At 27.8% G+C, this 72,089-nt stretch overlaps 3 protein-coding genes, 1 long non-coding RNA gene and 1 pseudogene across 6 annotated transcripts; 3 read left to right on the forward strand and 2 right to left on the reverse strand.

Moving 5' to 3' along the window:
• The first annotated feature begins 16,961 nt into the window (after positions 1–16,961).
• LOC132937434 (uncharacterized) lies at positions 16,962–17,621 on the forward strand. The gene is made up of 2 exons (XM_061004256.1): positions 16,962–17,215; positions 17,299–17,621. Exons 1-2 carry the CDS (start codon positions 16,962–16,964, stop codon positions 17,489–17,491), a joined length of 447 nt encoding a protein of 148 aa, XP_060860239.1. The 3' UTR covers positions 17,492–17,621.
• Positions 17,622–21,579: 3,958 nt separating this feature from the next.
• LOC132934595 (protein male-specific lethal-1-like) lies at positions 21,580–25,909 on the forward strand (annotated as a pseudogene).
• Positions 25,910–34,688: 8,779 nt separating this feature from the next.
• Positions 34,689–37,160, forward strand: LOC132936664 (uncharacterized). The gene is made up of 6 exons (XM_061003426.1): positions 34,689–34,867; positions 34,977–35,169; positions 35,322–35,581; positions 35,648–35,859; positions 36,154–36,500; positions 36,571–37,160. Exons 3-6 carry the CDS (start codon positions 35,559–35,561, stop codon positions 36,700–36,702), a joined length of 714 nt encoding a protein of 237 aa, XP_060859409.1. The 5' UTR covers positions 34,689–34,867; positions 34,977–35,169; positions 35,322–35,558; the 3' UTR covers positions 36,703–37,160.
• A 2,026-nt stretch (positions 37,161–39,186) lies between these two features.
• LOC132934235 (ring canal kelch homolog) lies at positions 39,187–45,324 on the reverse strand. 2 transcript variants are annotated; one of them, XM_061000518.1, is made up of 12 exons: positions 44,859–45,317; positions 44,682–44,781; positions 42,950–43,123; positions 42,659–42,887; positions 42,411–42,586; positions 42,235–42,331; positions 40,827–40,986; positions 40,636–40,748; positions 40,279–40,575; positions 40,065–40,205; positions 39,742–39,991; positions 39,187–39,670 (listed from the first exon to the last, which is right to left on the reverse strand). In XM_061000518.1, exons 3-12 carry the CDS (start codon positions 43,111–43,113, stop codon positions 39,471–39,473), a joined length of 1,827 nt encoding a protein of 608 aa, XP_060856501.1. In that variant the 5' UTR covers positions 43,114–43,123; positions 44,682–44,781; positions 44,859–45,317; the 3' UTR covers positions 39,187–39,470. The 2 variants fall into 2 exon arrangements, with proteins under 2 accessions (XP_060856501.1, XP_060856500.1); XM_061000517.1 differs by having other exon boundaries at positions 40,636–40,986; positions 44,859–45,324.
• Positions 45,325–47,247: 1,923 nt separating this feature from the next.
• On the reverse strand, positions 47,248–52,961 carry LOC132935241 (uncharacterized). Of its 2 annotated transcripts, XR_009663195.1 has the most exons (10): positions 52,746–52,961; positions 51,896–52,003; positions 51,771–51,819; positions 51,657–51,694; positions 51,464–51,584; positions 51,238–51,409; positions 51,078–51,174; positions 50,032–50,223; positions 47,992–49,968; positions 47,248–47,918 (listed from the first exon to the last, which is right to left on the reverse strand). It is a non-coding gene; the product is annotated as an uncharacterized LOC132935241 (long non-coding RNA). The 2 variants fall into 2 exon arrangements; XR_009663194.1 differs by having other exon boundaries at positions 47,992–48,124; positions 51,238–51,694.
• Positions 52,962–72,089: the final 19,128 nt, after the last annotated feature.

Consider the following 72,089-nt stretch of genomic DNA (forward strand, 5'->3'; position numbering starts at 1 on the left):
GTTGTATGCGCGTTCGTGTATGTGTTTTCTCATGCACAGGTATGAAAAATATAGAACACGAGATCAGAGGATCAAGGGATCAAGAATACTGAATAAGTGATAGGTAATGATTAAGGATTAGTGATCAAGAGGGGTATATATTGTGTAATAATAATATGGTAGGTGTGATACATAATGTAAAAAATAAATATTACACAAGTGATAATGGCTTTTACATGTATGTTTTTCTCATTCGTTCTTAAAATATATCAATATTGTTGATTAACAATAGTTAAGGTTTTATTAGCAAACAAACATGTAGATGCATGACTAGTCTTGATGAATGTTGTTTTTCTCAGATGTATTACATAACAATTGATCAAGACGTTGTTTGATACATAATGTATCCGTTGGTTCGAAAGTATAAAGGAGATATGAAAATTAATATACCGTTGGATATATAATATGGATGAGGCATCATATACGTTTTTATATATTATTACCTAGAAGATGACGAAATACCGAGAAATATATGTTACTCAGATAATGATACAATTTTATAATCCATTTAATGGATAAGTAAGAACCTTGTAAATATTTATTGTAAACCTTAATATTATTTTAATAATTGAAAATACTTTTTATATATCGTGTCTTTTTGTTTCATATAAACTATTTAATTTCCTATAAATATTAGAATAATCTACGTCTCACATTGCGTAGGTGCTGGTGCGGGGTGTTTGGCGAATGTTGATTGAGACGGCTGTGGTGTAACCTTATGTAGCATTATTACCAATAAATAAAAAAACTTTGTATCATGATCGGGGGGACGAGCAGTTAAATATAATATATTCAGGGAGAATCGTAGGATCCTATAGATATAAATAGGTTAGGGGCAGATATGTAAATATCAGAATCTTAAATAATATATTTAAATTACTAGGATTCCATTTCAGTTATAATTATGGTTTATTGTCTACTAAGCACTGACAAATAATAATAATACTCGCAAATATAATATTCCTAAGCTATATTCTATTATAATATGTGACTGTATCGTAGTCATACATAGTCGTAGTGTGTATTGAGATATGAGGTGTATAGTGAACTGCTTTACTAATCCATGGTGTGTGTTGGTCATAGCCCTTGCAATTATGTGTGTGTGTTTTAATATTAATGTATCGATCAGCAGTTAATCGTACATAAGGTAGAGTTCGTATTATATACATAAGTGTTATGAAACATATAAATATGTTATATTATTATATTTATAATTGTTACAACTTGTTTTTAAATATCACGGTTGTTTTTATTTTACACAAAAATTAAAATATTAAAATGAAAAGTAAGTATAAGCATATTTGTGTTTAATTCAAATATATTAGATTAAATGTTGTATTATTTCAAACATTAAAATAAATGTAGCAGGTATATAAACGGTGAAGTCGAAATAGGATACTATAATTTTTGCATTTAGTGACCAAACTATATACTCAAAGACGACGTCCAAGACCCTCAGAGTCGATATCGTCTATTCTCCTTAGTCAGTATACCTACTAGTTACACAAATTCATAATATTGTGTGTCATAAATATATAATTTTGTGTATGTTGTCGAGTAATCCTTTGAGCTGTATAAAATAGTTAGATCTATGTATTTTAATAGGAATTACAATTTTGTAGTCGTAATTGACGAGGGATGGCGGGGGTGAAAATACTTTCTAGGGTGGATGGATTGGAATGTTTAAATGCATCTACGTAATTGCGACTATGTTTTTTGTAAGTATGACTTTTGTGTCTTAATATATTGATATGTACCTAAGCTGTATAATATGTTTGGTTGTGTGTGTGTTTGTGATGTTGTATGTGTGAATATATGTACATAAACTAAATATAAATGAATACTGCATATACATATATATTATAATATGTTTGGGTGTTTGTGATACCTGATGAATGTGTGTATGTATGCATATAATATGCGACTATGTAAGTATCTAAATATGTATGAACTATCCTATGGGTATATGAGTGTAAGTGTGTTGTGCTAGAGAAATGTGTGAATGAAACTCATCATCATCTGTAAACGATTAAACGATTGACCATATATACATATATATATATATTATAATTAATATTTCCGTATGTTGTCGGGGAGAGGAATGTGTGAATGCAAGCGAATGTACCTATATTCCGACGTGTATATTTTGAAAATAAATATTTTTACAAGTTTATGTCTGTGTGTGTTTGAGATTTATTCTCATGTATAACGAAGGACTGGGTGGCTTGTTTGTATACTATATGGAATACTGGAATCGTGTGTGTGTGTGTGTGTATGTGATGTGATGTGATATGAATGTATGTATCTATGCATGCATGCGTGTACCTATGTATGATAAGGTATATAATATATATGTTGAGCTTGTGTGTGTTGTAAATATTATTATATAAGTTCAGAATGAAAACTGATGAGTACTGTATAGTGTGTAATACCATATTATAGTTTGTATGTGTATGGTTATATCATATTTATATGAATAAATATACCTATGCGTTTTATTGATATGTAAGTAATAAGTATATAATATTATGGTATAATATTTGTATATAGGTATGTGTGATGTTGTAGGTACCTTATATTATATTATGAGCATAACGTATGTTCGTATATATGTATGTATGTATGTATGTATGTGTATGTGGGTATGTATGTATGTATGTATGTATGTATGTATGTATGTATGTATGTATGTATGTATGTATGTATGTATGTATGTAAGTGTGTATGTATGCATGTATGTGTATGTGTGTTTGTACATATATATATATATATGTATGTATGTATGTGTATGTGTGTTTGTACATAAGTGCGTATGTAAGTAGGTATTTATAGATGTGATAACTGATAACATAGATATAATAACGCGGTGGCGGGCTCGTGCGCGTTCGCGGCGGCCCTTTGTAAGGTGTAGCGTTGGTGGTGTTGGTGGTGGTGGTGGTGGGGGGAAATTATACATCTCGTACGTATGTGAACGATTGTCGTAAACACCAGTTAAATGAGATAGAATTTACGTTTTAATCATAAGCGAGTAAGTTGCGCAGTGGTGTGGTTGTCGTATGGGAAGCGACCTGTTCGAGTTCGAATCCCGGTTCGGCCAAAAAATTTTTAAATTATTTCCCGCGGCTAATTGATAGGGAAGAGTGGCGGGGGGATTATCGTACAAGTGCGTGATTGATGGTGGGGGTATCTGAAGAGCGGGGTAGCGGGGGGAATGTCGTGTACGTATGTGATAGATCTGCTCAACCCATGGGTTGAGCAGAGGTGTATAGATGTATATGGGTTGAGCAACGGGTTTCGCGGGTTGAGCCATCAGGTATAGGGCTGAGCCAGCAGGCTGGGGTTCCAGAACTCTCTTTTTTATCCTACTGTTGTTTTATTGTGAATTTTATTATATTGTTGATAATTTTCTAAGTCCAAAACAATGCTCGTACAGAGTGGCGTGAAGGTGCTTGCACTAATGGGTGGTAGTACACGTCTAAAAACAGGCCGATTCGGGCTCCCTTATATATGAAGGTCCCCGTACCCCTTGCCTATAGATACTGTATCTCGGCTCACGGATGTGATGTGTGTGACCATCGTTCCACGCATTTTATGACTTCCTTATATTTCTACGTATTGCTAAAAATGCTAATCTATGATTCAATTGAATAATCATTCTACTCTTTTATATTTCTATATTGAACATCGTCGCGTACAGCGTTGTAATTAAAATAACCATTATTTTATATTTTTATATTTGAATATTGTCGTTCACAGGACTCCCCGAGTAATTATATTATTCAGTGAGCCTGCCTTCTTATGCTAAACAGTAGGAAATCCTATTTCCGTTTCTAATATCCGATTTATGCCGAATTACAGTATAGCTAATTTATAGTATAGTATAATTACTATTATATTACAATGATGTTGTTAAGTAGTAACTTGCTTACTACACACACATCATTGTAAAATCAATACATTCATCGCTCTGATCAGAATCTAAAATGTAATAATATACTTACGTTAAAAATTTCAAATTAATAAGAATAATATTATTGAATTAGCCATTAGGTACCTATAACAAAATAATTATAATTATTATTCTTCGTTAACATGTCAAATTTCACATTACTCAAAAAGATATTTAATAAAAGATGGGCAAGTAAATGTGGCTCTGTTGTACAGTAGGTTACAATTGGCCAGTGGGTCACTGTAATGAATAGTGTTAAATTTTAATTCAATGATATAATATCATTGTATAAGAAAAACGATTCTAAGAGACGGTCAGTCAGCCTATGATATTACTAAGTATATTTGATGATATTATTGTGAATAAAGTAATTTAAATATAACCTATTTACGTGGAACCTTGTTTTAAATGTTCAATCCTTAAGGATCTAATTAGATATAAAAGTTGAACATTTTATACATTTTTAACTACAAAATAATTATTAAATTTTATACAAAATACAAGTATTCCAATTTATATTCGAAACCATGGATTGGTGACAGGGGTGGATTGGGTCATCGGGTATTCAGGAGTTTTCCCGGTAAGCCGCTTCTTCAAATAACCATGTATTTTAAAATATAAATTCTTAAATACCTTTTACCCTCATGTGCAATAAATTTGCATTTTTACCGATTTTACAAAATACGAATCGGATTGCGGACAATATGCATCAGTATATCAGGTAGGCAATCTACTTAAGGTGGATTGTGGACACAACGATGAGCGACAGAAATCAAAAATAGTATTTATCGAAAAGCCGAAACGGCAAATGTAATATTACAGCGGTGTCACTTGCTTTGACAATTAAAATCGAAAACATCCCTCGATTTGTTATGTAAAATCATATTGGGTGGTCTCAAGGTAACGACAAACTTTGGAACAAGTCTACTTTACTAGACATCCCGTGGGAGTAGAAAATAGAAAAAGTCAACTAGATTTGAGTAGGAATAAGCACTGTATATAATATCAAAAACTATGATTTGCTGTAACTTTTAAACAGGGCCTAAGTTTCCACAAATTTTTTTCAAACTATTTTGAATTTAGCAAACTGCTAGTACAGTTGTACACATATTTTGGGGATAAAAAATTGAAATAAAAAATGGTGTCTGGTAAAGTAGACTTATACCAATCCTATATTTTTTAAATATACTATTAGAAAATTATCTGGTTTAATCTCATTCAGTGTGAAGAATTAGCCACTAAAGCTACAGTCTGCAGTGCGCGCATATATGCTATAGAGTATAGAGTATAGATGATTGTGATCGATGGTACCATATAGGTACAAGATACCAGCATGTCTTTATAAAATGAACTATAATTTGATGGCACTTTGTCGGAAGTATCATAGTAATTTTTCTGGTTGTTTAGAATTGAAGTACCTAAATAATGTTATTTTGAATAACAATATTGCAACCACAGAAAAACTTTTTTTCAGATAATAAAAAGATATAGGTAGGTATATAGATTTTGCGTGTTGATTTAGTTAATTTACCTATCAGGTACCTATATTAAGTGAAAGTAAATTATAAGCTTTTATGCTCATCGCGATTGAAAAAGTGTCTATAAGAAATAGGTAATGATTAAATTATTAAAATACTTAACTAGCTTAAGTCTAAAAGCACATTATTAAATATTATTGAATATAAACAAATCGTAATATTAGTGATTTAAATTATTCGCTTTTATCGTGTTAAACATAGGTACGTAGACTATTATAAAGGTGTAAACATAAACTGTTCAAGAATAAATTAAAATTTGATATCGATGTATTTATAAATTGCATATCTCACTAAATGTGAAAAAAAAATTGTAGTTATGTTAAAATAGTAATACCTACATATTAATATTAATTATTATGTTGGCTGAAATTCAATATTTGGTAAATTAGTAAGTGGGCCGGTATACTTTTGTATTTTCCCGGGCCGAAATCTCCCCCCAATCCGCTCCTGATTGGTGATAACAGCTTTAGTAAATATAACAGTTTAGGTAATCGTATTTAATATATTTCATTACCAAGTTAACGTCTTAATACACTTAATATCGTATACCTACTTATTAGTTATTACTAGGGTTCAGATTTGAAGGCAATATAATCAATAAAAAAAGCATTTAAAATGTAAAAAAAGGCATTTAATTTATATAAAAAGGCAATTCATAAATATACTACAAAATAAAAAAGTGAACATTTTTTAAACACTTTCAATTGCACAAATTTTGAGAAAAATACAAATTAAAAATTAAAACTGCATGCAAAATAAACTAGTTGGTATTAAAAAAAATTCTGAAATATACTTTTTCAACTTGGGATTTTGATTTTGTTTAACTTTTGGCATAATTAAAAAAACAGAATAAAATAAACGTGTGGAAAAATTATTGAACGACAATTATTATTGCGATCGACAAATGCGGGCGACTGACGAACAATCTTGAATCTACGCATTACGAACATATTATCTTAATCTTTAAATAGGTGTACGGGTAATTTTATGGCCATACCAAATACTCGATAAGACGATATCGATAAATATTGCGATAATATTTGTAGCGGTAATACGCAAGCTGTGTATAAAATTATAAAATCAACTGAAAAATTAAACACAAAATAGGCATTTATAAGTACAAAAGGTAAAAAAAAGGCAAAAAGGCATTTATAAGTAAAAAGGCAAAAAAAGGCAAAAAAAAAAAGGTTCCATCGTCTAAGAAATTAAATGAAACACATTTTTGTATAAAAATTATTTTTCTATTATGATTAATAAAAGAAAGGCATTTGCCTTAAAATCCGGACCCTAGTTATTACCTATCAAGTATATTTATGTAATGGATTGTATCTATAATAATATTTATGTATAAAAACGTGGAAACGATAGTTACATTACCTATACCATATTTCATAAAACAAATGTTCCTACTACCTACTACCTGTAAGGCTGTAAGTCATATTAATTTCGTATATTTCTTAGATTTTTTTGGTATAAGAATAAAATACTTAAAATAATTGTTAATATAAACATTTATCTTCTTATTACAATAGTATTTTTTATGAGCGTTTGTTCCAATTTTGACAAAATTCGAAAAAATCACAACAATATTGAAAATTATTTTGAGTTAGAAATTCATAACAAAATTTCTTTTTTTATCTAAGACTTGAGAACTTAATACAAGATTTTTCATAAGTTTGTCTACCTTTGTCAAAAAAAATATCTACCGGAAAGTCGAATTACTTTTTTATGAGCGTTTGAAGTTTAAAATTTTACGACATAGGACATTCACTAGATTTCTCATGAAATGATTTTATTATTCCGTTGTAATTCAATCTAAAGATGTGCGCTATTTCTAGTCTTCACCTTTGATCTGTGCACAAGCTTTCCTATAATATGGATTTCTAGCAAAGTCATCGAATGTTAGTGAATTCAAATACATAATTATAAATATTATTTTACATACTAATAATGAGGATTATTACAGTAGTCGTAATGCATCTGATACAAACATTTTATTTACAATAATTAATAACTTGTAAAAACGATATTGATTAACAGTGTAGCGGTTGGTGGGGGACACAGTCATTTCCCCATAATATTATTGAAAATGATGGTAGAAATTATTATAATTAGCAACAGTGGTATATTTTCAATATAAATTATAAACAATTAATTTATGCTTACTTATAATCAAACAGTAGCAAGCCAAATTTGAAAATGATTTTTTTTTGTTTAAAACCATATAAAAAAAAAAGGTGGATAAGTGGATGTCGCTCTGCTGTACGGTAGGTTACAAGTGGGTCACTGTAATGGATGGTGTTAAATTTGAATTCAATGATATAATATCATTGTATAAGAAAAACGATTCTGAGCGAAAACGGTCAGTCAGCCTATGATTTTACCAAGTATATTTGATGATATTATTGTGAATAAAGTAATTTATATATAACCTATTTACGTGGAGCCTTGTTTTAAATTTTCAATCCTTAGCCATAAAAGTTAAAAATGTATACATTTTTAACTACAAAATAATTAATAAATTATAAATTTGATAAATGTTGTCAAAATTTGAACTTTAAATGCTTATAAAAAAAAATTGTGCCTATGTATTTTTAATATTTTTCAACTGCTATTAGAACGATATATCAGGAGCCTTATATTAAATTTTCACGCTTTTTTACCCAACAAATAAAAATTTATTGATATTTATATAAAAAAAACTAAAAAAATTGAAAACTGACAATGTCCGTAAACAGCTCAAAAAGAGTCAAAATATTTTCAACATTTTATGGTGTATAGAAAATGCTAGTATAAACATTCAGTGAAATTTTCAAGTATCTACAGTCATTCGTTTTTTAATTACAATAAAATAAGAAAATTGTTACATGAGAAATCGAGTAAATATCAAATGTTGTAAAAATATAAATTTCAGACGCTCATAAAAATTTAATTTAAGTTTCTTCCAGACATTTTTTTTTTTGATAAAGGTAGACAAACTTATGAGTAATCTTATATTACATTTTCAAATCTTAGATTTAAAAAGAAAAATTTTTATGAATTCTCATCAAAATAATTTGCTATTTTTCGTGATTTTTCCGTATTTTGTCAAAATTTGAACTTTAAATGCTTATAATTAAAAACTGTGACTACGGATTTTTAATTTTTTTCATCTGCCTTTGAAACAATAACCTGGGAGCCTTCTATTAAATTTTCAAGCTTTTTTACTCAACAGATAAAATTTTATTGATATTTATAGAAAAAAAAACTAAAAAAATTGAAAACTGACAATGGCCGTAAACAGCTCAAAAAGAGTCAAAATATTTTGTAAATTTTATGGTGTATAGAAAATGCTAATATAAACATTCAGTCAAAATTGCATGTCCCTACGGTCATTTGTTTTAGAGTTACACCAAAAACCAAAATCGATTTTCTCGAAAACAGATTTTGCGTAAAAATTCCCGTTTTTCCTTAATTTTTCTTTTGTTTTTCACGTCGCTTGTGAAATTTTTACTTTTGACCCCCCAAAGTACCAACTAGATTCACTTTCCTATCAGAAAAGTTACTATTGAAGAAAATCCAAGCACTTTTACTGTCCTAAAAGGTGATGACAGACACAAAAATAAAAAAAAAAACACACATCATTGTAGAATCAATACATTCATCGCTTCGCTCAGAATCTAATAGTTAACCAAAAACGTGTCATCAAACATACGACCCATAATTCTCCTGACACTATTTCTTATATCTTTTCTTCCAACAAATAAAGATATTTTACTAACCTATCGGTGAATCAAAAAATTAATGTTTTATAGCAATGAAACCGTATTTTGAAATATTAAATAATTACCAATGATTTTCTTAAATCTTTATCTTGAATTTTGTTATGTAATACTTTTATAGGAAATAGTGATTCCAAGTCCAAGTCGTCTGATGTTATAGTTGTTCCTACTGAGTTGTTCATATTTTTTTCAATATTTTCATTTATAGATTGGTATAAAACCTTTAATGCTCGCGAATTTCATATTTCAAGAAAGAGAAAGATGTAAGCGATATGCTATAAAAATCTGAAAGAAATTAAATTATTGGTTTATTTTAAACATTAAATAAATCTATATGAATTTTAGTCAGTTAAACAGTAACATAATTTTAACGAATCGCATAAACAATACCCACGGAAGAAAGCACCGTTAAAACTTGTACATAATATTATATTATAACCAAATTTAACAAATTTCCTAAAAAATTCAGTTTTTATTAAATATAAATTCAATATATCCATTATAAAAACGACTAACAAGCAGTGTTGGGTATAGTAACGTAACGCAAATTACAAATTACTGTAACACAATTAATTTTTCAGTAACTCAGCAGTAATTTGATAACATTTTACTTAAAGTAACGCAATTGTAACGAAATTACTTTTGAAAAGTTATTTCTATGATGTAACGTACTAACGCGTTATTTTTCCCGTTATTAAAATAATAGTTTTGATTTTTGTATGTATATAAGTATATAACAAAAACAAGCTGATAGGATATCCCAGAAAAATTAAAAATCAATTATATTTATTTTTGATTCCGATAACAGTTAACATTCCAGGAATAAATGTTATCACTTTATTAGCAGAAAGAAAAGAGTTCGGTTAAAAATAAAATATAATAAAAATTAATTATGATTTATGACTTATGACTATATAGCCATATATGTGAGATGATTGTACATTAGTACATAAAACTATAATTATAGGTTTATTATCACTAGGTCTATGATTGTAAAATATTAAATATATACATAATAATTAAATCATATAAAAAGAATATGGTTCAAAAAAAAAGTAACGTTTTTTGTAACGCACTACTTTATTAATGAAAAAGTAATGTAACGTGATAAAAATAATTTTAGGTAACTCAAATGTAATTTAAATACAAATATTTGAAGTAATGAGTAACGTAATTTAAGTACTTTTTAAAAGTAATTTACCCAACACTGACTATAGGTTACTTATTTACTATAGGAGTTTTTTTACTGCAATGTAACGTGAAACATGACGAGTCATCTTACGACATCAGACATCATAGCAAATATAATGCATTACTTGAAAAAAAATTATTCTATTACATAGAATATAGATAATAATATTTTTAAAAGCATGTCAACGAAATATTTGTTTTCTCTCTCGGACCCACATGCAACATGGATAAAATGCATTCAAGTAAAATAGTTTTTTTTTATGATTTTTGATTAATTTAAGAAAAAAAAATTTAAAACTGGAAAAAATTAATTTCATTTCATTTCAGGAATTAATGTTATTACTTTATTAGCAGAAAGAAAAGAGTTCAATTTAAAAATAAAATAAAATGTAATAAAAATAAAATATAGTTTGTCATGCATAATAGGACTATTATCACTAAGTCTATGATTGTAAAATAAATCATATGAATTCAATATGGTTGAAAAAAATTATAACTGTAATCTATAATAAAAAAAAAGTAACGTTATTTGTAACGCACTACTTTATTTATAAAAAAGTAATAAAACGTGATAAAAATAATTTTAGGTAACGCAAATTTAATTTAAATAATAATATTTGAAGTAACGAGTAACGTAATTTCATTACTTTTTAAAACTAATTTACCCAACACTGCTAACAAGATACATGGAACACCTACAATAAAGCAGAGTGAATTCCGGGTTTTTATATAGAATTTATAGTTAAATGTATAACTATGTAAGTAGCTAAAAAAGTACAAGACTTGACTCAAACCAATCACGATTTCAATAATTAGGTAATAACGATTATATCCATACAAGTGACGTAATATACAAATGTGTGTTTCAGTATTTGAAAATAAATATCAAGTATTAAGCATATCAGTTTTGGAATGCACTATTGATAATTTAAAATTTAAAAATATCAATTAAATATTTTATTTTACACTAGGTATATCAGTATTCCTTTCTTTTAAACTTTTAATTATTATACAAATAATAAACTATTGATTCAATATTCAGCTTTAAAATCGTATATTAACCTATTTACCTATATAATTAACCGGGCACGAAACGAAAATAAAGACCAATATAATAATAAAATTATAAAACTACCTATACTAATAGAAATCATCTAGACTTGAATAACGTCTTCACTCAAAATCATTTTTTATTGTACCTACCTATATAGGTCGTATCATTGAGTTCAAATTTAACATACCCATTACAGTAACCTACTAAATGAAATCACTACCTTCAACACCTACAGCAGAGCTACTTTATACATCAATCGTTATTATAATAAACACATGCACATTATTGTTAATGGTAAGTAAATACAAAAACTAAAACATTACCTGATAATATCGTGTTTTGGTTTTCAACAGGATAATGTAGTTGACTAAAGAATCAAGTGTTTTTGATACATAGGCGTAGAAGAAGCAATCAAGTGTACAGCAACGCATTTAAGTAATCGTCCAATCATTGCATGGCCCAACATTATTAGGCATGACGTGAAAAATCACCTCGGTAGTAAGGCCGTGCTAACCAGACAAAAAGGTTACGACAACGCACTGCCACAAACCGACAACAGAAGTAGGTCGTGCTGAAAACCACTTAAGCGTTATTAAGTATCTCTTCTGTTATCGGTATGCGGCAGTACGTATCATGGCCTTTTTGTCAGGCCCGGCAACCTTCAAAGAGCCTGACTCCCGAGAGCCCTACTCAGTTAAAGTTATTAGTTATATATGTTCAGTTGAACCATTTGTGTTTAAATTTGTGTGTATAAAATAAATCTGTTTACTAATTTACCTAACGTATTTGTTTTATAAGGTAGATTTTTAAATTACCATTTCATTATTACCAATATGAGTTATTAATGTTTCACTAAAACTATAATAATAATAATAGTTTGAATCCTAAAAAACCAAGTGCAAGGTCATCGGACATTCCGCACTCACACATTCATACCTTATCAGTAAAGAGCCCCAACCAATATGCAACACATGCAACCAAATACTAACTATTAAACACATAGTGGAAGAATGCGCACTATACACCTCAATACGCACCGAACTGAAGATGCCACCCAATATTGCAAAAGCACTCGATGAACACAACACGACAAAAATCATTAAATTCCTAAACATTACCAATATTATTAAAAAATTGTAAACTCTGTAAATAACAAATGTTAAAAAACTATTATTTCATAAATGTACACTTAACTTTAAGAAACATATATGTAACTTTCCCAGGCTAATAACTTGCTGTTGAAGCCTTAAAAAAAAAAAACCAATAGTGCACAATAGTTAGCCATTTTGATGAAAATGAGGTCATGGATTCATGTAACACTGTAAAAAAGCTAAGTTTTAGAAAAAGTAGCATTTAAATACCACAACGATCAACTTTCAACTACTTATAACTTAATAGCTATATTTACGGCCTTACGGGTAATGTTCGATATTAATAAAAAAAAACTGTCAGGCCTCGTATAATTGTCGGATTTTGTTTTTAAGAAAAGGGCTTTCTACAGCCCGCATTGAACTCTGAATTTTTTATTTACCTTTTTCAAATACTTAATGAAATAAAACAATTTGTAAAAATAGCTTAAAATTTCTCGTGGGCTGTAGAATATTTCCCTAAATAAATTTAATAATTTAATAATAATAATTTTGAGGACAAAATTACATTTGCACCGGATGTCATAAGAAATTATATTAGTCAATAATAATTCTAATATTATGTTGTACAGGAATACTATATTTATGTATTATTATTTATTTATACTTTATTCTTTCTCTGCCGTTTTACTGTTTTAGGTTTCTATACGAAGTTAGCCAGATTGCCTACATCGAAAAATTAAATCTAAAACAATATTATTTTTAGTTTATATAATTAGATCAGTCGTTATTAATATAATTCCCAACTAATAAGTAATAGAGTAATACCACTTCTGCGATATATGATCAGAACTTAGTAGTTGCAATATATTTTTCTTTATTATTATTATTATTATTATAATATTAAAAATAATTATCCCTTACTACTATTATAAACTATAATCTATAGAAATGTATATATCTAACAAGGTATTAGAATATTTGATGATAAATATTAAAGAATAATATTAGTTAAAAATTAAACTATGTAAATACATTGATTAGGACCTAATTAGGTAACCGGGTATTGTTACTGTACCAATGTTGTTAAAAATGTCTCCATAATATGTTGATGTTTGTAATTGATCTATCCAGGGCCGGATCAGACAAACTCGGCCCATCGAGTTTTCCGTATATTTTACCTGCCCACTTACAAACTGGCGGCCAAATTTTTTTTTATTGCTTATTGCTACATAAGGTACACTCATCTCTTCTAAACGATATCCCGTACAAACACAACAAAGAGTACCATGTTATATTATATGAGTTAACAACATTGTTTAAAGGTTTTTCAAATTTAATAATTTCAGCCAGTTTGGGTTTATAATGTTGCTGTACAAATTAATTTAATAAAACCATATACAAGGTAATTATTTTATCTCAAATTACTCAGTATTTGAAAAATATTAAATTTTTTTTGTTGTTTTCCTTAGGGACACGTCAGTCAAATATTCAATATATTCAATTCTTGAAAACTCCATAAAAGTTAATACTTTACCAATAAATTAGAATTGTGTGATAATCACCTTGTATACATGGTTAAGTGATTGATCTCACCAAATGTATTGTCTCATAATATAAACATGCCTAATAATATAATAGGTACATAAAGGATTATAGATATTTTCTGTTTCACTTATCGATCATAGACCTAAGACCGTAGTAATATTACAATTAATACAATTTATTAAATAGTAGTTTTAGAATTTTAATTAAAAAAGTTAAAATTTATAAATAAATAGCTAATTAAAATTTGCGGTGAGAGGGTGAATGGTGGTCACATAAGGGAAAACTCATATATATCCTACCAAATATAACACCGAAACTTAAATCAATCATCATTATTGTTTTATTAAACTCATAGGCTACAACATAATATTTGAGATTGAAAAAGCGAATCCAGTTGGTACTTTAGGAGGTCAAAATTGAAAATTCGAAGTAATTTTAAAAGCGTCAAGAAAAAAAAGTGGAATAAAGTGGTAGTTTCTATGCAACACCAATTATTCATCATATTTTGACTCTTTTTTAGCTAGTTAGGTATAGGCGTTAGCCTTGATAAATTATTTTAAAACTATTTCATATAAACTTTTTTACTCTGTAAAAAAGTTTGTAAATTTAATACAAGGTTCCTTATAAGTTTAATTAATGTAATTTAAAAAATGTCAGAAATACAAAGAAATGATTATTTTTTATATGGATTTAAAAAAAAGGTTAAAAAAATTTAAAAAAATATAAATTGAATAAAAAATTATTATTGAATAAATAAACTGTAAATTGGACAAAAAGTTAGTTTAAGAAAAATCTATATTTAATAAAAATCATGGTTTAATAAATAAAATTTGATTAGGATAAAAAAAAGGGGTGGGGCTTGTCAGACCGAAAATCAAGTGGCCGAAAGTCTAGTGATCGAAAAGGTATCTGGTCGAACACATTTTCGATCGAAAAATATGATATCGAAAATGCAAATGATCGAAATGTTATGTAATCGAAATATGTTATGGTCGAAAAATATATATTTCCGCGTTTAATTGATCCGTGAATAACATACATTTGTTCAAAAATTTGCGGGCAAGCCTTGAATGTTCCATCTGCTAACCAGCAGGTGGATTCGCTTAAATATTTACAGTTTTCATTCGTCGTAAACAATAGCAAATTTTCATTATTTTAATTAAAAATAATTCACCTTTTGGTGTTTGACACATTGTTGGGGCTAGACATATTTCATCAATAGATTTTGGTTCTTTATAGTTTTCTACATTGCGTCTTTGACGTTTTACTAATTGTTGAACTGAATTCTTACTCACGTGTGAAGTAACAATTGTCGAACAATCGTTAATAGATTTCTGATAAATCTGTAATGGTTTATCTTCGATTGAACTTTTCGCATTCGTAATAAATCTTTGTTTTTTTTATATATGCAATTATTTATATTTAATAAAATTCCTCCACGGATGCTAGGTACAATATCAATATTCATATTAAAATATAAAAAAATAACTGTTGCAAAAATATGTATAAAATACTAACGTAGGTATATTGAACACTGAACAGATGATAAACACTATTGGTACGCACATATTATACTGAACAGTCGTTACACAATAAGTACCTACTACGATATATCTACATACGGGCTAGGTACATCTATAAAAATATTAGATTAAGTAATCGAAAAGCTAATCATTATCTTTACTTCGATCAAAGACCCCATTTGACCACAAAATTATTGTCATATCTAAATAGTAAATACCAATCAATAATAATTTTTAAGCAATGTTAAATTTATTTTAACCGCACGGGATAGAACTTATTTTTTAGTGTCAGTAGCATAGACCTATAATACTAAGATAGTTTATAGGTCTATGGTCAGTAGCATTAGATTGAGTTGTGTAATTTTTGTTTTATCATTTGTTAAAGTTTAAGAAATGCTGTGTTACACAATACCTATCTGATGCATGAGGCAAAGTTGATAGCCATCTCTTTTTGCCATTGATGTCCTCCTATTTTCTTCTATGATTAGACCCAATATTAAACTTTAAGATAACATTTTCTACGAATATAAAATTTAATATAATCTATATAAGTTATATAGTAATCAAAATTATAATAAATTATATTATCAAATATTTATCATATTAGATTTATTTTATGTGCATAAGCTATAAGCATAGCATGTTTTTAATTTTAAGTAAAAATAATGTGAATATAAATTTGCGGTGGGCAGCCCTAGGCCAAAGTAAATTTGACAGGCATCAAGTCATTAGTGTACTAAATCAAAGGTATAATTTTGTTGAGTTTCGATGGAATTTAAACTCAATTTGTTGGCTGTAAGGTTTTAAATTACCGGGAAAGTGTCTTATCTATAAAACTACTTGCTGTGTTAACAACTATCCAAAATTTCTGTACAAGTATCTTAAGACGTGACAACTGCTACCTAAATATTTTCCATAAATGTGTATAGAATCTAATATTTTTTTAATTTGAAAGTATTATATTTTTAGGAGTACCTACCTTCAAATATAAAAGGAATTTTGAGTCATGTTAAGTTAGTTGTCATTAAGAGTTATGTTAAGTTAAAATGTTTAGTCTTTCAATGTTATTTTTATGGAAGTTCAATTTCATGCCATAAGGTAGTAGAAGTAGTAACTACGAACGTCGGAGAGCCCGAGCCTCGGAAGTTGGAAATATTGCCATCATAGTCCATATATTCATTCTTCCATGACTATTGATTTTAAGCTATTATTTTATTCTAAATACTTTTAAAGTTTTAACTTTTGTCAACAGAATTCCTGTATTATAAAGATGCCACCGAAACATCCATTTATGGACTGTAAGTCTCGTAAACTAAGAAAGAAGAGAATACCAACCACCACCAAATCAAAAGAGAAACTATTTTGTCCCAGAACTATGGCAAGATATGATGGATTGCACGGTGATTATCTTACTAAATGGGTATACAAGATGTGTTTGAACATTTTACTAAGCCAAGAAGCTGTTACAAACCATTTGGCTAATTGCAGTGGACAAACTAGACAACCTAGCCAAGCTCCACCTAAGTAATAGTTCATCAAGTCTTATTTTTTTATTAATTATTATCAAACATGATATTAAAAAGTTAATTTATTTTCATTTTGTTCAGTAATGAAGATACTCATTACATATGCAAGTATTGCGACAAGGTATTTTCAAGGGGTGTTAAGCTAAAAAAGCATTTGGAACAACATGAAAAATCATCAAGCCGTCTTGACTCAGAACTATCTGACATCGAAGTTGAAGATCGTCCTATAAAAACAGAAAATGCAAGTGAAGATAACTACCAACCTGAGGATTAAAATCCATGCATTAACATTGATTTGATTTAATTTTATTGTATTCGTATTATTTTTGATTTTGTGATGGATATTATTTTATTTTGACAATTCCTTACAGCTTACAATTCGTTGGCTTGGAAATAAAGAGTTCTATGTGACAATATCAAAATTGTGCGTTCTTAAGATTCAAAAATTAAAATAACGAAATATTTGACTTTAAAAATCTACCAGGAATTATAGTTTTTGTTTTGTTTTAGTGGTTAATATAGGAAAATATATAGGCAAATAATGGTGTTAGGACCCATTGAGTCACAAAAAAAAACCTGGAGCTTAAGCACCCCCTTGTTCAAATGTCTAGTTGCGCCCATGTCTGTATTCAAAAGATGAAACTGTATGTGTAGTTTTAAAATCAATACATTCTGGGGATTTTTGGTTAAACATTAAAATGTGAAACATTTAAAAAAAGATAAGGTTAAATTTTAAAAACTGCAAATTTGTGATAATCTTTAAAACAAAGTTTATCAAGTACTAACAATTCAAATGGATTATTTTAATTCACTTTTGATAAAGCTGAATATAAAGCTAATAGAGACCAGATTTCCAATTTTTTTTTAAGAATTTCTCTGTTTGAGAATGGTCCATTATCAACTAACTGATTCCTGAGAGGCCTGGGGTAGACAATTTCATTATTATAATATTATTATTATTATATTCTTTACTAGGTTAGGTTAATGTTTACGGACCATTTCAAATTTCAATTTTTTTAGTTTTTTTTCCTATAAATATCAATAAAATGTTATTTGTTGGGTAAAAAAGAATGAAAATTTAACACAAGGCTCCTGATATTTTGTTACAATAACAGTTGAAAAATATTAAAAAGACAGTCACAATTTTTTTTTAAAAAAGCATTTAAAGTTTGATGTTTAACATCGTTTATCAAATTTAAAATTTAAAAAACTTTGTAAATGAATTTTGATTTTTAAAAATGTATAAAATTTTAAATTTTATAGCTAAGGATTAAAAACTTACAACAAGGTTCCATGTAAGTAGGTTATTCTGTAACCAAAAAATCCCAAAAAAATAAAAACATTGTTTCTTATAGTTATTTTATATTAAAATTTGGAGGAAGTTACATATGAAATAACCAAGAATAACATAGTTATTTTGTTGTAATATTATAATATTAATTCAATTTACCGACTACCGTGTTAATAACAATAGTAATAACAATGTAAAAATAACATAAAATATCCACACTGACAAATCGTTACCACTCATAATCGTTTTTCGTATACAGTGATATTAATATCTTATATCATTGAATTCAAATTTAATACCATCCATTATACAGTGACCACTTGTAACCTACTGTACAGCAGAGCAACATTCACTAACCCAGCTTTTTTTTTTAATAAATGTAGAAAAAATTATGAGGCATCTTGTATTACATTTTCAAAACGATGATATAACTAGAAACATTTCTATCAATTTCCAACTCAAAACAGTTTGCACATTTTCGTGATTGTTACTTATTTTGTCATAATCCAAACTTTAAATGCTTATAAAAAAAAAACTGTGCATAATATGTATCATTAATATTTTTCTACTGCCATTGTAAAATTATCTTAAGACACTTGTATGAAATTAGCTCACGTATTTACTAAATTAACAATATTTTATTGGCATTTAAGAAAAAAAACAAAAAATTTTAAATTTAAATAGTCCGTAAACAGTTTGAAACGAGTTAAAATAATTTCAAAATTGTAGTGTATAGAAAAAGCTAATTTAAACATTCAGTAAAAATTTGTGTCTCTAACGGTTTTAGAGTTACATAAAAATCCATAGTCGTTTTGTCAAAAACCGTTTTTCCTTAATTTTTCTTTTGTTTTTTCCAGTGCTTTTGAAAACTACTGGGAAATTTTCACTTTTGACCCCCTAAGTACCAACAAGATTCTCTCTCATATAAAAAAAGTGCTGTTGAAAAAATCTAATAATTCTTACTGTCCTAATAAGTGATGACAGACCCAAATGAAAAAAAAACAAAAATAATCCTCATTGTAAAATCAATACATTCATTGCTAGCTTAGATGAGTGGAGTAGTGATCAAACATTTCGTGGGGTAACCCTGTACCACTCCACTCCGCTCATTAAAACTCTAAATACTTATAAGTTATAACTCATAAACTACTCGTCCTATAAATTCGATTTTTACGTTTTGAATTATTTAGACAAATATTCTACTTTGGAATATGAAAGTAAAACTGTATGTTATCATACAAAAAAGAAAAAAACCTTAAAAATTATAAGGATAAAACTTGAAACTATGTAAAATAATATTTTCCAAAACATATTTACACTTCTTGAAATAATGAGTGTTTGATGATAAAATAATCATCCTTTATAAAGGATGTTTTAGTCATTACTCATTAGATATAAACGATTCGTTGATACACGTACCTAAGCAACCTCTAATATTATAAAGGAATAAACTTAAAAATAAATGAGAAAAACAGCTATTTCAACTTAATTATTATATTTAAAAAACCATAGCACTCTACTGGATATTTTTCCTATACCTACAAGTAAAATCTATGAATCATAAATATGTTTTTGTTAAAAAGTAATCATATGACGACAAATAGTCGAAAACCCAACAAAAAGTCGTTCAGAAACAAAAAAAAACGTGTATCTATCTAGCCCCAAAACATGTCTATGTTGAAATGACCATCTATTTGTGCAACAGCACAAAGTATAGCAGGTGCACTTGAGTTATTAAACCCACATTTTTATTGGTAATGAGTCATTGCATTTGACTAATACTACTGTTGTTGTACCACAAGGGCAACTATCTCTACGGGTTTCACCAGGATTCTTTGGTTTTACATAATATCTTAATATTTATTATAAAACTACGGGCTACGGATCTATAGTGAATGTATTGTTCTGCGGGTTGTTGTAAAATTAGTACTATATAACCTAACCTACATGAACTAATTTTTGCATTTTATTGCCTAGGTACCTTTTCATTACATAAACTTATAAGTATTAGCATTGATTATGAATACAAATTATGATTATGATTATGAATTTCAACATATAGTGGAATAAGAAAGAGCAATTTAATGACAACTGTCAAATGGGTGAGGCTGACCAAGATATTTTAAACAGACTACAATTAATTAACAATATAAATCCTTCTTTACAAAATGCTAAGGATAATATTCAATACTACATCTTAGGATACATTATTTTAAAAATAATTAAGCAACTTGATTGTGATTCTTGCATAAAAAGTCTTTTCTTAACATACCCAATTTAAATAAAAAATAATGTACCAATGCACTAATAACTTGTCTCTTGATCATAATATATTTAGTGAATTAGATTGCAACAGTAGTATTTTGAAACGACCCTGTAAAATGATTTTAATTTCCTTACTTATATATGTGTCAGATTAAAATCATTTGGCAAAGAATATTCAACAGTAGTAAAAACTACCAGTAAACAACAAAAATTAAAAAAATTAATTTTGTTTTCTAATCATTAACTTAGTAAGTAATTATATATAATGTATTAACTAAGGTTTTGCGCTTAATTTTCTATATTTTTTAAAATGTAAAATATAATATCTAAATTGTTTTTTTTTACAATTATGTTTTTATTATGTTAACATTTAATAAAATAATCTTTTGTTATTATGGTTTATTAATTCAAGGAATTTAACTTGATTTCTTTGTATGTGCAGCACTAAACAAATGTTACTTGCAATATACATCATACTAAGTGTACATATTAAGAATTGAAAATGAAAATTTTAGTTGCCTGCCTAGCAAATGTTCACAGTTTTCTGGTAGTGCAAGTACTACATTTTCACAGGCCAATATACATTATACACTGCCTACTGGAAGTAAGCACTCAGTAATAGTACTGGTCACTTGAGTGTTATTCAATAATAAATATTAATTATTAATAAGCGATGCTAAAATACGTTTGAATTTCTATTTTTTTGATCAGTTACTTATCACAGTAATTGATAATGATAACAAAATGTAAACATTGCCCAATCTGCATATGGCGGCCAGACTTTAATAATTGAAACGAGTCGGCTATCTAGTTTCATATTATTTATCAGTGGTCGCTCTCTCCCTCACTGCTGTCCTTGTACCATGAAAATGAGAGATATCTCGTCAACGCGTTTGTTTGTGTGTTTTGAATATTGTTGTGTTACCGTAATGGCGAACCGCGTTCGTTGATCCATCATTTCACATTTGTTATTATTACGTACCGAAACGCGACAGCAGAGGCCGACAAACGGACAGAGAATAGCACATTGCACACGCGGCACGACGTTTGAACGGTTTCCGCGTCAACCCATATCGACCGATCTGTTTTCGGCTGAACTGTTTTTCCAACAAACGTGCATACGCGCGCGATTCCCCTCTAATCGCTCCAGTCCGCTGACTGTCATTGTTAGATACGTAAGGCAAGTTAGTCTGTTAAACGATAAGCATGATGAGGAGAAGTAACAGAGGTGGTGTCGGTCGTGTCTCGGCGATTTCCAAAGAGTGTCGGATCGTAAACGGCGGTGGTGACGAAGGATTCGTAAACCACTGCGAGCAGGTGCTCGATGACCAAAACAAAATGGTGATGGCCGCGTCTAAGATATCGCCGTGGTCTCTGACAGCGATCAGACGGTAGCCTCCATCAACCACCGCGTCTACCCGCTGGCGACCAATAAGCTGAGTAAACTCAAGGCCCGTTCATTCCTGAATCACAAGTTAAAAGAAGAGTCCAGCAAACCTGTGGCCCTGCTGAATAAAAAGGTTTGTTGTACAGCTCAAACAGAAGTTGGCGGTAGCTAATCAATATATAGCTAAACCAGTTGCTATATAGAGAGAAAAACTTGGGTGTCTTACCATTCGCACGAGTTTCTTCAACATGCTCATCTGGCATAGGAAATTTGAGTTTGGCTGAAATACAAGATCAGCAAGAACAACGAGACATTAAACTTAAAAAGCAAAGGACTCGTCAAGCTGCTACTAAACAACTAAACCCAGATCCATTAGAATCCAACCAGACAAAACAGCGGAGAACTAGTATTACACAAGTTAAATCAGGTTGTATTTTAAAAATAATATTTTCCCAACAGTGTATAATTTTTATTGATTAATAACTATGCATAGGAAAAATGCAAGAATTGTCTTTGACCACAGCAGATGATGCATATTATAACACATGCCTAGGAAATTATGATCCTACAAATGATAAACCAGTTTCCAAAAATACTAAGAGTAATTTAGAAGTAAGCATTTCATTTAACATGTATAATATAATCTGTTAAATATTTAGTATTGTCTTTATTACATAAGCATGTATGATTTTGCAGACACCAAGTTGGAGGGTTATAAAATATTCTGGTAGGCGTTCTGTAAAAGACACAGAAATAATGTCCGATCGTATCTTTGAAAAGAGACATCATAAACATGAACAAAAGGAACAAATATGTAAAAGGTAATGCAATTATAGATTGTTGTTTTTTTTTTTTTTGTACTTATATTATTTAGGTAATATTAACAATTTAATATTGTTATTTTAGACGGGATTTGCGACGATTGAGGGAATTATTACGAGTAGAAAATTTGAAGCAAGGTCGATATAAACACCATTCACAGAAATCTAATAATAAGGAAGAATTCACAACTTTATTGCCCAGTCCATCGAACATTAAAGTAATTGAAATCACAGATAAATTACCTGTGTCTGCATTTGACTACAATTTATATAATTTGAAATGTTAATAACTACTTAGTTTATTTATTAAAGACTATTAAACTTAAAATATTATGTTAGTTATGTTTATAAGGTTAAAAGCATCCCATTTATAGCTAATATTGATTTAACTCATAAAAGAGAATAAAATACAAATTATCTACAACAATTGCTAAATTTAACATTTTAAGAATAGTTATATACCATGTACAGTGTCTAAAAATCTAACTATTGTCAATAACAAATCATAAGTATTATAAATGTAAATTAGGGTGGTCCTTATTTTTCATTTATGGTTTTTGATTACCCCTCTTAGAATGGTTCAACTTCAAAAAAAAAATCATACAAAAAAGTTTCATGCAAATTCTTTAATTTTAACCCGTGCCGCAAAAGCTCTAACGTTACAAAAATAGAAAATTTTCAATATTAAAATTTTTTTTTGATATTTTTAAACATAACTCCAGAAAAAAAAATTTTACAAGAAATTTGTATGGATACAAATTATAGAAAACTAAATTTACTACAATTTGTTTCATATATAATAGTACAAATAATTAATTATATAAACAATTTACAATAAATAATAACATAATGTCTTAATACTCATTACTTACATCTTTAACATATTTTAAATATAAATGATACAACTAAATGTACCTATTACCGTGTAATTTTTTTTTTTTTGTGGTCAGGTTATTTTTAACAATAATCACTAACAACTTGTAGTAGGTATTGTTTTTGAGATTCATCTTTGGTTATTTTATTGTTATAATCCTCTATAAGTTTTACTCCTCTTTCCGCAAAATCATTTATAACTGGAATATTTTTTTAAAATGAACAGAGCTTTATTATAATCTTCATTAATTTTCCAATATAAATGGTCTTCATTCAAAAAAGTGGTATTGATTGCAAATCTTTTAAATAGTTTTTTGGTATTGACACATATAAAATCATTGATTTCCTTTTCTAATAACTCGTTAGCATTTTTTGGAGATATAATTAAACGTGCATTTGAACTTAATTCTGATGTACAATCGTCGTTGTTTAGAGCATGAATCATTTTTCTTTTAGTCTCCAGTGACAGCCTCATCAAAAAAAGCAAATGTACATAATTCTGCAGATAAATACCATAAGTGACCACAAAACTTTTTAACATTTTATATAAAAGATTTTTTATAAAAGTCAAGTCTTGTAAAGGTGCTTTGATTGAAGATGGTGAATTAAACCATACTTTTATGTATAATCGTACAATAAAAATGCAAATACTTCTTAAAGCACTTTCTTCTTTGGGTATTAATCGAAACTGTTCACAAAATAAATAAATTGTTAAGCTACGAATAGCTTTGGCCATCCACCGAGCGTGATGAATGGCACCTGGTATTTTAAAAATAATATCATTTGAAAGTTTTCCGTCCAAAAAAATTACTTAATTCTAGTAACACTCAGTAATCATCTCTTAGATGCTTTTCTAAAAGTTGATCTTTAGAAAATTTAATAATATGATCACATACGTAATTTACAGAATCCATAACAATTTTTTTGTATGCCAGGATTAAAATTGTTAGGGTTAATTGTTCCCCAGGCTTGTTGGAACCTTTTAAAAATTGGCATGTCTGGGCACGATGCTACCCCAAATTTTTAATCAAACATACTTTTTAATATAATTTTATATATTTTGTGGTGGCATGGTAAATATATGATTTCACGTTCTAACAGTTGTTCGAGCAAAACACAAGCACCGTTTAAGCGACCTGTGTTTGATGCTGTAGTATTGGAACACAATGCTTGTACATTTTCATCTAAACACCAATCTAAAAGCGTTTGGTATACTGCGTTGGCTTGTTCGCGTCCAGTGAATGTTACAATGTGTCATCGAAATAATCTTCACGTATTAATCGAAAAATACGAGTTTAGGTATACTTTACCCAGTACCCACCTAACGATTCTATACTTTGTATCATAGATTACAACGTGTAGTATTACTTACAAACAATACAAACTATATTATACACTACCTACATAAGTTTATGTTTATTTAAATCGCATTATATGATATAGAAAACATTTTATTTATTGCCGTGCTAAAAAATAGTTACAAATTTTTATTTTAAAAATTAAATATTTAAAAAAAATGTATCAGTATATAACTGTTGTAATAATAATAATGTGTAATTAGTGTCCTTACAATGTTTTTGTAAAATCATTATTTTAAGAATTATGAATAATTATATAAAAAAATTAACGATTTGGAACATTTTTTTATTATTAAAACTTTAAAGCTTTTGCGGCACAGGTTAAAAATGACAAATTTGTCTGAAATTTTTTTAATATGATTTTTTGAGTATTGGAACCGATTTTAGGGGGGTAACTTGAACATTTTGCAATTTTTTTTCCTTCAACTATACCAGAGGACCACCCTAATGTACAACCTACTTTAATTTAATATTTTATTTTTAAATGATTTCATTAAAGCTGAAGAAATATTAAGCAAATACTGCAAAGAAAACTTAAAAATAAAAACTACATTAAACAGCACAATACTAATGGCTTATTTATTATATTCAACAGACATGGAGAATTTAATTATTCTGCAGCGATGCTTTTAAGTACTACACAGGTGTTTCACTGTTTCTTTTATATTGATCACTTTTTGGTGATTGTAATTTAATTTCTGACAAATACCTAGCATACTTTAAAAATGCATTAGCATAGTAAATCTGTTTTAATAGCGTTTGGTGACAATATTATATACTTATTAGCCTATAAATATATTTTTGTGTAAATATAAATTGAATCTATTTTCAAATGCACAATAAATACATCTATATTTTATTAAACATAGTTCATATTGGTTAAAAAGTTGAGATGTGGTCAATTTTGATTTACTTGGTTGCAATTTTGTAATTACACGTACAAAAAGGTACAAAAAAGTAGTGTCCAATCAGAATGCAATTTTAATTGACTCAACTTGACATACGGTACTTATAGCTGTGAACCCAGCTTGAACTTTGTTGAACAATGAACATTTTTTACATTTTTAACTACCTACTAAGTAGTTTGTAAATTTTCAATTTGATAAATTTTGTCAAAATTTGAACTTTAAATAGGTACTTATCAAAAAAAGTCATGTCTATGGATCTTTATTATTCCTTAACTGCTATCATAACTACTAATTAAGGAACATTGTATTAAATTGTCATATAATAGGTATACAAACAATGTTTTCATGAATATCTAACTACAAAATAATTTGCAAACTGTCAAATTATTGACTGTTATGATGAATTTCGTAAAAATTTGAACTTTAAATTTCTATAAAATCGTAATAATGTATTTTTAAAATTTTGTTTGTATTGCCAAAATTCGTTATTTTAATACAAGGCTCCTGATATATTGCTTAAATAGCAATTGTAAAGTACTAAAAATACTTAGGCACGATTTCTTTTTATAAGCATTTCAATTTGATTTTAAAATTTAAAAATGTGTAGATTTTTTAGTTAAGAATATATTAAATATTTAAATGTTCAACTTTTATAGCTAAGGATTGAAAACTTACAACAAGGTTCCACGTAAATAGGTTATTCTGCAACCATAAAATCTCAAAAATATAAAAACACAGTTTTTTATAGTTATTTTATGTTCAAATTTACGCGAAATTATTACATATTAATTTTTCAAGAATAACGATTTTAGTTATTTTATTGTAATTGTATAATATTAATTAAATTTACCAGTCTACCGTATTAATAATAATGGTAATAACAATATAAATATTATATAAAATATCCACACTGACAAACCATCACCGTTCAGAATCGTTTTTCGTATACAATTATGTTATATCATTGAATTCAAATGTATTATCATCCATTGTACAGTGAGCCACTTGTAACCTACTGTACAGCAGAGCGACATTCACTTACCCACCTTTTTTTATATTTTTTCAATTAGAAAATTGAAAATTGCTTGTAGACATTTTTTTTTGATGAAGGTAGACAAACTTATGAGGAATCTTGTGTTACAATTTCAAATCTTAGATTTCAAAAGAAAAATTGTTATGAATTCTCAACTCAAAATAATTTGCTAATTTTCGTAATTTTTCCGTATTTTGTCAAGATTTGAAATACAATTGCTTATAAATAAAATCTGTGACTAAAGATTTTTAATATTTTTCAAATGTCATTGTAACAATATAGTAGGAGCCTTGTATTAAATTGTCAAGCTTTTTTACCCAACAAATAAAGTTTTATTGACATTCATTGAAAAAAAGACAAATAAAATTGGAATCTGAAAATGTTTCCAAACAGTTCAAAACATATTAAAATATTTTGAAAATTTTATCGTGTATAAAAAGTGCAAATATAAACAACTAGTGAAATTTTCATGTATATACGTTCATTTGTTTTAGAATTACACCAAAAACCATTTTGTTGAAAACCAATTTTGCGTAAAAATTCCCGTTTTTCCTTAATTTTTATGTTGTTTTCATGTCGCTATTGAGAACTTTCGGGAATTTTAAATTTTGACCAACAATATTCACTTTCCCATCGAACAAGATACTGAAGTTGAAAATCGAAGTATTATTTCAACTACTTATCGTGTACACAGACACAAAAATAAAAAAATTAAAAAAAAACACACATCATTGTAAAATCAATACATTCATCGCCCCGCTCAGAATCTAAAAAATATATTCGAAAAATTTATAGGTAGTAAATCGGAATATTGCGCGATAGAGATTTAAATATGTTCATCAATGCATCTGCATCGAACCGTTGTCGTTAAACTTATTAGTCAACTGCGATGATAACAATAAATATCTGTATACCTACCCTTTTTTTTTTCCTTTTGAACCGACGACGCCGCGGGAATTGCTTTCGCATTACTTGTCTTCCGCGGCGCTCCTGTATACCTACATTAAATAATAATGAGTTGTAAATACAATATTATTATTAAAATATTATGCACTTTTTTTCCTAAAATTGACGAAATATGCAAAATATGAATTTCAAATTTTCGATTTCTTAAACTCACCATTGTGTATCTCAGACTTTTAACTTGGTGTGCTATAAATCAAGATCATATAGAATAATATACTACTCCTACGACTTTCAAGCTCTACTTATAAGTTATAAGTTAAGATACAATTGTATGAGTACCTATTATTTAATCAATAATAATAAATATGCATGAATCAAAATAATATTAAGTAAGTATACAATTTTAAAAATTGAATTCTTCTTTGTTTCATATTAGAGACTACTCACCACTGTGTATAGCTATTTTATTTACATCAATATCATCCAAAACATATTTTTCAATACTAAACAGTGTTGAAAACCGGATGAGAGACACTGTTGATAGGTTTCGAAGTCGAACAAATAACTCTTATTCGAATTGATTATAATATAAGTTTATTAAATATAAAACACAAATCAATTTAGAATAATTTCAAATTATTGAACTTGTACAATTTAAGACATGAATAATCAGCATGGATACTGTCAACTAGTAGCCTGCCAACTATAGAGTGATTAACCTTTCGTTAGGGTCCCTCTTATATAGGTACATACATTGATACAGTGAAAAGGTACCTACACATACCTCCTTGCTACGTGTAGCTTTGCTTTTCTATAACAAATGAAATCATACTTTTCCTTATACCTGTTACATTGTCTTTTCATATAAATAATTAATATTGCCCATCACGTACCGGACACATGCCGAACTGCGTGTGGTCTTATACATTGTAGTATTTGCAACAACAGCATTAATGAATCCAACCTATTTTCTGCCATTGTTGACATCAAATGCTATTTGATAAGTTTAAGTTTACTAAACGTCCGTTCATTGGTACCTAGCAACACTATTACAGCCTTCAGGTGCAGTCAATACTAATCGACAAATACCTACTATTAGCTAAAACATTGTCTTATTCGCATTACTCATTTTTGTTATTTGTATAATATAGCAAGAACGAAGAAAAATAATAATGTCGTAATATGTTTTTACGCGGAGTGCGTAATGATTATGATGAGTGATGACTGCATTAGGTACCTACTGATTAGTAGTGTTTGAAGTATGAAATATTTCACAAATACGTGAAACATTGAAATTTTTTTCAACACAAATATTAATGATGGTTATTTATCAATTATTAATTATATATTTATAGTCAAAGAGTTCTAGGTATAATCATAGACATAAATGGAATACGAGTAATACGGTTTACATATTATTACCTACTCTATTAGGTCTTGTTTTCGACTATTTGTAGCGAAACTTGGTGATTTTCCCAGGAAATGGCTTATCGTCGATCGTACTATTATTGTAACTAAATAATATTTATAATATTTATTATGTTGTCAAACAAAACTATATTCTTATTAACACTTTGTTGCATGCCTGCATACCGCATTCATATTTATAATTATATACATAAGACATGTATAGTAATTAGTAGAATATATAATATGATAAATATTGATAAGTTTATAATGCTGTACTAATGTTCAGTGTTCTAAATTCTAATGTAAGAATTCAGCAGGAAGACAATATACATGTATAACATTGTATACTTATACTTGTATCATTTAAACATAAAAATATTTAAAAATGTTGTATACCATTTTAAATGTATAATACAAAAGGTTAGGTATACATATAGGTACCATACAATTATGAAGGTAGTTAATGACAATTATATGTAAATACAAAACTTATTTAAAAATAAAACAAAATTTATTAAAATACTGAAATATTCAAACACTACTGATTAGAGAAACATAATTAAAAAAAAGTGGATAAGTGGATGTCGCTCGGCTGTACAGTAGGTTACAAGTTGGTCACTGTAATGGATGGTGTTAAATTTGAATTCAATGATATAATATCATTGTATAAAAAAAACGATTCTCAGCAAAAACGGTCAGTTAGCCTATTATATTACTAAGTATATTTAATGATATTATTGTAAATAAAGTAATTTATATATTTACTTATTTAAGTGGAACATTGTTTTAAATGTTCAATCCTTAGCTAGGTACAAAAGTTGAACATTTTATAAATTTTTAACTACAAAATAATTATTACGTTTTAAATTTGATAAATGTTGTCAAAATTTGAACTTCAAATGCTTATAAAAAAAAATTGTGCTTATGTATTTTGAATATTTTTCAACTGCTATTGTAACAATATATCAGGAGCCTTGCATAAAATTTTCACGCATTTCTACCCAACAAATAAAATTTTATTGATATTTATAGAAAAAAAAACTAAAAAAATTAAGAACTGACAATGTCCGTAAACGGCTCAAAAAGAGTCAAATTATTTTCAAAATTTTATCGTGTATAGAAAATGAAAATATAAACATTCAGTAACATTTTCATGTAAGTACCAACGGTCATTTGTTTTAGAGTTACACCAAAAACCAAAATCGATTTTCTCGAAAACAGATTTTGCGTAAAAATTCCAATTTTTCCTTAATTTTTCTTTTGTTTTTCATGTCGCTTTTGAAAACTACTGGGAATGTCTTACTTTTGACTTATAAGTGGGTGACTGTAATGGATGGTGTTAAATTTGAATTCGATGATATTTAATATCAAATTATTTGTTGTGTTTTTAATATTTTTAAACTGCTGTTATAACAGTTTATCAAGAGCCTTGTATTTTCATGCTTTTTGTCCCAATAAATAAAATGTTATTGTCATTTATGGAAAAAAAAAAACAAAAAAAAGTAAACTGAAAATGTCTGTTAACAGCTCAAAACAATAAAAAAATTTGAAAATACATTTGAACATGTTGATTCTATTAGACGATTTATAATGAATTAAGTTGTTTATGTTATTTTATTAGTTATGGACTCGTATGATTATATGTATTATTTTGTTGTATCAGACAACTTCGAATAATGCCAATTAATGCAATAGAACATACCACAATTATAAAATCATGCGCTTAAAAGCCATAATATTATAACAAGAAGTTGGTGAATAATTAATTAATTTTAATTAATTAAATCAATACTACCCTATAGACTCTATAGTATAGAGTGTCTGTGAAGTAATATTTTAGTACCGATAAATACAATATAAATATTTTTTAACTCTGTAGCTAAATGTATAGTTCTATTTTTAATAAACTCAGCATCCAAACCATCTTTTAACTCATGCTTTATAATAACAAATGGTAATGTATTTCTCATTAAATGAATTAATGATTGGTTGAAGTGCTGTAATATCATATTACCATTTTAAAAGAATATCTTTGATGATATTTGTCTACTAACAAATGAAGTAAATATTACTTTAGTGCATACCTACCTACTAAAAGAAGTTAAATATTACCTGTAACAGACTTTCTGCATTTTCAAAAAGTTGTGTTTACACTTTCAACATTTATTTGATTTATTACTGTATTTTCAGTATTCTTTATAATTTTTTCTAATTCAATAATTTCAAACGAACCCATATAATTAATATTTATAATATTATTCCCTTCTACCAGTTTGTTTTTGTGATACCTACCTATTTTAAAATATGTATATAAAGTTAATTTAAATGATCATATTAAAATAATTTTATAGATGAAATTGTATTTATTGATTGACTGCAACATTTTGTCATACATATCCTAAATTATTATTCAAGGCCCTATCTCCTATTTATAAAATTGAATTAATGTTGTTTTATTGATTCAGATTTTTTTGATTTAACATACTAACATTTTTTTTTCTTTGATCTAAGGTTGTATTTATTTGTATTATAATAATATAATGTATTATTATTAATTGTCGACTGTCAGTCAACATTGATAAATGTAAGTCTAATCATGAAATATTAACATACTTATTATAAATACATTTTTTTATTGGGCGGGTATAATGAGTTTATTAAATCAACAGCAATAAATTTGTGTCCAAGTTAGTAAAATTTTAAAACATTGTGCCTACTTTAGGTATTTCTCATATTCATTACTGAATTTAATTATTTAAATACCTATATTTTTATAAAATGTATGATAAATTACCTCTTCTAAATTATTTTCCTGAATATTCTCACATTGGCTTTTAAGCACTAAAAGTTTGTTATAGAACTTGGATCTAAACCCTACCATAGAGACTAATTCCTTTAACATATCATCGGCAGTGTTGTAAAGTATTTGAGTAAAAGTATTCAAATACTTTTTTCCGTATTGAATACTTTTTAAAATACTTTTATTTTTGAAGTATTTGAACGGTATTTTAAATACATTTTTTCACTATTGAATACTATTTTATTGAATACTTTTTTTATTTCTTCAATTTTTTATTCATTGACAAATAATAATAATGTCATTATAATATAATATATATTTATCATTTATGAACAATTCTATATCGGTTTTAGTTTTCGTCTATTAATAGCTTAACTAAATATTAGTTACTCCGAAAAACCGTCTGTTCATCGTCGACACTCGACGAGGATCGCAACGGTACGTTTTCGGTACCTACCAATATAATATATTATTATAGCGAAATATAATACGAACATTAGTCATTAGGTATGTCGTACACGTACGGTGTGTACGGAGACAAATGTTATGCGGGTACGACGTAGGTACTTTTAATTATAAGCTATAAATATAATATTATATAACATATACATTGATATTGATTCTGCTATACAAAAATATTATTACTTATTAGTACTATACCTAATTACTGAGTAAATGGTTGTCAATTTATTATATTTATCGTTTATCGTCGACCGTACGGAATATCCGAATATAACTATTGCCTATTGGCCATTAATATAGCACCATATTAATATTATGTGGAACATGGTACTATCACTATTATCTTATTTTCATAATTTTATTAGAAAATAATATTATTATTGTGTCTACGAACTACGAATAACAAATTTCCAATTGGTCATTAGCGCACAATCAGTTATACACTTTTACAATATTGCATGTGGAACCCGACGCTGTTTTACACTAGGTATTGTAATATTTATTACTTGGGTTCTTATTAATTGTATTGTGTTCTCTGTTGTCTGCATGACGTTCCTACAGATTATTAATAATTTTATTGCATTAACCGTATACGGTATAGGTACTCTTGTTTTCATTATTAAAATTTTTTTAAATTGTTATACAATGAGTGATTGTGATTCTCCAACCCAAGTAGATCAAGTTGATCGGGTTGCAGATTCAGAAGAACCTATTTTACCTTGGCCAAATTATCAAAAATATTTTAAAGTTTTAAGAGTTATTGAGGATGATTTTTTTTATAAGAAGCTGGAAGTGAAGTGCTTAAGTTGTGTCGGTACGAAGTGTTACAAGGTGGATTCACGTTCAAACTCAAATATAAGAAAACATTTAAGCGTAAGTACAATGTTAATTTCATACCTGCCTATGACAGTTGACCTATCAAAAGTCTTGTGTGTTAAATTAATTTTAAATACCACACAAATACATAATATAATACAAAAGTACATAAAAAAACAGTGGCACATGGCTTTTTAAAAGTTAAATTTCAACTGCTTAAGATGTATCATAGATCTCATTATTCTATATTATGTATTCTCCTGGGCACCACACGAGTCATCTCAGTGTATATGAAATAAAATAAAATAAATAACCCAACCCTATCCCTCAAAAATAAATTCTAGTTGCGCCACTGATCAAAAAATGTAAATTATTTATCAAAACTTAAAAGGTTATATTATTTAATTTTATTCAGAAACAACATCCAACTATATTACAGAAAATAGATCACATTGATAATGCTGCGAATAAAAACACTACAAAGAGATGCAATGATGGATCATTGAAGCATAACGCTGGTAGTTCTTTACAACAATCGGATAAAAATAACCAATTAAAACAACCAGTTTTAGAAGATTTTTTGAACAACAAAAAATTAACTAGTCAAAGTAAGAATGTGTATTGTTTATTTTTATTTTTTGTCTTATTAAATAGTTTTAAGTTACAGCATTAACAAAAGTAGTTGATATCTACATGACTACATGATTTACAATGTGCATGATATAGATATTGAGATATTTAAATATTGTGAATTAGGTATGTAACTAATGATTTTGATTGCAGGTACTTTAGATCAACTATTGCAAAAATGTATTGTAAGTGCTAATGAACCCTTCAGAATAATAGAAAATCCTGTTTTGAAAGAAATAATTCGTAGAGGTTTCCCAAACAAAAAAATTATGTTTCGACCTACACTAATGAAAACAATTGAAAATGATTTTCAAGAATTATCATTAAAAATGAAATTTGAGATGTCCAAATGTGCCCATATTGCTACGACTGCGGACGGCTGGTCGATTTTTACAAAGTAATTTTTATTATTAATAATAATTATTATACAATCATGTTCATTGTACATAGCTAGATACCAATTAGTTTAATATTATATTTTGTTAGATCATACATTGGGATAACGGTCACGTGGATTAATGAGGATTTATCGAGAAGTACTCGTCTTTTAGCATTGAGACGACTAGAAGGTTCACACACATATGATATTTTAGCCAAAGCTATGGATGCAGTTTATACCGAGTTCGAAATTTCAGATAAATTATCCTACTGTACTACGGACAATGGCTCAAATTTTGTAAAATGTTTCAAGTAAGTTTTCATTATGAATTTGTATTGATTGCTCATTAAATTTGTTTGTAATAAATTCCATTTAGTTAACCATCTAATTAACCCTGTTTTAAACCCTATAATTTTTTAGAACATTTGGTCATATATTTGATGATGAAAATACTGATACATTGCTAGTGAACGATGCGTTTGATGATGATTTAGAAGAAATTGATGCAATCGACCTGAACATTCTAAATGATAAAGATGACCATGATTTGCAATATGTATTACCAAAACACCATCGATGTTGTGCACACACAATAAATTTAATAGCAACAATGGTATTTAAACATTTATTTAGATAACCTAATAAAGTTAAATTATAAAATATAAAATTTGGTACCCTTATTTAATTTTGCCAAATAAAATACAAAATAATTTTATAAATAATGCAAAATAAAATTATTTATTTGTTTAACTTGTTTTTTTTTAGGACTCTAAAAAAGCTTTGTCTAATCCTGCATACAAAAAACAGTCAAGAAGCACTTTCGCTAAGTCTACCGCTTTATGGAACAAACAAGGTCGCTCAACTAAGTCAGCTGATTTAGTTAAACAAAATCTTGGCGTTTATTTAATTACATCAAACGAGACTCGTTGGAATTCACTGTATGACGCAGTGGTGTTGCTTAATAAATAAATTAGAAATAATGAGACTAAGTTTAGAATAATAATGGACGAATTGTCTATTGGCAGGTAAATTTTAAATCTTAAAAATATACTAATTATTTTATCTATATTTTTTATAAATAATATTTTCAGATTTAATAGAAGCGATATTGATTTCATGTGTCAATATCAAAAAATTATGGGGCCAATTTCAATAAGCTTGGATTTACTCCAGGGTGATACTAACATGTATTTTGGTCATCTCCTACCTACAATTGAAGAATTAATTTATAAATATGAATTAATGACAAATGATGTAATAGTTTCTATTTATATGAAACCTTTAGTGAATGCCATACTTAATGGTATGTAATAATTAATATTTTTTAAATACATTAATCTTATTTAGCCAAGTACTTGCACATTTAATTTCTTTTCATTTTAGCTGTTTTTGGTTTATTTTATTGGTAAATACTATTTACTAAATAGTAAATATTTAGTATCTCTTAGTTCTTACAGTCTTACTGATGTATAATGTAAAATGTTAATTAACTGATCTATTTTTTATATTTATATTTCTGCGTAGTACCTACATTAATATACTCTTGAGTCTTGAGCTAAAATAAACAAACTTCATTAATAATAATTTTTGTTTTTAGGTATAAAAACAAGATTTGCCGATTATTTGATAGACAATTTTTTAATTGTTGCTGCAGTCTGTCACCCACTATTTAAAACAGCATGGATTAAAAATGATACAAAAAAACAATTAGCCTCAGAATATTTCAAAAATGCATGTTATGAGTTAGTCGAGTTACATACCAATGATAATGACAATGATGATGTAGAAGATAACCAAATGACTGATAATTTATCTAGCTTTTTTACATGGTCACAAAATTCCCGAGAAGAAAAATCAACAGTTAGTGATGAAATCGATAGATTTTTGGGCACATCTCCAACAAAGACATTAGAATGTTTGCATAATTTACCCACTATCAAAAGAGTAAGATTAGTTGAAAACTTCTTATACTATTAGTCATAATATTACAAAAACATTTGTACTTTGTTTTCAGGTATTTGTGAAGTACAACACTCCACTACCTAGCAGTGCGTCAGTAGAGAGAGTGTTTAGTGTTGGTGGTGCAACAATAACAAAAAAAAGAACAAACATGACTGATAAGCACTCAATTGTTCGATTAATATAATACCTATATTATGAGTGATTCAGAATTAAATTGATTTTTTTGTTTTGTATTTGAAAATTATTTCAAATACTTTACAATAGATAGTATTTGGGTGGTATTTTAAATACTTTATTTTATAAGTATTTGAGTAATTACTCAAATACTTTTTAAAAGTATTTTTTACAACACTGATCATCGGTTAATCTCAAGAACGCAGATTAGTCAATTCCTTGTTCTGTTACAAATTGGTATTATTAAACATAGGAAATAAGAAAGGATGTAATAGTTAGTAAACACTAAACAATTAAGAAATGTAGTATTTACAAAATAAGTAGAATTACGAAACTAGTTGATTATTGTAAATTCGTATTAACAGGTACAATCCCGAAACTGCAAGTAAGCACTTTTTATATAGGAGGGATTGTCCTAGGTAAATTTAGATATAAGGAACATGAAGATGGTAAGACAGGCAATGGAGAATGGGCAGTGCGATTGTCTGTATAATATGTTAAACTCAATAAACTCTATAAGTGAAAAGACGTGTGTTTGTTACTTTATTTAATAAATCTATATATAAACTCTACAAGTACGAGGCTACGGCCAACCGACTTGTAACACTTCTAAAATAAGACCGATTGAGTTATGGTATAAAAAAAATCAATAATATTCCAGTGCAACTCAACGGAATAACATAAAAATGGCAATCATTTTGAATTTATTTAATATTTTTCAAATTAGTCAAATGTAATAGTGTATTAATTATAATGTATTAAAGTAGGTAGACAAGTGGGTGTCACTCTGATGTACAGTAGGTTACAAGTGGGTTACTGTAATTGATTGTGTTAAATTTGAATTTAATGACATATCATTGTATATGAAAAATGACTGAACGAAGACGGTCAGTCAGCCTATTATGTTACTAAGTATATTTAATGATATTATTGTGAATAAAGTATATAACCTATTTACGTGGAACCTTATTTCAAAGTTTCAATCTTTAGCTATAAAAGTTGAACATTTTATAAATTTTTAACTACAAATAATTATTAAATTATAAATTTGATAAATTTTATCAATATTTGAACTTTAAATGCTTATTAAAATAATTGTGCCTATGTATTTTTAATATTTTTCAACTGCTATTGTAACAATATATCAGAAGCCGCCTTGTATTACATTTTCAAGCTTTTTTAGCCAACAAAATACAATTTTGAATTAAAGTTCTTCCTATACCTACCTAAGAAGACGCCACACAGATATTTGTTCTCCGTCTTACAAGTACATAGCATAGCAAATGTACGCTCAGCAGATCACGTTTAACTCAGTTAGTTTAATCTGTTATGAAACTTGACTGTAAGAACATTATCTGGGTTTTTTTTACGATATCTGTTTTTAAGTGATTTATGAACATTTTTAATTTATGCTATATTATTTATGCAATATATTTATAATAATAAAAAACTTCTTAATTAAGTATTAAAATTATGAACATTTAGAAAACTCAACTGATTTTTGTGGTATCAAATTCCTAAATGAATTTGTTAGCTAATGCTTTAATAAATCCAACAAGACACCTGCAGGTATATTAAAAAAATTTTGGATTTGTAAATCTATTTATGAACCACTTTCAAAATTAAAAGAAAATGTAGAAGCATATAAAAATATTGGTAAAAAATATTAAATTGTTTTTAGTAATATTTTTACATAAAAATACCCGATTTTATTATTGATGTAGTTTTAATTTACAAAATAATAATGGGGTAGCAATTTCCATTCATAAAGAATTACCTTGGGGATTGAGAAGTGTTAGTAGTAACACATATAATGGAAAATGCTCAGAAACTTAAATCCTGTCAAGAAATTATAGTAGTGTAATAATCTTAATAGAATTAGGAAAAAAAATTGTGTAATCACATTCTATCTTTATGAAGTGTTTTAAGTTCTAATTTTGAGAAATTTAATATTTTTATGAAAAATAAAGTAAATAAATATTAGTAATTTTATAATAAAATTTATTAGTACCTATCTAATATAATAGGCTTATAGACCGCCTTCGCTCAGAATTGTTTTTTTGTATACAAATTGAACTAATATTGTATTTAAATTTAACATATCTGTTACACCATTCCCTCTAGACATCTAGGTACTATAAAACAGAGCCTAACAAATTGTCCACTTTTTTTTAACAATAACGAGTATATGAAATACATGTAAAACAGAACTTCATTATTTCTAATTTTTTTTACTAACTGGGTATTTACTACTGTTTAGGGTAAGAAAATAATGAATTATACCTACTTATAAAAGTTTTACTATTGAATATAGAATATGTTTATATGATACTTAAGTGCAGTTGGTTATGACATAGAAGTTATTTTTAGTTTTGTACTTGATAATATGCAGCTTAAAGCGAAGCATTCCTGTGGAAAAATGATTATATACTGAATATAATATACTGTATTTATTTATTTTTATTTATTTTTTTATGTATAATATACTGTATTTATTAAATTTGAATACAATACAAAATTAAAATATTAAATTAAACAAATAACTTTAAATTGAACATTCACAAAATAAAAAATTGATATAATAAATAAAAATGATTATATACTGTTATGAACATACCTACTGAATATATTATAGTGTATTTATTAAATTTGAATACAATACAAAATTAAAATATTAAATTAAACAAAAAACTTTAAATTGAACTTTAAATTGAAATTTTAAAAAATGTATAGAATAAATTAATGTGTATTATAACGAGAACATTATAGTATAATATGTTAATTAGTAATAAAATGTGGTGGTCTATTAATGACTACTCCACTATAAACTTTGGCATCAGTGACATCAATGTCATTTCTTGGCAATGTTCCCATGGACCAGGTATTGGTTTTAGGGTTGTACACTTCTATAGTATTGACAACTGATTCTTCAGATTCTCCGCCAATAACATATAATAAACCATCTAATACCACTACCCCTATATAAAAATGTTATTTTAAGACAATATTTTTATCAGATTATTTTCAAAAAAAATATTATGATAGTCACCAGAATTCTTTCGACACAAATGCATATCAGCAATAAAATACCATACTCCATCACTTGGTCTATACGCCTCGACACTTTTAAGATTCTCAGATCCATCAATGCCACCGATAGCATACATAACTCCGTCCATGACCCCAATACTAAAACTATCACGGCATACAGATAGTTCTCCAACTGGTGTCCATGTGTCAAGTGAGGGTTCATAACTTTCAACAGACTTCAAACTATCATAGCCATCAAAACCTCCTACCTACACAATTAGATTAAATTAAATGCATTAAGTACAAATTACAAAAAAAAAAAAACACAAAATATTTATTCACCGCATATAAACGACCATTTAGTACACCAATACCAAAAAGGCTTCTATTAGTAGTCATACTAGCTATCATTTTCCATTTTTGAATATTGATATCAAACACCTCAGCATTATTTACTGGAACAAAACCATTAAATCCACCAACCTAGAATTTAATATATCATATATTTATATTCTATAATATAATATAAAATAAGTAAAATATTGGTATAACTTACTGCATATATATTATCGTCTAATATACCAACTCCTAAATAGGCTCGACTAACCAACATGTTGACCATCGGTATCCAACATGGCAAGGGTGAAAATACATCAAGCATACTAACATATTTAGAACTTGAGCTATTCACTCCTCCTATAACAAAAACAAATTGATCTCTTATGACCCCTACACCCGCTTTCCTACGACAATCATTCATTTCTGGTGCACTTCTCCGTATGTTGGTTGCTGGGTCATACCATTCTGTATAACACTTTGGAAATGTGTCAAACCAGTAGAACATAAGAATGACCTGATATAATTAAATCAATACAATAATTGTGATGATAAATTAATTAAAACAGGATCATACTTTTTTTAAGCCACCAAACTGTCTAGGTTTATACCGAACCGAATGAGAAATGGTGAAATGCTGAACTGACTTTTGTAGATGAAAACTTGAAGCTTCTAATACAAATTTGTTACCTGAATAAAGTATAATAATAATAAATAAAACACATATTATATTTATAATGATAACGTATTTATGAAAATAACATTTACATTTTGGATTATTTTTAAGAAGAGGCTCTTCAGCTATATTTTTTAATATATCTGGCTTTGATGCTATTAATGGCAAACGTATATGTTCCATTAATTCTGGCAAAAAATCTTTTCTCGAATTCAAATCATATTTTACCCAATTAATAACACATTCAAATACCTACACAAAATAAAAATACAATTAAATTAAAATACAACAAAATTTACCCAATTACATAAGATAGAGCGTTTCTATCTATTTTTTTCAGACCTATTTATTTGTCATTCCATCCACAGGGTCTTATAACAGATCTTGGGTACTTTTTTTTTATAGCAATCTGAGAAATAATTATTATATTTTTATGGTAGTCAATCTAATTTCAAATGTTAGATTCAAATGTTGATAAAATTATATTATTTCTATATTATTAATATAACTATAATTTACTGATAGTAATAATTATAGGTAATTTAATTATATTTAACTTATGATTTGTTATTCAATAGCTACATACCATTGTTTACTGCGATTGATTACATGAACAATACATACTACATACAAATCCAGCCTTAAGGTGGAGAGAGAGACCTGGGGCAATTTGTTTTAGGAAACCTGACTGTATTGTGGCTATGAAGTAGATAGAGATTTAATACTTAAAGATTTGCTATAATACCTAGCTTTCAACAACTAAGCAATAGCCATACTCGACTATCAATAACTATGTATTTTATTATGCTGATATTAAAAAAATTAATTTGGCTTAGATCAGCTATCTAGACATGAAGTATTCACATATTTCTTAATTTTTTTATAGAACAAGTAATTCCAATATATTCCCTTCAAGCTTTCACTGTACATCTATACTATTAATATTATAAAGAAGAAAAATTGTTTGTTTGTTTGTTGGTTTGGGGTAATCTCTGGAACTACTTATTTGATTTAAAAAAATAATGTTAACACCATTATTCTATCCATTATAGGATCCATAGGAAAATTTAAGAATTGTTTATAGAACACGGAAAAAATATATATTTTTGTGTATTATAGGGTTTCTAATGGTAACAAAAAATAAAATAGTTATTATGATTGAATATAATTTTAGATCTGTATTTTATATTTGGTCAAAACCAACAAAATTACTGTGTTAAAAGCCTTTAAAAGAGATTAAGATGGGATAAATCGACTGGCCTTAATTAATAAAAGAAAACGGTTTAAAGAGTAGTTTGAACCACTTTTGATTTATACCAAGTACCAATAACCAATCCGCCACAAGCAAATTGTATATCTTGGTCCAATTACTTCATAAAGTGATGTACATCGACACAAATTTGCGGGACATCTAGTATGATTATAATTTATTAAATTTATATTCTATATGTTAGGTAAGTTGGTTTTTAATTCATCAATCATTAATTTTAGTTAGCTTACTTTTTCTTCAAATGGAACAGCAAGGTCATCACAGGAGATAAGCTGAATTACTTTTTCACAAGATAAATATAGGAACTCATCACATTTAACCACTTCTCTGAAAATAATTATCATAATATTTAGATAATAATATTATATACAACAGATATAAAGAATTAGGTGATGTAATATCATACAAAAACTTTTTATGAATGAATGCTTCAGAACTTGACATCAATTTTGTGCAGTTATGTAAATCAGCAAATGCTTTGATACCAATACAATTTGAAGGTTCCAGTTGTGTTTGTAAGAACTCAGCACATATAATTTTTACATAGTCTAATTGTAGGATATTTGCAGCTGATAACAAAACCTTGAGAAGTCAAAAATAATGAATTAAATAATTTTTAAAGAAATCTATAACAATTTAAATAATCATTCATACCTGTACATTTTCCTTTGTAACCATAATTTCACCAGTGTATATATAATCTAATAATAGTTGCAAGACGTGAGAATCAAATTCTCTCATATTAACTATATCTTTATCACTCTCATTAAAAGTACTAAACATTGAACAAAAATATGGGCTAGCTGCTACTAAAATATTTTTATGTCCGAATACTATTGTTCCATCATCTGTTTCCAATTTAATATCACATAAAACTTTATTTCTAAAAACAAAAATTGTTACCAATATTTATTTAGCAAGCAACTAAAATCACTCTCAACATACTTGCGTAAAGATTGTAATCCTTCAAGTATTTTAACAGGGTGATAGCTATTTCTAAAATTAGTTGGTTCAGATGCATTGGATTTCAGTACTTGCTTTAAATCACTTTCACAATATGATGAAGTCTGTAAGACATCCATTTCGTTTACCGACATATTATCTAACATACTCACACCTCTGAAGAAAAGTTAAAAATTATTATTAATTTTTATAACATTATTGTGTTGAAACTGAATACTTAATTTAAGTTAAAAGGGAGTAAGGAACAATAAAATAATTTCTATAAAATATTAATATTTAGACCGCATTTTTTGTCTCCGTCTTACACACGGATGACATTGTACATTTTTGTTCGCCAGTTTCAATAGCGTACTGTTAGTTCTGATATTAAAGTAAATTGATCTATTATAAACTATCAGTGTTCTCTCGTTGGTTTTTTACAACATTTAAATATTTAAGATTTTAATTGAGTTATGAGTATTTACAACATTAATATTTTAATAATCATAGTTCACTAAAAAATTAATATAATAAAAAATAAAAAATCGTAAAAAATCAATGAGAGAATACAGATAATGTTGTTACCTAAAAGTTCGATAATAGGTTAATTAACTCTAATATCAAAACTAACAGCACACTATTGAAACTGGCGAACAAAAATTGTCTATGTTGTATGTGTGTAAGACGGAGACAACATATGTGGGTGCAAAGTCCTCTTAACTGTTAAGAAATTACTAGTAAGTTGTTTTAAATATAAATAATTGTTGAAATAAATAACAACCAAATTAGATTTTCTTATCTAAATTACTAACGAGTAGGGCTAGGATTTATATGCAATCAAAATTGGTAAAATATGATTTTGGTGTATTCTAATATTTAAAAATATGAAACTTTGGTACAATAAATTATAAAATAAATGCTAAAATATAGTGTTTTTCCATGGATTTTAAAAAATGTATCAGAAAATTCTTGACATACTTTCAAAGTTTTGCACCGATACTTTGTATTTTTGGCATTCACAAACAAAACGCAAAACACTCATGATACACGATGACTATGTCAAAGCACATACTAATTTTACTGCATGTAAAGTATAGGTATAGTTATAGAATTATCTTAAATATTAAACCTAATCTATGGGTACTGTAGCAGTTTTAGGAGTATAATACATCAATTAGATAAGATATTATAAATTAAATGACTATCCTTACTACTTATATAGTAAAATAAATAAATAGGGTATAATATTCTATTTTCTTCTTTTACAACCATCAATGGTAAAATAGGTATGAATAAAATATGCATTTTATTAGAAATATGGAGAAATATGCAAAATTAAATAACCACCATTTGCTTCAACATGACGTGATTTGCGGACATTAAAAACAAAAACAGTAGGTAATTACTGATAAGTGGCAAAAAGAATATGTAAAAATACATATAAATCTTAGTTCTACTATTGAGATTACTAATTTATAATTAAAAATAATAAGTAATTAATTATGCTTGTACATTGTATGCATACGGCCAAGCGTGTAATTTCAGTTTTATTATTTGTTATTGTTACAAAGTTAACACGGACATTCTAAAATAATTTCCATACAACAATACTCTCTTAGGTAGGTAGTTCATCAAATCACGAACACAATATTAGTTGAATGGTGGTGAATTATAAGATTTTATTGAATTTAACACGGTTAAAATAATGAATATGTAAAATTATGTATGTTCTTACTTTTTTATCGTGGTTTCAAATCAGTGATGGTACCAATCGAGGACGATGCTATTGAATTGTGTTTTTGATGATATAAATAATGATGCGGGTACCTATAACCCTAAGAATTAAAATTTATATTTAGGTGCCTATTCAATATATTATTTCACCACACAATTTACATTACAAAATAACTACCTGACGTTGATGGTTGATCCTCGGCGAACATGAACAAGTCTACTAGTCTAATAGTATTGAATAGTGAGAGTAATGACCGTACCAAAATGGATAATACTATATACGATATCGTATGATAAAAGATTTGCTGTGCAACACTGCCACAGAATATAACAATGGCCGAAGATTGTGCTTCGAGTCCGGGATTGAAGCTTTGAAAGATTGTTACGTAACAAAAGAATTTTACCGGCAGTTTTGACAATTTTATGCGTCGTGCGGGCATTTACGTAATCTAATCGTGGTAACGTGTAATACATTAAACTGGTGACCTACGTGAAACCCCGGTTATCTAATAAACCTATCGTGGTTATCAGCTGTGGTTCATTAGTTCCGCCCACGAAGGCTAGAGATAAGGAGCTTGCACTAGCTGATAAAACTATCATTGACACGGACTTAAGATATACTAATTTATACAAAATGTAATAACATAAAATTACAAACATACATTCAGGGGCGTAATTTCAATTTTTTTATTGTTGATGCCAATACTTTCGTAAAGTCATTAGCAGGCCACAATAATGGGACCCTTTTTAGTGGGAATGGGGAATAATACCTCCTCTATTTTCTTCTTTGCCTCTTTTCTTTGGTCTTCCTATCTTTTCTTCAATAGTTCAATATTAATTTCCACAGCCACCCTCCCTTCCTCTGAATCACCTTTCCTTGTATAATTAGACATATTATCCACTCTATAGAATATTTATGTAATTTATTTAAGATAGTTTACATTTATATATGAATATGAAACTATCACCATAGTTACTTTTTTTTGTCTTGATTAAGTGTACTAGTGTACTTTATTCATTATTGTGTATTTATTTTGTGGTTACCATGCAATTGTATTTATACATGGTAAATAACGGTATGGCTTTAAGAACCTTAACTATTTTGACACTTGTAACATTGAAAATAAAGTAGGTATCATATACTTTAATGTACAAATGGATAACTGTAGACAAGGTACCTACCTACAATTTTTTACCATTGTAAAATTATCATAACACTAAAGTAATAGTATTTACAATTTAGCGTACTAAAGCTAATGAAATTGCAATAAATCGACATATCATTGCAGTAATTTACAACAATTAGGTACCGGAAAAAGTCTAAAATTGAAATGTTGCAGCTGAAAGCCGAACACTCGAAAAATAATGAACGTTATTAGATTAATTTTTGCGTAATATGTTCTAAATATGAATATGAGGGTATATAATGGCATTTATTTCCTTACATATTAATATTTTACATAATAAATAGTATAAGATATTTAATATTTAGAATATCACATGTTTGTTTTTAAAAGAAATCAGAATTAATTATTATACCAATTATTCATATCTACTCGTTGTTTGAAGTTTTAAGCAGTTTTATAGATACACTAAATACAAAGTAAAAAAATTGTAAAATCTTCAATTTTTATAGCTAATGTTTGAAAATTAAATAAAATGTTCCTCATAAGTGGTTCATACTAGAACCAAAAATGCCAATGTAATACATTAGTTAAGCATAATTCTAAAAAGTATAAAAACACAGTAATTTGTATGACCATTTGAGGTTCAAATTAGGAAGAAATTAGATATTTTAATAAAGAATAATAATGTCGATTATATTTTGGAATAAAAAATTATTATTTTTTTATATATTGTTATAAATTCAAAATTTATTTTTTTTAACCCAATATACATTTTTAAATTGGAATGCTTTTCCAAAATTTAATGCTGAGAGCAACTGTCTTTGCTCTTCATTTGTTTTTGTTTACAATGTTATAATATTATTTAATTTAAATTTAAGACATCCTTTGGAATACACAACTCCTAAATTACCTAACCAATAGTTGTACAACAGAGCAGAAAGCCACATTTATTTGAGTTGATCACTGGAATCGATGTTCTAAATTCGAATTAAATTATAAAAATTGTGAATAAAAACGATTATGAATGAGACGAAGACTAGTATATATTACTAAGTATATTAAATGTATATTATGGTTATAGTAGGTAGTTTATTTTATTATAATAGTAATTTAGTATTGAGTAGGTTGAATTAATGTTTGTAGAAAATATTGCGTTTATATTCATTCAAATTTTTTGAAACCAAGGTCCTTATGACTGTAGAATTGTAGAAGATTAGAAAATAATACTTCACAAATAATTCATATTTATAATATTCACTATTTCAAAAATAGAATTCAAAATATTGAATAATATTATATATAAGTACATAAATGCAGTTGCTTATATGTTATAATGATATCGGCCATAGTTTTTTCCTTGATATACTGCTTGCTGAACCTCCTAATTTATTGTGCACTACTATTTTTGAATTGAAGTATAAAGCAAAGTATTGTTGGGGAAAAAACTTTTATTTACTGTTACGAATAAACCTACTGAATAACAAATGCATTTAAATTATACAAAAAACTTTATATTGAACAATTACAAAAAAAAAAAAATCAAAAGTTGATAGAATTAATATACATATAGCAGAAACTCGATTAACTGTCACTTTCTGTTATGCATCATCTTCTAAAAAAAGGGCATATGCAATGCAGTTTTTACTTCTCTGTAAAATACGGATTATTGCCGCTCAAAAAACTCAAGCCTCAAAGTACCAAAAGAGGATGACAGATTATTTTATACAGTATGCATGTTTGTGTTATTTTTGCATGAAAATATGTACACACGTTGAAAAATATGTCTATTCCGTTAACAACCATAGTCCCTGTCCCGACACTGATGATCAATCGAGTTTCTACTGTAATATGTTTTATCATAAGTTATAAATATGTGTGTATTATAACTACCAACAATGAGACTATAACCAATGCTAATTAAATATATAGAATGTAGTGGCCTATTAACAACTATTCTACTAAAAATACAGATGTCAATGTTGCTTCTTGACAATGTTTCCATGGACCCGGTATTGGTGTTGGGTTGTACACTTCCATAGTATTGACAAATTTTTCAGATTTATCTGTTTCTCCACCATTTACAAACAATAAATCATCTAATGTGACAACTCCTATATAAAATTGTTATTCAGATTCAATATTTTTTTAAAGATTAATTAATAAAATTATAATTATTATATTCACCAGGCATGTATTGAGAAAAATTGATATTAGCAATAAAATACCATACACTTCATCATTGGTCTACAGGCCTGAATTTTGTTAAGAAATGTTCATCCATCACTACCTCTGATCGCATGCATAACACCCTCCTAAACTTTTATATTAACTCCTTTGTAACATACACAGTTCTTAAACTAGGTAGTTCATGTGTAGGATCATAACTTGGGGCCGGAATTATATTCTTTTGCATATTTTTTTTGAGGCTATGCAGTCAGACGGTTCGAAATCTTCAAACCGGTTAATTAAAGGCAAAAGTTGTTTTAGAATATTTGAGAATATTTCAAGATAAAAGACAATTTGAGAATATATCAATTAATTTTTATAGACATTTTATATTTTTTGTTGCAGTGGCGTAAATAATATAAATGTGTCCGATGATAGTGATATGATATTGATACATTATATACGTATTATAACCATCGTATATAAAATCATTATGTCCTAATAAGTACTGTAAAAGTCTATAGTAGATAAGTAGCTTATCTAAGATAACGATGCCCGACAAGAAATGGAATTATTACTACACTTCAAAAATAGCTAGCTCCAGGTGTTCGATTATTACTTAGATGTACGGTACAACACTGCAGTGTCGCGTGACGTATAGTGTTGACATAGGTATAGATTATAGTTTCATTATATTTCATTAGTTACTTGTTTTTACTTGTTCATATTGCCGAAAACACCATCAACTAAATTAAAAGATGTAATTTCACAGTGGATTCAACCATTAAATAAAAACAATATAAATTTTACAACTGATGGCACAACTCTTTTTTGTCAAGTGTGTAATAAAAATGTACAGTGCATTAAAAAGTCTCAGTTATCACAATATGTAGATACATTTTCGCACCAATAAGCTTAAAAGTGTTAGTTAATCACTTCAAAACAATTGTTATAATCAGAATCGACTTCTAAAAAAAATGTAAATGAATTTTATGAAGATTTATGTTTAAGTCTTGTTGCTGCAAATACTCCGTGGTATAAATTGCAAAATCCACAATTTCGGGCATTTTTAGAAAAATATACTGGCAAACACATACCCGATGAAAGTCTGTTAAGAAAAAATGATCTATCACATTGTTATAATAAGACTTTATCCAATATAAGAAATTAAATAAGCAATAATAATATTTGGTTTGCTGTTGATGAGACTACGGATATAAATGGCCGTTATGTGGCAAATTTATTGGTTGGGATATTAGTCAAATCATCAGACTCGTTCTTTTCTCTTAACATATAAAGTTTTAGAAAAGATCTAATATTTATTAAGGCCCATTTTCTTGTTCTTGTAACATCCATCAAAAGTTAAGAAAATTCTAATGTGTCTTTTGTTGATTTGATAAATATAATTGAAAATACAATTGGTCAACTTCAAAAAATACCCGGAGAAAATAAAAACAAAATAAAAATAACAATTGATCAACTTCAACAAAAAAATCAAGGGCTCATCATTTTGAAAAACGTAGCTAAAGTTTTGAATGAAAATAATGAAGTTCAACTTATAGACAATTTTTCACCGGCTATGATTACTGATTTGCAAATTGCTCCTGTGACTTCAGTTGACGTCAAACGTTCATTTAGCACGTATAAAAACATATTAACAGACCGTCGTACAATTATGACACCAGAACACATAGTTGTTAACTGTATAGTTGTAACTTATTTTTTGCATATTATTCTTTATCATATACTTATTTATATCAGTTTTTTTGTATTATTTTGCATATAAATGAATATTTTTAGTTCAAGATAATATATTAATAAAAAAGCATATATTTTGCATATCTTATTATGATTTTTAAAGAATATTGCAAGAATATTTTCAACTTTTTTTAGAGAATATTGGCATCATTTGGCTATTTTAAAAGAATATAATTCCGGCCCCTAATCATAACATTCATCAGACTTCAAATGTTTTGAACCATCAAAAACTTCCATCTACACAATAAATGAAATAAAATATTTTACAAATTTAAATAAAAAAATTAAATATTTGCTCACCTCATATAAACAATTATTGTGTATATCCACACGCATATCACTCTGTTTGTAGTCAATAGTCATATTAGTAAACATATTCCATTTTTGAACACTGACATCAAAAATCTCTGCACTGAATCGTATTTGGAATGGCGAAATGCTGAACTGACTTTTGTAAATAAAATTTTAATGCTTCTAATACAAAATCATTAACTAAATAAATTATAAAAATAATTATTAAAATATATGAATTTATAATGAAGGAATATTTATGAAAATAACATTTACATTTGTGATTATTTTTCAAAAGTGATTCACATTGTTTAATATTTGAGGCTTTTCTAGAAACCCTACGAGTAAGAAAAGTTATTTTCATTTTTTCAAAACTTTGAGTTCTGGGACTCATCAAGTTTTTCAAACAACTGATTCAATTACATAAAATCAGTGGCGGTTCTATCATTAGTGTACAATTGTCATGGGGTCCTATAATACATGTAAGGTTCTCTCTTTTTATAGCAATCAAATTAATATTTATTGTTTTTGTATGGTATTAAATTTAATTTCAAAATTTTATAGTTTCAATATTTTGATAATATACTGTACTAGTAGGGTTAATATTAATATATTGATAATTATAATTGTTTTAGACAGCTAAACTATAGTTAAATTATATTTAACTTATTAATTGTTATTTATATTTACACACCCTTGTTTATTGTTGGTTGTTAAAAAAAAAAAAAATATAGTTACACGGTATACCGTGGTGGCTTTGTAATCAATAACAGATGTATTACTTAAAGATTAACATAAATTGTTAAGGCTATAGCTGTAAAGCCTTGTTTTTTACAACTGTGTAGTATCTATAATGATCCCCATTACACCCATCCGCTTATTTATGTTATTTAATAAAACATGTGATTCCAGTATAGTCACTTTAAGTTGCTACTGTATGTGTGTACATAGAAGATTATATTATATAAAAAATGTAAGCGTTAGGTAAGTTGATTATCTATTCAATATTAAAATACAAGTACCTAAACAACAATTAACAATTTTCGATAGCTTACTTTTTCCTCAAATAGAACAGCAAGGTCATTACAGGAAATAATTTCAGTACATTTTTCACAAGATAACGATAGGCACTCATAACCTTTAATCACTTATCTGAAAATATTTATCATTGTTTATATATTTATCAAGATATAAAGAATTAAGTTGTTATCATACAAAAACTGTTTATTATTGCTTCAGACCTTGACAAGAACTTCGTACAACTTTGTAAGTTGGCAAAATAGTTTATAGAAAGGTAATTTGAGTATCCATTTGTGTTCGTAAAAACTTTGCATATAGACCACTTGTACTAGTCCAACTATAAGTGATTTGCAGCTTGTAACAAAACCTTAAATAAATAAATTTGATACAAGTCTATAACAATTTAAATAATTATTTATACCTGTACATTTTCATTGGTGACCATAATTTTGACAGAATAGAAAAAAATAATCCATTAATAGTAGTAAAACCATGGAATCTAACTCATATTAACAAGATTTGAATTGTTGCTCTTCTCAAAACTGTAAACATAGCACGGAAATATGGACTAGCTGCTACTAAAACAATTGTATGTCTTTATAATATTGATTCACCTTCAGATACCAATCCTATAAAGCATGAATCATCATTTCTAAAAACAAAAAAGGTATTATTATGGTACCTTCTAATATTTATTTTATAAGCAGATAAAATCACTTTCAACGTACAATATGATCCACCATCAGTTACCGATCCAGTAAACATGAATCTCCATTTCTAAAAACAAAAATAATATTATTGTGTTACAAATATTTATTTTATAAGCAAATAAAATCACTTTAAATATACTTACCTATGTATTGAGAATGTAACATATATTTGATCAGATCCATTGGTTTCCAGAATTTGTATTAAAACATTTTCACAGGTTGAATCAACTTAATTTCCTGACATATGGACACTATTAAAACATGTATAAAATTATTATTAAATTTTATATCCTGATTATGTTAAAACCACAGTATATTATAGTATAATATACTGTAACTTAAACCAAAATTGGGCACATTATTTTAGCTATTTCAGCATTCAAACATTTTAGTTTTTCCCGATTTTTCCATTAAATCAAGAAGTAAAATTTGTGCAAGTCAATTTTTCCATATTAAAAAGCTCAAAAAATAAATGAATCTTAATTAAGAACTTAATTTGGATCTAGACATTAGTTACTAGATACAATTAACAAACTTCAAAAGATACAAATGTTCCGAAGATCTGTATCATAGATACCTATCCCCATGTATTAATTGTCAATTTTCATATTATGCAGTTATTCTATAATTGATTTACTTAATACAAAAATAAAAGTTGTAAGTAAACATAAAATTAAAATGTAACGTATAGGTTAATATTTGTTTTTAATTTGTACAATCAGCAAAAGGTCATAAGCGCCTAACACATTATTATAATATATAATGTGATAAACATGTTGATATATTCACACTATTAGCCATTAAATAAGTATTACAAAAATATATAATTCTGAAATTATACCAGGATTTTATTTTTATTTCATCACAAACGACAATGACCAGTAACAAATGTACAACACAAACACGAATGTTGACAAATTGAGAAAAGACATTCTAGAACTTGACATTTTTATATAAATAACATGAATGTGTGATGGTCTGAATGATATTTACCAAAAAACAATATTGAAAAACATGTGCCACCAACGTCAATTTCCTCCTCGACGACGAACAATACAGGAACCGCAATAGAACCGATAAATTCAGCTGAAACTCAAGTGGACGACCAGATCATAAGGCAAACGTGAGTTAGTGAGTTTGCCAATAATAAAATTGTACTTGTTGCATAGCGGCAAACAGAAACTAAACGAGCGGAAAACATTATTTATTTTGATAATAAATGTTTTGTTGATAACGAAGAACAAACAACTGTTGTCAGGAAGTCCATTGTTATCAACACACAACAAGAAAATAATACAAATATTTGTCAATCTAAACAGCTTGCGCACGAACAATGTCAAAACATAAAATAAGCTGTAGACTTGTACCTAATTAATAATTTGTTAGCTAATTTGCAAAAAATGCAAAAAACATGGATCAAAATGATGACGATTACCGAACTACGTGCGATTATTAAAAAAATTGTTTACGAAACGATAATCATATAATGAAAAAGTATACTTGAAAAATGCATACGTAAATAGTGAAATACAATGAAATTCTTAATTGAAACATAATATTAAAAAATATATGTCGGTTGTGTAAAAATAAAAAGATTACACTTTATTACCAAGATTTAAAAACATCGCTTCGTACAAGTCTGCATAAGCCGTGACCTGCGACTAGACAAATGTTTGCTTGGACCACGACCGGAAATCATAGCTAAATGTGACTTACCTACCTACCTATAGAAATTCAATTACCTAATTAATATAATAATTGACTTTGAAATTATAAAATTGACATTTTAAAAGGGATAGTGCATAATTGTACATGGTTTTGAAATGATTTTTACTTATTGACGATTTACATATTACGCACTAACAGTACAATAAGGCCATAACTCAAAAAAATGAAATGTTCAGGAAACGAATATGAAAATTTAGAAAAACATGACAATTTTACCATCAAACAAAAAAAAATGTTTAGGGTAGATACAAATTTACAATTTTGTTGTGATTATAATTATGTAGTTTTTATCCCTGTAAATATGTTTACAACCGCGCGATTTCCACTTGAAAGAACAAAAATTAAAATTTTTCTAGTTACGGCTTTATTGCACTACTTTTTAAATTGATTTTAATATTATTTTGGCCATAAACGAAATTTATGAATTTTTAAAAATTATGATTTAATTGATACTGTCGTTAAGTATGTTCATATTGTATTGAACCAAAAAACACTTAAACTGCAAAATAAAATAATAGGGTAATATATTTAATTATAAAATGAACATAAAATATTAAAAAACAAAATAAAATAACATAACTACTCTTCAGTCTTCTTTGTTGCCTTAATTTTAACAATGTTTACCATCAATATAAAATATTAATTATTTTATTAAAATAATAACTAAAAAATGTAATGACTAATAATTGAATAAAAATAAAATGAACATAAAATATTAAAAAACAAAATAAAATAACATAACTACTCTTCAGTCTTCTTTGTTACCTTAATTTTAACAATGTTTAAAATTAATATAAAATAATAACAAAAAATGTAATGACTATTAATTTATTCATCATCAGAGTCTGTTCTCTGACAGACATTGATGTTCTCATAAAATTGCTTATGACAGTTGGGTATCACATTTGCATCACACAGCTGCATCAAATCTTTCTTTTTGACATCTGTTATACCCGGTCTGGAATAGGCTTCATTCAATATTAAGTCTTCATTAATTTTTGGTTTCGATCTCCGTCCTCTGCTTAATTTTTGTGTTACATCAATAATTTTAAAATTTTCTTCAGACAGATTATTTTTATAACAGAATTTAAATGGAGAATCCTTACGTACTTCAATTACTTTAATGTTTCCCCATAAAACTTTTTCTTTATCAGTGTTGATATTAAAATTAGTTCCAATTTGAGTGCTCAACTTTTTAAAATCCAACATATCTGTTGTTGTCATCTGGTTTACAATGTATGGAACTCCTTTTCTGGCCAAACTAATTACAGGAATCCATTGATCCGGAATATAAATAGGTCCACTTTTAAGTACTCTTTTTTTCTGTTTTTCTATGCATGCGGGCATGGCATCCCCTTCATTTTGCGAATGGCCACACACTAAAAACTTATGTGTAATTGAAGAGATCTCAAGTCTAATAGTTGCATACATGTAAAGACTAATGATAAATTTATTTTTATTCTGACCAACACAATTATCAGAATAAAAAATAATTGGTAAATTCATTGAACTATTAATACTGTCATTTAAATATTTCCATAAACAGGATGCAATTTCATTTGCACCTCTTTTAGCCTTATCTTCACTCCAGACATAACAATATCCATTTCTAGAAGAAGTTTCATAAACAGTAAAATTATAAACGCCTATAATTTACGTTTATAATAAAACATATTCACCTCTCCACATGGTGTTTGTAGAACTGCCTGTAAATCATAACAGTGTAATAACGTAAAATAAGATAAAATAAAAAAAAATATAAATCCGACTCCTGTCGATAGTTATATTAAAATAGTAAAAGTTAGAGTAGTAAAGTTACGCTATCACCTTCCTCCGGGTGTTCGGAGGGCTCTCGAGATCGTGTATTCGAGAATTATAACAAATACACCGTACAATATAATTTTATGGAAAAAAGCACTAGAACGTATTGACTGCAATCAACATAAAATATTATATCATATGCCTTACCTGATTCGCAGTTGTTCGTAGACAATATTGTAAGAGTTTTAGGTTTTAGATAAAATAAAGTACTACTTCAAATACACAGATTGAATTAACGAACGCACTGATTATTGCTTGCATAAGAAGTCCAGTTGTCGCTCGTTGAAATCGGTTTTCTTTGGTACTTGAGAGGTTGTTACTGCGGTGGTTGGTGCTCATGCACTGCTTTAAGGGACGGACGCGAGGATGCTGACCAGAGAGTGGAGGGTGGCTTTGTCACTAACTTATTGTGGGCCTGGGAACTAGATTATTCTTTGGCGTCAGCATAAAATAAGGTCACACACATCCTACGTAATATTGTTATGAGTGCGTGTCGAATTATTAGTTGTCGTTGTCAATGGTTTTATTTGATGCGACCGATTTCTACAAGCGACAGTCTGGCTGTTGTTTATTAATCTGTAAAATTTTAGTTTATTATAATGGTGTGTGAGCATATCATTACATCCACCCTGCACTTTTTTGTGTTGTGCCCTCACAACACCACTCGTAGGCGAGAGTGAGAGCAATACAAATATTCATGTAGAGAAGAGATAAAGTTAGAAAAAGTTGAAAGTTGAAAAATTAAAAGTTGAAGTTGAAAGTTGAAAGTTGAAAAAAAAAGTTATACAATTTAAACTGGACATTTATATATATATATATATAAAGAAAACAAATTTTACTATACAATCTAAAAGGGGCAATGTAAGTAATATTAAAGTTTACATATTACATTGGAAAACAAAAAATTAGGAAGATAGAACTGAAACTGAAAGATCGTATTCCCCGCATTCCATTGATGTGTTTCTATTCTTATATATTTTATATTTTAAGTTCCCTATCTGGTGTTGTAATGATAGCTATACAGTTTTTTTTTTCTTAATTTTAATATTTGTGTACAATATATTGTCATGTTGACATGTTATGAATTTTTACATATTTTGGTTTTTATCCTATATATTCTACATAGTTTTAACTTTTAACTAATCTAATTATACATTTTTCATATTTACTTAGCTTACAATGTATTTAGTTCATAAACATTTTTTTTTTGTTTTTATGATAACTTAAAAGTTAAACAAAGTTAATTTTTTTTTTATATATATATTTTTTTTTGGTATTTCTTATGCTTAACATTTATTTTCTTATTAGTACTAGCTTAAAATTAAGTTAATCATTTTACATTTTTTTTTTTACATTTGTTTTCAAGCTTATGCTGATTTAAATAAGTTAGAAAGAATTTTACACATTCTTTGTACTTGACTTGCTTTATCATTTTCTTTTATATCTTATACTAACTTAAATTAGGTTAATCATTTTACATTTTTTTTTTTTTAAACTTTTTTTTTTTACATTTGTTTTCAAGCTTATGCTGACTTAAATTAGGTTTTAGTGCTTAGGTAAGTAACTTAAGGTATGTTATTTGTATTTGTTATTATTATTCTGTAACTCTTATACAATAGTTATATAATAGTTATATAGGTAGTCTTAATAATTCGTGATTTTTTTTTTTTTTTAAAGTTATGTTAGTAAAACAAAACATTTATTTGGGGTTTTTATTATTAGTCCTGTAGGAGGTTGATAGTATGATTGAGTCTTCCATAAGATTTGGTATTAATATTTTTTTGTTTTCATAATATATAGTTTGGATACTTGTCAGGGTAGTATTTTTATTGTTAATTGGTTTATTTTACAAGTGTTGTGGGATTTGTGAATTAAAGATTAATGTTTTTTGTATTTTTAAGAGTGTTGGTTTGTTTGACCTTTTATTATTTATTTTTTTTGTTTGTATATCAATTGGTTTGTTAGGGTATTTTACTATTTTCTTAACTCTTTATTTCTTTTTGTATGATTTTCGATCGAAGTTATTTGTATTTTGTTTATTTTGATCGTTGTGTTTTTACCATCGTTTATCGTATCTTTAAGTTTTATATTGTGTATCAATGAATCGAGTGTCTATATTTATTGTATGTGAATTTAATTATATTGTTGGGATTTTTACTGGACATTTTTGTTTTAACGGTATACAATCCACGATTCCCATCGTCGAGGACGTTTTCTCCTGGTTTGAATATAGGACATATATTATTGGCTTGATTTTTAGGTTGTATCATGTGTTTTATTTTTGTTTCATTTTTATTATTATCATTAAAAAATTTATGAATGTTATTTATTATGTTAATGTGTTCTTTTGATTTACAATTGTGTGTTATTTTTTGTTCATCTTTATAGTATATATGTATTTTAATGTTAGTATTTTGAAATTCGGAGTATATTAATTTTCTTATTATAGACCAATTTAATTTGTCTATTCGTGAAACTAAGGTGCAGGGTATTGCAATTTTTGAAATATTTAATTTTGTAGCTTCAAGTTTTAGATTGTGAATTGAAGATTTTAGATCCTTATATTTGGGCTTGTGATAGTGTAAATTTTTTGTTACTAAGCGAAATATAGTTTTATAGTTATTGATTATAGGTATTGTGTCCCCCACATTTATTTCTTGTAATGCAAGTTGTGGTTTAGTATCACCGTATACTTTGGATAGTAAATTTGTTATCCCCTTATTCATTTTGAGATCTGCAGATATACAGTGTGCTATAGCGAAGTTATCTGGGCAATTAAATATGCTACCTGTTAATTCTATAATATTATTGGTATTATCTATACTATTGAGCGCGTTTATATTGTTGATTTTTAATTAGATGTTTATATTATTATTTAAAATAATGTTACTGTCTTTGAAATCGATCAAGGCATTATTTTTTATCAAAAAGTCATTTCCAAGTAAGATTGCGCTGCTTAATTTTTTTACTACGTGAGCGTCAATATTGAAATAGTTATTGTCGATTTTGATTTTAATTTTGGTTATACCTACCACGCATAGAAGTTCATTATCTGGTCCTGATAGCTGTAGTGTACTCGGCGTTATTGTATAATTACTGGGTAGAAGTTCTTGTCTAATACAACATATGTTTGCCCCCGTGTCAATTGTTATTGGTAAGGTAATATTATTAAATTGAGCTTCAATATAAATAGCATCGGGTGTACAGTTAATTTTATTTATATTTTGTTTCCGTATCTCTGTATTTACAGATGAGCAATTATCAGAAGAATTTAACCTTGTATTTAATTTTTTTGGCTTGTTGTTAGTTGAACTTGAACGACAAGTGATCGCGGAATGTCCAAATTTATTGCATAATTGATATATTATATTAGTTTTGTTTTTAAAGTAACATTCATATTCAGTGTGGTTATTCTTCGAGCATATCGAGCATTGTTTTGTGTGTGCTGAATTATTATTATTATTATTGATATAATTACTGTTATTTTCGTTATATCTCAAAATTGGGTCGTATTTAGTAAAATTGTTTTGATAATTATTATCATTGTTTATCTGAGTTAGTTTTAACTGACCTATAGTTTCTTTTAAATTTTCTATTTCCTCACGTAATTTACTATTTTTGTTGGTTTTTAGTTTGTAGTTTGTATTTATTTGCTGGATTTTATTTTCAATTATCTCTGTTTCAATTTCATATGGGTTTTTATCTATACTATCTGCTGTCATAAACTCTATAAGTTCATATTTGCGAACGTTATTTTTAAGTTCATCAAGTGTTTCATTTCCTAATATTCCTATACATCTCAATATTGTGGGTTTTAAGCCTTTCATTATACTTCGTACCATTTCTCCTTGTGACATATCTTTGTCAATTCGCCTACACAATGACTCTACTTCATTAATGTAAGACACACTTTGTTCATCCGGTTTCTGTTTGCGTTTTTCAAGCATTATTCGAAGCATATGAGTTTGGGCAATGGGTTCAAATTCTAGTCTAAATTTTTTTTCTAGATCGGACCAATTAATGTTTTCAACGGTATCCATAATATTGTCATAAAATATGAGAGCAGTGCCTTCTAAAAATACGGGAATATATAGACTTTTTTCAGATTCGGACCATCCGTTAATAAGTGCAGCTCTTTGATAATTTTTGAGGAAAGAATCGACGTTTTCAAAATTATTTCCCGTGAATTTTCCGGGTTCAAAGTAAGGTTTTTTATTGTCTCCCATATTTAATTACCTATTTGTATTATTTTTAAAAAAATAGTTTTATAATAAATAATGTACCATTATTTAATTGTAATATTTTTGCAACTAATTTAATAGATTTAATTAATATATTTATTACTAAATAAGTAAATTTTTTATTTTAATGAATATAAATTAATTGGTTTTGTTTTTATAATAAATGGTGATAACTATGTTAAATCGTAAATCGTAAATTAGTATGTTTTATTAATAAATAAATCACTTTTTGTTATTATTGTTTTTCTAAGTTTTATTTTTAATATTTTTTTGTATTAATAATTAATTTTTTTATTAATTCTTAAAATTAATATTAAAATATTATAATCTTATATAACGAATATAATTTTGTAAAATGTATTTGATCAATTCTCAGTTTATTTATCTGAATAAACTGAACTTGTGTTGGGCGCCACTTTGTAATAACGTAAAATAGGATAACATATAAATATGGCTCCTGCCGATAGTTATATTAAAATAGTAAAAGTTAGAATTGTAAAAATTACGCTATTACCTTCCTCCAGATGTTCAGAGGGCTCTCGAGATCGTATATTCGAGAATTATATCAAATACACCGTACAATATGATTTTATGGAAAAAAGCACATAGAACGTATTGACTGCAATCAACATAAAATATTATATCATATGTCTTACCTGATTCGCAGTTGTTCGTAGACAATATTGTAAGAGTTTTAGGTTTTAGATAAAATAAAGTACTACTTCAAATACACAGATTGAATTAACGAACGCACTGATTATTGCTTGCATAAGAAGTCCAGTTATCGCTCGTTGAAATCGGTTTTCTTTGGTAGGTACTTGAGAGGTTGTTACTGCGGTGGTTGGTGCTCATGCACTGCTTTAAGGGACGGACGCGAGGATGCTGACCAGAGAGTGGAGGGTGGCTTTGTCACTAACTTATTGTGGGCCTGGGAACTAGATTATTCTTTGGCGTCAGCATAAAATAAGGTCACACACATCCTACGTAATATTGTTATGTAATAAATTAACCGTGTAAATGGTCTTAGTCCTATAGCACTAATAATAATGTATTATATTGGTCAAATCTCAAAACGCGGTAATGATTCTGTATGTTAGAATTCCAACTGAAAAGATTTTACATGCCTAATATTATAATATATTTTAAGCATTTCAATAATAAATACATTTTAATAACGCGGCGTAGTAGATAGGCCATTTAGCTCCGTCACGTCCATTTTCCCAGTACTCCATAGTTTCTCGGTATTATGTTTACTCACATAACGGCACCAGTACAAAATACGGAGATGTTGCGTTCCTGAGATCTTATAATATATTATTACAAGGTATCTATGGCGTTAATGAGTTCAAACTTTTTAACATAGTCCAGTAGTAATCGTAACTTTTGACGTAACTAAAATATATTACGTGTACCGACTCTATATACCAACTATAGGAAGTGTTGGGTAGTAACGTAACGCAATTACTTTTTCAGTAATGCAGCAGTAATTGCATTAGATTTTACTTAAAGTAACGCAATTGTAACGAAATTACTTTTTAAAAGTAATTTCTATGAAGTGACGCACTATCGCGTTATTTTCCACGTTATTAAAATAATAGTTTTGAATTTACTACAAAAACAAGCCGATAAGATATTCCAGAAAGATTAAAAATTAATTATATTTATTTTTGATTCCAAAAATAGTTAACAACTTTATTCAACATTCCAAAAATTAATGTTATTACTTTATTAGCAGAAAGAAAAGAGTTCAATTTAAAAATAAAATAAAATTTAATAAAAATAAAATATAGTTGGTCATGCATAATAGGACTATTATCACTAAGTCTATGATTGTAAGATTATTCATATGAATTCAATATGGTTGAAAAAAATGATAACTGTAATCTATGATAAAAAAAAGTAACGTTATTTGTAACGAACTACTTTATTTATGAAAAAGTAATAAAACGTGATAAAAATAATTTTAGGTAACGCAAATGTAATTTAAATAATAATATTTGAAGTAACGAGTAACGTAATTTCATTACTTTTTAAAAGTAATTTACCCAACACTGACTATAGGTTACTTATTTACTACAGGAGTTTTTTTACTGCAATGTAACGTGAAACATGACGAGTCATCTTACGACATCAGACATCATAGCAAATATAATGCATTACTTGAAAAAAAATTATTCCATTACATAGAATATAGATAATAATATTTTTAAAAGCATGTCAACGAAATATTTGTTTTCTCTCTCGGACCCACATTGTAATGATCCTCATTAGTTAAATATATTAATATTATATAAAATACTGTTTTTTACACAAAAACATGATTAGCTTAACACGCAGCGGTTTTGTGTGTAATACAATGTATTAACGCTGACGTAATCATAGATAATATTGTAATATTTGTATTTTTAGTAAAATAGGGCAATAGGGTTAGACACGCGCGATCTAGGAAGATTGTAATCTAGAAGTGGCGTGATCATAACAAGGTGTAAATTCGTAGCTTAAATAGCCAAAGGCAACGGAGATTCGGGGAGTCGGCCTTGGGACACGTACGACGTTGTAACTTGAGTTTTTGATTGTTTAAATGTATTGTAAAATATACTTTGAAATATATTCGTATTAGTGTTATTGATACTGGTATACTTTATTTCACTCCATACATCAATTTTTATAAGTGCTTGCCGGACACGTTTCAACAACATGCAACATGGATAAAATGCATTCATGTAAAATAGTTTTTTTATGATTTTTGATTAATTTAAGAAAAAAAATTTAAAACTGGAAAAAATTAATTTAGTACACAATAGTTAATATAATATACTTACTATTTTAATAAATTATTAAATGAAATGTTTCCGGCAAAAATTAAATCAATCTACCGTAGTCCGTGATACTAGAAGTCAAAACATATAATACATTATATTTTATATATATTACTTTAATAGTTTAAAGTGTTATCAAAAAAAACATATCATGAATTAATTTAGGTATATAAGTAGGTATTTATAGTAATATGAGCTGACAGACCGTCTGCAGCGCTCAGAATCGTTTTTCGTTCACAATGATTCAAATTTAACATACCCATAACAGAGATCCACTCACTCAACTACGAGTGAAACTCAACACCTACTTTCTTAATTTAAAAACAATTACAATTACGTATAGTTTGTGATATAATTATATTTTATATATAAATTATTATAATGATTAAATGTGATAAGTTATACTGAGTTCGAATAAAATTGTTTTAGTAACAAAAAATAAATCTGCATCGACTTTATTATGTTAAATAATTTACAATACACTGAATTTAGTTAAACAAAACAAAGTGATTTCCACAGTTTTAGATCCAATAAATACAGCTATATAATTAGGCATATTATAAAAGTCTGAAAATATATTCGATGACAAAATATGAGACGTTTTTTTCAACGATAGTATAAAAGTCAATAGAATACAGAAGACACACTATATGTATATACTATCTTAGATGTATATTGTATAAATAATTGATTTGGACGATAATGTCAGCGCTATAGTACACATTTTTATGACGGTGAGACGTTCTCTCTTTCTTTGTTCAAACTCAATTGACTGTAGTGTATATAGGTAGAATATACGAAGAATCTTCATCGATCGGTTTTGGTAGGAGAGAGGTACAACATCCAATGGCGATCGAAAAATATTATTTATTATTATACATAACTATAACTACTATTATAATATAATCTACTTTTTCCAATTTCATTCCTCAAATTCTATAAATTTGGTTTAAAAATTTAAAAATTTAGAAATTGTCAAATGTTGATTTTTCGGAAATAAAATTTGAAATCTCAAAATTATCGATCTCAATTAGATATTATAACGAATTCAAATCTGTTTTCAAAACTATTATCGCATTGTTAGGTTGATCACAGTATGATGAACCAAATCAAGGCTAGGCATTAACAAGTTAAAAGTTAAAATTAAGTTAAAACATTTTTTTTTTTTCAAATTAACTTTTAACTTAATAAGTTACTTTTTTCAAGATTAACGTGTTAACTTCAATTTAATTTTATTTCAAAAGTATCTAAATTAAGTTAATTTTCGTCCGAAGAATTATGCAAATTTTTAAATAGGTTTTTACTTTGATGTATCATTTAAAATTTCCCCAGTAATTTTCTTGAGCGTAAAGAAAAACTATCTAATAAGCCATATTAATATGAGTGTGGAATTTTTCATTTTTGTAAATGATCAAATTTTAACTTTTTACTATAAGTTAAGCATTTGAGTATTTTAATCATATAAGCATTTTAATATATTAGATAGGTTGTATTTATCTATTTTATAACGCATTAGGTAAATAATAGTAGACACATTACTAAATATTTTATAGAAAGTCATCCAAACTATAATTATTACTAAATTATTTTTTTTCTATGTACTTAAGAAAAGTATGTTTAACCTTATCCCTACTACCTAGTACAAAAAAAAAAAATTTTAAACATTGAATTTAAACTAGTATTCTTATTTAAACTTCAATCATTTTGTCAAGTATTTACATATTTTTAAACATAAGACTGTAATATACATATTATATAAATATGTAATATAATATATTTATAATTTATATCTTTGATTGCGAAAAATGCCAAAAAGATGCTAAAAAAATTAATTAGTATTGGTAAAAAGTTTTAAATACAATTTTTACTTTTATACTATATTTATTAAAGATAAAGGTGTCTAATTGACCAAAACAAAAATAAGTCCGAAACAATCATATTATACAGACTAATTTTAATAAAAATATTTTGGGAAACCACAAATAATATTTTAAGATAAAGCACATTAATTTTTTCGAAAGTTTTTTAACACAAAATATGTAAAATAAAAGTATTATTTTTATATATTTGATAAATTAATCATATTATTATGAATTTGGGGTTGCGATTATCCAGTCTTTAGAGCATTCCCATAACAAAAATGTATAGCATTAAGATTACGAAACCGTATCTCTCTCTTAAATCACTTTACAGTTACCTATTAGACCTTTATGGCTTTACTTGATTATGGATCTGTACTTTGGAGTTTGGAACTTGTATAATTCTTCTAGCCGTCTTATGATTGACTGTGTTTAGATAATGTCTTGTCGTACTGATCCCTTCATTCATAATACCGACCCACGACTACGCGCCAAATGCCAATCAGTAAAATGCTTTATTTATCAAATCTTGCCGATCACAGTATCACGGCCAAACGGCAATTTCTCTCCGAGTTCCTTTCTATTTCTATTGATATCCTTCATTATTAGCTGAAGTTAGCTTTAATATGAATAACCAATGAGAAGCCGAGAACTGAGTAATGGACATGGTCTGAAGGGGAATCTGGGTATCAGTAAAAAATGTATTTAGTATTTATTTATCTATCTATTTAGTCATGGTTGCACACTTGTCAATGTTCTCCTCTTTCTAGTAAGAAAATTTGGTTGCATAACTTGAACTATAGACTGAGTGATTCTTATCCGCGCAAAACCATTTTTACTATGTTTTACATTTGTAAAACGGAGACCACACATGCGGGTGTAGCATTCTCTTAATAATATTTGTCATTCCGAGTTTATTCAATTCATTGTAGCCCGCAGAATAAATATATTAGTAAAATCCTAGTAATAAGCAAAGTTATAAATAGAATATTTCCGATTTCGTATCCAACCGTGAACCGTAGATATAAGATAACATAATTTCCTATAATAATATGATTGCTGCATATTGTTTAATGTTTTATTGACAAAAACTGAAACACTAAAACGTGCATTCACACAATATTTTAATCGTGAATTCGTGAACAGTTGTCAATATTTGTAATGGAAAAAAATTTTCCGAAACAATAAACCACAATAATTTTTGAACGATTGGTAAAATAGGTACTCAAATAAATTGGTGATTATTTTATCAGCGTTTATGACCATAACTAAATTAGGGCATATGAAATTTGCATTTTGCGCCACATCTAAAAATTTATTTTGGTAATTTGCGCCACACAAAACAGGTTGTAGTTTGCACCACACAAAACTTGATAAAATGGCATTAAGTAATCTGTGCTATCGTGTACCTACAAAAATTGTAATTTGCGCCATTGTTCATCTTATTAAAATTGTAATTGCGCCACTTTAAAATAACTAAAAAAGTAAAATCAGTAATATTATATTTATAAGTATACGTGCAGTTCTCCGCGAACAGTGATACAGTGCGCACGTATATTTCATTGTTTCCGAGTTATGTTTAACCATTATTCGCAATTCTCAACGGATTTTTGCGTAGTTTGTCTCAAATTACTATAAAAATTGCACCAAATTCTGCGCCGTCACTCAAATCAAGCTATCACAAAAAAAAACCACCACAAGTTGGAAAAAGTAATATAATTAATTGCACCGACTAATTACACTTTATCTAATACATTGCGCCTCCAGGCACCGTTATTACGGTAACCTTTGGACCGCAGATAAGATTGTCACACCATGCCACCTAACAATGTTAGCAATGCTAGAAATACTCAATCTAAAACGGTACAACCAAACAAGCACAAACCCAGTAATCTAACCGTTATCGGATCCACTTCGTCCAGCGACGAATGGAAACAACAACATAAATAAAAAAAAACACACACCCCCCTCAACACCAAATTCTCCACCAACTCCATCCAGCCGTCAACCTGAGACAAAAAAAACAAAACTTTTCTTCTCGCCTAACCGATATACAGTATTATCAGAAAAAGTAGATGATATTACCGATAATGACGCAACCATCGCTCCCGACATAAATGTGCTACCCGCACATGAAACTACTCAAACAAATCAAACTAATAAAAATAAAAACAATCTTCCTCCGCCAATATTCATAAAAGGAACAAAGAAATACTCCGATCTTAGAGAAGCAATTTCTGATCAAATTGGACCCGATAGCTTCATCTGTAAATCTACCACAGCCCATATAAAAATCCAAGCAAATACTAGTGACAACTACAGAACATTAATACACTTCTTACAAGATCAAGGAGCTGAGTACCATACCTTCCAACCTCAAACAGACAAATCAATCCGAGTAGTAATTAAAAGCATTCACCGATCCCGCGGGAATATTAGAAGCGCTAGAAGAAATTGGCTTTACCGTAAGACAAGTAGTAAATATAAAACACCAGCAAACTAAAATGCCACTACCTATATTCTTTGTTGATCTTGCTCCTGAAGCTATTAGCAAGGAAATATTCAACATTACCTCCCTACAAAATACAAAAATTAAGGTCGAAGAGCCACATAAACGACGTGAAATCCCACAATGTCCAAACTATCAATCGTACGGCCACACAAAAGGCTACTGCTCACACTCACCTCGCTGTGTAAAATGTGGTGAACATCACTTAACATCAATATGCTCCAAATCATCCGACTTACCGGCAAAATGCGCCCTTTGCAATGGCAGCCACCCTGCCAATTACAAAGGCTGTGCTATACAGAGTGTCCCACTGAGATCTGACAAATGAAATAACTTTTGTTCTAATTAATATTTTTAAAAAATTTCTTTTAAATATAATTCATAGACTATTGCGCTACATTTTTAGTATACATTTTTTATTTTTTGTTTTTAATACTGAAAATAAAAAACTTAAAAACTGATAAAAAAAATTTCCGAAATATCCAAAATAGACAATTTGTAAATCTGATTTTCAGAAAAATTTATATCGTAAAAACATTTATTTAAGTCAAGTGGCTGATTTTTTACCATTTTTTTAAATATCAATATTCTTGTTAAGTAACTTACGATCTAGTTTAAGTTAGAAACATTATAATTTCAAAAAATATAAATCATTTTGAAATTATTTTATATGAACATTTTGAAATAGGTGCATGTTAAAATCTAACTATTTTTTTTATTGTATTTATTATAATAATAAGTTGTGTACTGGTGTATAAACTATATTAATACAATAATACCCGCAATTATTGATTAAATAATTCATGTGCTTATTACCAGAAATGTATAATACTATTTTTACAATTAATTTTAGCGTTTATACTTTTCATTTTAAATAATCCGTTGGCAGAATACGGTTATTTCAAATAATAAGAGACGCTTGCCTGCGGTATTGCGTAGCTTAATCACGGTAGTTGTATTTATTAAAAACCAGTAGTTAAAATATTGTTATCTTTTATCTGAAGATAGGCCATAAATTGTGTGCACAATAGTTTATAGTTTACTGGTACTAATTGGATAGATATCAATTCTGTGGTACTCGTTTTCCGAATTACTGGAAAAACATGTCATAACAGCTATATTATAAAAATAACCCATATTATTGATAAAGATTATATTGAATTTAAAATTTTATTATCATTATCAATTATTATATTTTATCAATTGGATCAAAGTATCTATCTAAGACCGTGATATCAATTATCATTTTTAAATAATAAACAGTGATAGCGGATCAATAATCCAGATTCAAAATCAACCACATTAATTATTCTTTACATTTTATAATGAAATAATTTAATTTTAATAGTTAATTATTTATTATAAAATTTTTTACATAGTAGCAATAATAACAATAACAATAATAACATAATATTTATTTTTGAAAAAAATAGTTAAATTATTTTAATGTATTTTCAAAATGTCCACCGTTATTTGATACACATTTTTCATATCGTGTTAATATTGATGCCGTCACAGACTTCAACATTTCCGATGTCATGGACGAGCATGCCGCAATGATACGCTCTTTCAAATTTTCGAGTGAAGAAGATTGCTCAGTGTAAACACGATCCTTTAAATATCCCCATAAAAAAAAAATCCAGTGGAGTAAGATCTGGAGAACGTGGTGGCCATTTAACTGGACCGTTTGTACCTGTCCATCTCAAAGGAAAAGTATTGTTCAAATAATCTTTGACTATATTGGAATTATGTGGTGGAGCACCATCTTGCTGTACCCACATACATTCCCGAGTATGAAGAGGAACATTTTCTAGCAATAATGGCAAAATGTTTTCTAGAAAATTCAAATAACGTACACCAGTAAATGTTCTTTCATAAAAGTAAGGTCCTATTAATGTGTTATTTAAATTACCTCACCATACATTTATGGACCACCGAACTTGGGACTTAGTTTCTCTTGTCCAAAATGGATTTGAATCATTCAAATAATGTGCGTTATGGCGATTTACCATGCCGTTATTGTTAAAAAGACTTTCATCAGTCCATAAAATCTTGTCCAATATATTGCTATCTTGATCATATAAGCTAACAATTTCTGATATAAAGTGCAGTCTTCTTTCTGGATCAGATGGTTTCAACTCTTGAACACAATGCAATTTGAACGGGTGAAATGAATTGTTTTTTAGTATGCGATGTACTGTTGATTTAGAAATATTTGTTTGCCGAGCTACGGATCTTATTGATGCCTGTGGTGCGAAACTAAATGCAGCTAAAACACTAACCATATTACAATCATCTACAGCAGCGTGATTTCTTGATCGATGGCTATCTGGAAACTTGCCTGTACAAAATTTAAACTTTTTAGTGTATTTAGTGTCTTATTTTAAATATGTTAATGCAGAGTACCATGTCAATTCCATGATGTAATTATTGTCTAATCGATACCTATTTATTTAAGTTCATGTTTGTATTATATATTTATATTCTTTCATTTTATTTTATAGTATATTATGTATTAAGGAATAAACTGTAATTTTTTAAAAGTAAAACCAAGCTGCGCTTTATTTAATATTTATAATAGATTGTATGTAGGTACTAATATAATTTATGTTTCATTTATATTATTGTTAATTATTAAAATATTATTATTATTCTACCTGTTTGGTGCAATGTATTTGCTACATTGGTAAATGTAGCTCGTGAAGGTTGTCTTCGTTCTGGATATTTTTGTAAATATTTACGAGAAGCATTTAGGGTACTTTTACCACATTCATAAAAAATAGCCAACATATCAGAATTATTTCATTTGTCAGATCTCAGTGGGACACCCTGTATATAAAGAACTACAACAACGCCGCCGCTTTCCACCCACCTCAAGACATCACAATCAGCATCGTCAATCAACACAATCCGAAAACCAGCAAACCCCACCTGTCAACCAAAACCAACAGACTCCAGGCCCAGCAGTCCCAGCATTAGGGACCAAATTGAAATATTCATATGCAGAAGCAATTGACACCACAGATAACGCACCACCGCAAAATTTTTTCTAATACCCACACCTAGTAAATATAGAAAACTTACTAAGTTTATAGATGACTTTAAGTGCATAATCAATCCACTTCTCTCTCTTCTCACAACAGTTATTTCAAATCTATCCAATCTTCTCAATGCTAAACCCAACAACTAATACATATACTAACATATATTTATGTACATGAGTAGGTAACTGTCAAAGTGCCTTTACTGAGAGGTTTCTTTAATCTGTGTTTTCACTCAAGCCATTATTATTTCATCGCTTTTACTCATTGTTCTATTCTGTAACAGATTGTAAATTATATAAATAAAAACCAAAAAAAAAAAAGTATACGTACTCTATGTATATTAAACCAATATATTATTTATATTTTTGCGATTAATATCGTATTCTGTAAATATAATGATACTGCTCTCTGCTGTTCAATATTGTTCGATATTTTGACAGTTGATAATTTTTATTAGATTAGACGTAATCGATCTCGTTTCTACTTATTATTAATAGAACACAACAATAGTATATCCGGCATGCGATGGTATTTTGGTAATATCGTATTTCCGATGCAATATCAGTGAATTTATCTGCTGGTAAATGCTAACTATTAAAGTTGAAAGTGTGGCGCAGATTACATATTCCATTTCGTTTTCTGTCGTGGCGCAAATTACCAAAACAAATTTTTAGATGTAATGCAAAATACATATTTAATTTTATATTTTGGCGCAAATTACAAGTAATTAAATTGACACAAAATACCATCTCCCCTAAATTATGTATCGTGTCGTTGATGCCTTTGACATAAATTAACACAATCAATATAAAATAATTGTATAGAAATTAAGATCTGAACGTAGTAAAATTAATGTACACGTATTATAGTGCTTTCATATACCACACGATTATAATCTATTCTTAGGTTGTGTTTCAAAAACCGGAAATGTTGAATTATTTATCGGCTGGCGCCGATAATGAAACCGATTCCTGCACTACCCTGTCCATGCCATGTTACACGGATTCGTCTATTGAATATTTGATAAAACATCCGGCGAACGTTCCAGAACGCGAAGATAAAATTCTTGTTAACGTTTTACTATCGATCACATTCTTCGTACAGGTGAGATATTACAGGGGAAATCAATAATAAAATATTTTGCTTAATATGTAAAAGTGTTATTAGTGTTCCAAAGTTGTACAACATTAAGCGACATTATGAATAACATAAGTCAAAATACGACCAGTATGAAGGGTTATTGAGGCAAGAAAAACTGAAAGAGTTTATATCAGGGTATAAAAAACAACAGATAATGTTTACTAAAATACCACAAGAAAATGAAGCTACAGTAAAGGTTAGTTACGTGTTGTCAGAGTTAATTGCCAAACATTCGAAGCCGTTCACTGAAGGTGATTTTATAAAAACTGTTGAAATTATTTGTCCTGGAAATCTAAAAGCTTTTCAAAACATTTCATGAACACGAAATACGGTTGCTGAAAAAATAACTGAACTAGTTTGCAATTTGAGTTATCAAATTAAAATTAAAATACCTACATTCGAGTATTTTTCAATCGCTTGTGATGAAATTACCAATATTGGTGACACAGCTCAGTTAGCTGTGTTTTTTCGTGCTTGCGATATGGAATTTAATATTTTTGAAGAGCTATTGGAAATTATACCTATGTTTGATACTACTACAGGAAATGATGTATTCGTTTCTGTTGTTGAACTCTTGAAAAAATATGATTTACCTTTGGAAAAGTTATCATCTGTAGCTACAGATGGAGCTCCTTCTATGACGGGGAAAAATAAAGGACTCGTTGAAAGATTGAAAAAAAAGCGAATGAATATGTTGAGCATACATTTCATAGGACACATTGTATTATACACCAAGAGGTGTTATGTACAAAAGTTATTAATATGGCACATGTAATAAGACCTGTAAAACAAATGGTCAGTTTTATAAGATCCCGTGGTTTGAACCAAAGACAATTTTCGATTTTTTTAAACGATTTAGAAAGCGAGTATTCAGGTTTACCATGCTTTACAGAAGTACGATGGTTATCGTGTTCTACTGTATTGGAAAGATTCTGGAAGTTAAGAGATGCCATACAAATATTTTTAGAGTCTAAAGAACAAGACGTCAGCGTTTTATCGGATCCAATGTGGTTACAAGACCTATCCTTCATGGTCAATATAACGAAGCATTTATCGAATTTAAATTTAAAATTACAAGGGAAAAATCAAATTATAACAGCCATTAATGACTTTCTTAAGGCTTTCAAATGTAAATTAGATCTATTTAAAACACAATTACAAAACGAAGACTTAACG

This window comes from Metopolophium dirhodum, chromosome 1, assembly GCF_019925205.1.
Source record: "Metopolophium dirhodum isolate CAU chromosome 1, ASM1992520v1, whole genome shotgun sequence".
Classification (NCBI taxonomy): domain Eukaryota; kingdom Metazoa; phylum Arthropoda; class Insecta; order Hemiptera; family Aphididae; genus Metopolophium; species Metopolophium dirhodum.

Bases quoted from the DNA above. Each gene is read 5' to 3' on its own strand.
- LOC132937434 (XM_061004256.1), top strand. From the start codon at position 16,962: ATGCCACCGAAACATCCATTTATGGACTGTAAGTCTCGTAAACTAAGA. The intron at 17,216-17,298 runs GTAATAGTTCAT...CATTTTGTTCAG, and splicing joins CCTAGCCAAGCTCCACCTAA to TAATGAAGATACTCATTACA.
- LOC132936664 (XM_061003426.1), top strand. From the start codon at position 35,559: ATGGACGAATTGTCTATTGGCAG. The intron at 35,582-35,647 runs GTAAATTTTAAA...TAATATTTTCAG, and splicing joins GACGAATTGTCTATTGGCAG to ATTTAATAGAAGCGATATTG. The intron at 36,501-36,570 runs GTAAGATTAGTT...CTTTGTTTTCAG, and splicing joins ATTTACCCACTATCAAAAGA to GTATTTGTGAAGTACAACAC.
- LOC132934235 (XM_061000517.1), bottom strand. From the start codon at position 43,113: ATGTTAGATAATATGTCGGTAAACGAAATGGATGTCTTACAGACTTCA. The intron at 40,987-42,234 runs GTAAGCTAACTA...TATTTTGTGTAG, and splicing joins CTGTTCCATTTGAAGAAAAA to GTATTTGAATGTGTTATTAA. The intron at 40,206-40,278 runs GTAAGTTATACC...ATTAAATTCTAG, and splicing joins TAGACGATAATATATATGCA to GTTGGTGGATTTAATGGTTT.